Source organism: Berghia stephanieae, chromosome 7 (genome assembly GCF_034508935.2).
Source record: "Berghia stephanieae isolate SIO BIC M18660-M18661 chromosome 7, UCSD_Bste_1.3, whole genome shotgun sequence".
NCBI classification, from domain to species: domain Eukaryota; kingdom Metazoa; phylum Mollusca; class Gastropoda; order Nudibranchia; family Aeolidiidae; genus Berghia; species Berghia stephanieae.
The window spans coordinates 31,003,864-31,075,952 of NC_088366.1; the positions used below are offsets into that span (position 1 = coordinate 31,003,864).

A 72,089-nucleotide genomic window follows, 5' to 3' on the forward strand; every position below is an offset into this window, starting at 1 on the left:
CCATTGAAAGTTGAAGCGGATATGGGAGTTGAGTACCAGAGGAGAATGAACCTGACACTATAGAAGGTGGCGCCAGTGGGGAGTGAACCTGGGACTCTGTAAAAAGGATGTCAGTGGGAAATAAACCTGGGACTAAAGGGAGATGGATACCATTGAAAGTTGAAGCCGGATATGAGAGTTTGGTACCAGAGGAGAATGAACCTGACACTATAGGAGGTGGGCGCCAGTGAGGAGTGAACTGGGACTATGTAAACAGGATATCAGTGGGAAATAAACCTGGGACTAAAGGGAGGTGGATACCATTGGGAGTTGAAGCCGGATTTGGGAGTTGGGTACCAGAGGAGAGAGAAACTGACACTATAGGAGGTGGGCGCCAGTGGGGAGTGAACCTGGGACTATGTAAAAAGGATATCAGTGAGAAATAAACCTGGGACTAAAGGGAGATGGATACCATTGAAAGTTGAAGCCGGATATGGGAGTTGAGTACCAGAGGAGAATGAACCTGACACTATAGAAGGTGGGCGCCAGTGGGGAGTGAACCTGGGACTCTGTAAAAAGGATGTCAGTGGGAAATAAACCTGGGACTAAAGGGAGATGGATACCATTGAAAGTTGAAGCCGGATATGAGAGTTTGGTACCAGAGGAGAATGAACCTGACACTATAGGAGGTGGGCGCCAGTGAGGAGTGAACCTGGGACTATGTAAACAGGATATCAGTGGGAAATAAACCTGGGACTAAAGGGAGGTGGATACCATTGGGAGTTGAAGCCGGATTTGGGAGTTGGGTACCAGAGGAGAGAGAAACCTGACACTATAGGAGGTGGGCGCCAGTGGGGAGTGAACCTGGGACTATGTAAAAAGGATATCAGTGAGAAATAAACCTGGGACTAAAGGGAGATGAATACCATTGATAGTTGAAGCCGGATATGAGAGTTTGGTACCAGAGGAGAATGAACCTGACACTATAGGAGGTGGGCGCCAGTGGGGAGTGAACCTGGGACTATGTAAACAGGATATCAATGGGAAATAAACCTGGGACTAAAGGGAGATGGATACCATTGAAATTTGAAGCCGGATATGAGAGTTTGGTACCAGAGGAGAATGAACCTGACACTATAGGAGGTGGGCGCCAGTGAGGAGTGAACCTGGGACTATGTAAACAGGATATCAGTGGGAAATAAACCTGGGACTAAAGGGAGGTGGATACCATTGGGAGTTGAAGCCGGATTTGGGAGTTGGTACCAGAGGAGAGAGAAACCTGACACTATAGGAGGTGGCCGCCAGTGGGGAGTGAACCTGGGACTATGTAAACAGGATATCAGTGGAAAATAAACCTGGGACTAAAGGGAGATGAATACCATTGAAAGTTGAAGCCGGATATGAGAGTTTGGTACCAGAGGAGAATGAACCTGACACTATAGGAGGTGGGCGCCAGTGGGGAGTGTACCTGGGACTATGTAAACAGGATATCATTGGGAAATAAACCTGGGACTAAAGGGAGATGGATACAATTGAAAGTTGAAGTCGGATATGATAGCTTGGTACCAGAGGAGAATGAACCTGACACAATAGGAGGTGGGCGCCAGTGGAGAGTGAACCTGGGACTCAGGAAATTGCACACCAGTGGGGAGTTAACCTGGGAATATGTATAAAGGATATCAGTAGGAAATAAATCTGGGACTAAAGGGAGATGGATACCATTGGGAGTTGAAGCCGGATTTATTTCCCACTGATATCCTTTTTTAGATAATCACAGGTTAACTCCCCACTGGTGTGCAATTCCCTGACTCCCAGGTTCACTCCCCACTGGCGCCCACCTTTTATAAGGTCAGGTTCATTCTCCTCTGGTACCCAACTCCTTAGTTCGGCTCGGATACCCACAGTTATCCATCTCCAACAGTCCCAGGTTAACTCCAAATTGGTGTGCACTTCCCTGAGTCCCAGGTTCACTCCACACTGGCGCCCACCTCCTATAGTGTCAGGTTCATTCTCCTCTGGTACTCAACTCCCATATCAATCTTCAACTTTCAATGGTGTCCATCTCCCTTTAGTCCCAGGTTTATTTCCTATAGTGTCAGGTCTCTCTCTCCTCTGGTACCCAACTCCCAAATCCGGCTTCAAGTCCCAATGGTATCCTTTTCCCTTTAGTCCTAGATTTATTTCCTACTGATATCCTTTTTACATTGTCCCAGGTTCACTCCCCACTGGCGCCCACCCCTATAGTGTCAGGTTCATTCTTCTCTGGTACCAAACACTCATATCCGGCTTCAACTCCCAATGGTATCCATTTCCCTTAGTCCCAGGTTTATTTCCTACTGATATCCTGTTTACAGAGTCCTAGGTTCACTCCCCACTGGCGCCCACCTCCTATGTGTCAGGTTCATTCTCCTCTGGTACCAAACTCTCAGATCGGGCTTCAACTTTCAATGGTATCCATCTCCCTTTAGTCCCAGGTTGATTTCCTACTGATATCCTTTTTACATAGTCCCAGGTTAACTCCCCACTGGTGTGCAATTCCCTGAGTCCCAGGTTCACTCCCCACTGGCGCCCACCTCCTCTAGTGTCAGGTTCATTCTCCTCTGGTACCAAACTCTCATATCCGGGTTCAACTTTCAATGGTATCCATCTCCCTTTAGTCCCAGGTTTATTTCCCACTGATATCCGGTTTACACAGTCCCAGGTTAACTCCCCACTGGTGTGCAATTCCCTGACTCCTAGGATCACCCCCCACTGTTGCCAAACTCCCATAACTTTGCCGGATATTGTCGGGTTTCGGCGGGTTTCGACGGGTTTCGTAATAAAGCACTAATTCTTTTTTACGAAACCCGCCGAAACCGGCCGATAACCTTAGTCTCAGGTTCACTCCCGACTGGTGTACACTTCCCTTAGTATCGGGTTCACTCCCCACAGTTGTCTACTTCCCATAACTTTGCTGGATATTGTCGGGTTTCGCCGGGTTTCGGCGGGTTTCGGCGGGTTTCGTAAAAAAGCACTGGTTCTTTTTTACGAAACCCGCCGAAACCCAGTCCCAGGTTCACTCCCCAATGGTGTACACTTCCCTGAGTTCTAGGTTCACTCCCCACAGCCACCTACTTCCCATAACTTTGTCGGGATTCGTCGGGTTTCGGCGGGTTTCGGCGGGTTTCGGCGGGTTTCGCAGGGTTTCGGCGGGTTTCGGCGGGTTTCGTAAAAAAGACACACCCTTATCTTATTGAGGATATTCGTAGTTTGGATTTAGTCGAGCAGGTATGTATCTTTATTGCTATGTGTTGTACACATAATAGAAACAGTACTCATCAAAATATATGACTACCAATTTCATCGTAGTAATAATAAAACGTTAATATATATAAAGGGTTATTGGGGGTTACGATATCTCAATTAATATAGTATTCATTTCATGTAATACGCAAAGGGACCGAGTTCGATCCCTGGTGAAGTCGAATTTTTTTTTCTGACCCCACTGTCCAGAAGTGATTGGATTTCTTGGTCTGTTAGATCCGGCGGAAAGTACTTTGCGTTAAATTTACGTCCGATCCAAGGGTAGCAAGCAATTTTATGCTATAGAAAAAAATATTAAAATTGAGCTTTTATATAGCGCAATATCCACTAAACGTGCTCAAAGCGCTTTACAGGGGGTCCCTGACCACAGCAACATTTAACATATCGGACGGGACATGACGCTTGTTAGGCGATATTACATTTTTTTCCGGATAGAGATAACGCTGTTTACGGCCAGGTACTCATTTTACACCTGAGTACCGTGAGAGAATGTGAGTAAAGAGCCTTTTCTAAGGACTCAACTATGCGCCGAGCAAGGCTCGAACCCAGGATCTTCCGATCCGAAAGCGGGTGTCATACCACAAGACCACATGGCCGCACGTAAATTGGGAAAAACTCCTGCTTCATGGCATAATGGCGCCGACGGACTACTTTTTCGATGTTTAAAGCTATTAACGGGTTTCAGCTCTGGTGACCACAAAACATAGAACACTTAATTAAAGACGGTTGCCGGCACGTTATTACGTGGGCGCATCGGTCACTATTTTTTAGGTCAGGAAAAAATTTTATTATTTTTAAAATTTGGAATAGTTATTTATCCCATGTACGTGGGCATTGAAATGACATTTTCGAAATAAGAATATTTTTGTTGAAATTATATAATTGCAAAGAAAAGGATCGTGGTGCTTTCTAATTATATTTTTTAATGACATCAATGTTACCTGAAATTCTAAGTGAGGAAATGATGATGATTATGATGATAATGATAATAATAATAATTATGATTATGATAATAATAATATTGATATTATGATTATTTATTATTATTATTAATAATAATAATAATAATAATAATAATAATAATAATAATAATAATAATAATATAATAATAATAATATAATAATAATAATAATAATAATAATAATAATAATAATAATAATAATAATAATAATAATGGTGATGATGATGATGATGATGATGATGATGAGGTGATGATTAGATGTGAAATTAAATAATATAATAATATAATAAAATAATAATAATAATAATAATAATAATAATAATAATATAATAATAATAATAATATAATAATATAAAAAATAATAATAATAATGATATGATGATAATGATGATTATAATGATGATAATAATAATAATAATAATATCATCATCATCATAATAATAATAATAATAATAATATCAATAATAATAATAATAATAATAAATAATAATAATAATAATAATAATAATAATAATAAAATAATAATAATGATAATAGTAATAAAATAATAATAATGATAATAATAATAATAATAATAATAATAATAATAATAATAATAATAATAATAATAATAATAATAATGATAATGATAATAATAATAATAATAATAATAATAATAATAATAATAATAATAATAATAATAATAATAATAATAATAATAATAATAATAATAATAACAACAACGTTGCTGTTGATAATGATGGTGATGATGATGATGATGATGATGACGACGACGACGACGACGATGATGATGATGATGATGATGATGATGATGATGATGACGACGACGATGATGAGAATGATGATGTGATGATGATGATGATGATGATGATGATGATGATGATGATAATGATAATGATCTGGGTAGGGTACCTGACTTCCCATAGTGGGCAGGGGGGGGGGGGGGGTGAGGGTGGTGAGTACATACTGTGTCTTCTATCCCCTTATATCTGTTATCCAACATGCCTTCTGTCTTTGTCTTGGAATGAGATTACTTAGTTTTGTCCTGGCCCTGACCGGAGTCCTAGCTGCGAGGGAAACAGTCAAATGCATAGTTACTGTTTTAGGAGATGATATTTTTTTCCTTGTAAATCATCTCTCTGGTATGTATTATTATATTTGTTATTTTGAATGTATAATGTAAGCATTTGAGTGTATTCCTCTTTGTTGAATTTTGTGCTTGTGTCCGGATAGGTGATCTCGAACTAAGTACATTGATGGTATGCTCTTGAATCTACACGTGATCCCTATTTGTTCCCAGTTCCCCTATGTCTTACTTTTTCTTGGGTGCTTTAATTGTAATTCTAGAACTTTTTACTATCCCATTTTCTTCATTTTTACTGACGCTGATATAACCTAATGTGTAGCAAGCGCCGTAAAACCCTTTAAAGCAAAACAAACAACAATGATAATGATGATGATGATGATGGTAATGATGACGATGATGATTTTCTAATGATTAAGGCTGATATTTAAACTACATCATAATTATAACTTTAGCCTGAATATTATAGAGCACTGTCAATTAATGTGCTCAAATTGCTTTACAAGTTAACCCAAACGAACACTTAACATGTATGACGAAACATGACAGCTATCACAATTTTACTTTAACGGCGTTACCGACTCGGTACTTATTTTACACATGAGTCCGGTGACAGATTATGAGTAAAGAACCTTTTCCAATAACCCAACTTTGCACCGCCCGCAGCGAAACTCGAGCCAGGTACCTATGGTTCAGAAGGATTGTTGTCAAACCGCACGACAACGAACGTAGATAGATAGAACGAAATTGACGTCACTGAGCTCTTTGTTATTGTTTTTAGTCAGCCATTTTATCGGTTAGTAGACAAAAAGTCAATCAGACTTTTAACGTTCAAGGGTACAAATATTTCTGTGATTTGGTACGTTATATCCGACTGACGGAATTTGTGAGCATTTTACCGAAACCCATGTCATCAATATACAGAGTTCTCTAAGAGACCACGGTCTAAGTACAGAAACTGCTCAGCTCAAAACAATCAGTCTTGTTTTATTTAGATCGATAAGGACGAATTAACAAGTATAACCTAGTTGGGTTTATCTGATGCGTTTGACCTTTGTGTGACTGACCGTCGCTACTGATATTATACCGGGAGTACCAGTTGTCTACGGTTTAGATTGATAAGAAATATAACTGTTTAGTTTTTAGCCATTTAAATAAATAAAGCAAGTTATAACTAGATAGATATTAACATTTATATCATAGTGCATTTCCATGGATTATAACCATGCAAAATGCGCTTCGCTCTGTTTAATTCATTCACTCAGCAGGCCAAATAGAACCATATTTCCATTTCATAGAGAGATAGTCGCTAGTTAGGCGTCCTTTTTGTGCCAACACGCTTACACTTTTCGTCCTGACAATATCGGGTTACCCATTCACACCTCAATCGAGTGAGGCAATATTTGTTAAAAGCCTTACTTACGGACGCAACGGCTGCACCAGAGTTATCAACGATCTTTGCCACCCACCTGGCCAATGACCACGCCCAACAACGCTTGACTTTTGTGACAAGACGAGACACCATAACGCCGAGCAAGCGAGTCACAAAGAATTTAAGAATCTATAATATTTCTCCAAATTAAACATACAAACAAAAAATGAACACATCTTTAGTCAAAAATGCAAATGTCAACTTCGATACATTTCCCTTTTGAGGCGAAGGGTCAAATGTGACCATACTAAGCTTTGTCGCTGCTTATCAACTGATGGAACGAAATTGACGTCACTCAGATCTTTGTAATTGTTTTTATACAGGCATTTTAATTATTAGTAGTCACTAAATTAATTCTGTCAATAAGGCAAAAATAGGTGATGTGAACGCTTCGGGTTTCCCTTTTACCTACAAAACACGATGAATGATTTTTTTCTTCTTCTTTTGAGTAATAACTGAAAGAGTGCCTGGTTGTGTGTGTGTGTGTGTGTGTGTGTGTGTGTGTGTCTGTGTGTGTGTGTTTGTATGTGTGTGTAGGTAGTGTATTTTAGCTTGTCATTCTTGTAACCGTGAAGCGCATAGATCATGACGATCATGGTTATGCGCTATACATGTGTTATATTATTATATTATTATTATTATATATTATATAATTATATTAACTTATTATTATTATATACTAATATTATTAAATTGTAAACGTTCAAGTTACACACAGTTTTGTGTGTTGGTACTTATATCCGCTGGGATGTTGTGATTATTAAAAAACTTTTCCTCTGTAAATTCTTCGAAATTACACCATAATGTCTTCACATTCAAATATTTAGTGTTTAGTAAATAATCAGTTCATTATTGTCCGACTATATATTTATTTACAGTGTACAATAACTAAATAAGTAAAATCTAACATGTATGTGATTGTGGCTGTTACTAAAGTGACCAACCTTTGCCAATTAGATGTGTAATAGTTCGAGTCTTTGAAAAGAGACGAACAAAGACTCTACAGGTAGCAAACGTATGCTTAACTGATTGGTTGTTTCTTGGCATGTGACGTGCGAATCCATACATCTACAAGAATGCAGTCGATTCCTCTCGTTGATATTTGGGTTTCTAGCTGAACGTTGAATCTCCATTGTCGATGAAATTGTAAAAATTTCAAGATTAACTGTGTGCGAGATCTTTGAATTTAAATGAATTTGACTTATCCACAAGTCAAAAAAGTTGTGAACTCTGCCATGTTTGACAAAGAGTTCGTGTGCTATAGTCGACAGAGGTCGTGTGTTGTATTGTCTGTGTTTGTTGTCGATTTTGATGGTGCATGTGAGTACACACCAGGTAGTGATGTAATCGTAGAGTACGGTGGTGTACGTGAGTCCAAACATGAAAATGATGGTAATCTTCTAGTATTACGGTGGGTGATGTGAGTCCAACACAGTAGATGTTTGTAACAATAAGTATCTATATTAATATGTAGTAGGGTCGAATAAGGTCAACAATATTTTCGTTATTTTGAACGCGGTTGTTGAATATCATCGATAATGAACCAAAGGAAATCGCCTCGTGTGGCGTTTTTGCGTCCCTTTTCCTGCATTGTCTTATATACAATCATAGCCTTTAATCTTTTACAATGATACAAAACAGCTTTATTATAATAATAATGTTTATAAGTTGTAATATTGGTGCTGCACACTAGTATATTGACTAATTTAATTTGAATACGCTACCACTGCATACGAAGGATGTAGTATTGTTCAAAATGGACATCATTTTGTAATAAACGTATCTTGAACGTTTTCAATTTATAGAACATTCGACATCGTGGGTATTGATGTCGTAGAAGTAAAACAAGTAATCCAATTGGTTCAATAAAGAATGTAAATATAAAAAATGGGTTCATGAAGAAATCTGTGTATACGATTATTTTATGAAATCGTCCAGTTGTAATAGTTAAAGTACTATTAAATTGAGTTGCTGTGTATTTTAGTCTGTAGATTGTGTTGATTGACGATATCAATGGCGTGACAGATTTTACCCCATTTTAATGTATTCTGAAGACAAAGGGATTAGGACCATTTCCCGACCTCTGTTGTGACTGTGTTGTGTGGCTCTGCGTTGTCATCAAGTCCCGTTATGACTGAGGGTGCAAGTGTCCTCTTCGTGATGACTGTATCATGTTAAGTGCAAACACTAGTCTGCCTTTGATTAACTCAAATTTAATTCCCCTAGACAATCCCTAATTTAAGAAATATATTTTGTTTATGTTATCATTATTATTGGAGTTACGTAGCACTTCAGACATTCAATTTAATATGCTGAAGAGTTACACACTTAAGATTTGACAATTGAACAAATTTCTTCTTCAACTCATACAAATTTTATATATAAAAGTTAAATTCAAATACGCAGTAAAATATGATACAATTAAACAGCGAAATGATAGGAGAAAAAGAGTAATCAAAATATTCGCAGTTACAATAGACGTCTGCTCAATAAAATCAATGTTCGGCGCCTTGGGCCCTCGCTTATTAAAATATATTCATATATAAACTCATTGGATGTAATTTCTCGCGCCTCTTAAATATAGCATTGATAATGTGTCTTTAACCACGCGCCTCGTATTTATAATAATTCTCCCCTTTCTGTCATTTCCTAATGTAAACCATGCTTTTAACTCAAAGCAAAATAAAAAAATTCCGAGCTCCATTTCCTGCGTTTCGTAATCGTGTGACTTAAATTCCGCTTCTTACATCACTGCGCTTATTTACCCACTATCTTACAGCATTTATACCATATGGGTATACTTATAATTCGCTGATTCTTAAAAATAAACCACTGTGTCACAAATATATCAGCTCCATACATGTAATCATTTCAATATTTTGTTATTCTTCCGTAAAAAACATTTTAACTCCCATTACAAGACATCAGTCTTTCATAATAATTGATACTCCGCCCCAATTGAATTTATATTATCTGCTTTTAATTTCCGACGTTTAAAAACCAAAAGTCCTTATTCCGTTATTAGAGAATATGTCTCCTTTTAAAATCACGATGAAACGCGTTTAAAACAAAACTAAACATAAACAACGATTACTCATATTCCGCATAAATTATCAACTTAATTTCATGATAAATCCAATGGTCTTATTAATCGATAATAACGCCATGTCCATACCAATATTAATTACTCGTTGTCGATTACTTGGCAGCTTTAACCACACATATTATTACAAGAAATCAAACCATATAAAACTTTCCTCTTTGTCATGAACCCATGATCCCAAAGAGTCAATATCAATTTTCCAATTCTCCCTACCGACGGGAGAAATAATAATCAATGACTGATGTAAGATACACTAAATACCATCAGTACATTTTTCAATTATCAAAACTTAATTTACTGTGTTATTGCCATAAATCTTCTGAGTCATTTTGACAGAAAATAAAACGTAACCAACATTCAAGATGACCCAACTGCCCATGTAATTCCACAATAACAGACAAAAATTGAAATAAAAATGGGACACATCTTTGTTACTGATAGTTACAAAACATTCCCATTCAACGGTACAAATTAATATTCGTAAGAACTATTCCGAAACGCTTGATTGTAGTAAACGCATTTCATTATTTTGAAATAAAACGCACTAAATGATTCATTTAAATCTCAATTTTCATTTTCCATCTCTCCCTCTCTTATTTTTAATAAATAAATACGTTGCATCAATGGGACGTTTAGTATATATATTATAATATTTTTTATTATTATTATATTAATATTATTAATATTATATATTTTTATTATTATTATTATTATAATTCATTTATTATATATTAATATTATTATTATTATTATTTATTTGTCCGTTCTGTAATATATTGTTTTAGTATCTAAATGATAATATATTGCCTTATATTTTTTAATTTCCTTTTACTAAGTGTTTTTATTTTCAATATTGGTCGTTTATTTTTTTAATATCCGTCTTTGTCGAATTTTTAAGGAATCATCTAAAATTTCAAGTTTTTTGATCCATATTTCAATACAAAATAATTCCACAACCTTCACCTTCAAAATTGATATTCATTTTCTTTTCCTCAATAACAACTATTTCCTATCTTTTACAATTTTCACTTCAAAATTCGAGTCTCTCAATAACTTTAAAGATGTTAAAACCGCCAATACATTTCTTGAGTATCCATGTTTCGGAAAATACATCTTTACATCCTGGTACCATCCTCCAATAGATATATAGAATCCTGATCTACGACACCAAATTAGATACATTAATTTAGTAGTCGCACACATATGTAATGGGCTTATGATGCATATGGTGTTTTTCATAGATGGTAGATTATCCATTGCGTTGTGTGTAATGTTAATAACGACTAAGAGTTCAATGGCCGGGATGTAATGAATGCACAACCACCAAACATCCAATAAAAGTCCCGATTCAAGTTCCTTCTTACCAGTTATTTGTTTGTGATAAATTTCAAAATCCAATCATGATAAATTCCGAATCCAATCAAATATCATTGTCCTAATCTATCAGTTTCATAAATCCAATCCGTAAAACAGTCCAACATTTACAAGTCTTTGCCTACGTAACCATTTTCCAAATACTGGAATATTCTAACCCGTAAAGCAATAAATGATGGTGAGCACAAAAGGTTTTAAAGTGTGCCGCTCATTGTCAAAAGGAATCAGAATAATATCCGATTATAACCATGCAAAATGCGCTTCGCTCTGTTTAATTCACCTCAGCAGCCAATAGAAATTTTCCATTCGAGAGATTCCTAGTTGGTCTTTGGCAACACGCTACACTTTCGTTGACAAGTTACCCTGTCAACCGTCACGAGAGCAATATTGTAAAGCCTAACGACGCAAGGCTGCACAGAGTTATCAACATCTATGTCCAACACCTGGCCAATGACCACGCCCCAATCGCTGACTTTTGTCAAGCGAGACACCATAACGCCGAGCAAGCGAAGTCACAAGAATTTAGAATAAACCTTTTCCCATTAAACAACACAAAAAAATGAAACGATCATCAAATGAATGTCAACATTGATACATTCGAGGCGAGGGTAATGTGACCATATAACTTGTCCTGCTTATCAACTGATGGAACGAAATGACGTCATCAATCTTGGTAATTGTTTTTATACAGCATTTTAATTATTAGTATCACTAAATTAATTCTGTCAATAGGCTAAATAGGTGGTGAACGCCGGTCCTTTTACTACAACAGATGAATGTTTCTTTCTGAGTATAACTGAAAGAGTCCTGGTTTGGGTATTGGGCGTTTTGTGTGTTTGTATGTGTGTGTATATATGTGTATGTGTGTGTATGGTAGTGATATTTTAGCTTGTCATTCTTGTAACCGTGAAGCGCATAGATCATGACCGAGTCATGGTTATGCGCTATACATGTGTTATATTATTATATTATTATTATTATTATTATTATTATTATTATTATTATTATTATTATTATTATTATTATTATTATTATTATTATTATTGTAAACGTTCAAGGTTACACACAGTTTTGTGTGTTGGTACCTTATATCCGGCTGGCGGATGTTGTGATTTTTGGCTCAATGCATAGCATCAATAAATTATTAACGATTTTGTGGTAGCATGTCGCACCCGTTTGAATCACACGACCTTTCTGATTTGTCGTGACCTCGTTTCTCTGACCGTTATCATACAAGCCTCACTCACAACACCACTCTCCTTTGTCTTGACATCTTGTTGACGATGTAAGCAAAAACAATATTGATACCTTTATCTTTAAAAAAAATATTTCAACACCATTCTTTTGTTAAAATTTATTTGGGTTTTTTAAAAATATCTTTTATCTATATTTTTTAATTTAGATTAAGTGGATACGCAAAATGTTTACAATTAACTATCAAAAGAATCTTTGTTGAATGAAACTTTACATTCTCCCCAATCTTTCAAACAAACACTTACATCAAATCATCGAATGATAGAACAAAAAAGACGAAAATATGAGAGTCGAGAGAATGCTTTTAGAATCTTATCTTCAATTAATAAAAAAAGTTGTTAAAAAAGTAAAATTTAATGATAATAATAATAATAATAATAATAATAATAATAATAATAATAATAATAATAATAATAATAATAATAATAATAATAATAATAATAATAATAATAATAATAATAAATAATAATAATAATAATAATAATAATAATTAATAATAATATATATATTATTATTATTATTATTATTACTATAATAATAATAATAATAATAATAATAATAATAATAATAATAATAATAATAATAATAATAATAATAATAATGATAATAATAATAACAAATAATAATGATAATTCAGAATCGTCTTTAGTGTTTGCCATAATTTGTCAATGGATTTTGAATAAAACACTTGGTCGAATGTGAGATGAGGGATGGCATTATTAATGAGAATAGACATAAAGATCATTGGGTTTCTTTTGCTTCCTTGATTTTCAAGTAGCCGCACTTGCATGCTGATTCACTATGTCCCCCCCCCCCCCCCCACCCCTGAAAATAATGAGAAAATTAGACGCAATGCTTGCTGGACCCGTGTAAATATAGTAATAATAATAATACTAATAATAATAATAATAATAATAATAATAATAATAATAATAATAATAATAATAATAATAATAATAATAATAATAATAATAATAATAATAATAATAATAATAATAATAATAATAATAATAATAATAATAATAATAATAATAATAATAATAATAATAATAATAATAATAATAATAATAATAATAATAATAATAATAATAATAATAATAATAATAATAATAATAATAATAATAATAATAATAATAATAATTTTAATAATAATAATAAAATAATAATATCATTAAAAATTATTTGTGACCTACAGAGAGGAAAATATTCGTCATTTTTGCCTCATAGCACAATACCCCAAGTATTTTGAAACTTCAGATTTTTTTGGTGATTGTAAGGTGTCAGGGAGGCTCAGCCGTATGGTCTCTGCTTCGTACCGAGATCCATTATCCCCCCCCCCCCCCCCCCCCCCCCCCATTTGCGTTATGTGGCCTTGAGTAAGTCACCTCGTCCTAGGTCAATTTGCGACGCTGCACCTGGTCTATCCCGCTCTTCCTTTGGAATAGATCTTAGAGACAAATTTTCCTTATGGGATGAATAAAGGGATATTTTTATTTTTGGAGTATGCTGACTCATTTTCTACTTTCTGGATGTGACGTAGCCTACATTGAAAGTCACTCCTCATGAATTTAGATGATAAGAAATTTTTGTCAAATTAATGTCCCACGGTCTAAAAGCGGTATTAGGTCGGGATGATCTATGTCCTGGAAATTTGAGAAAAAAAATGTACTAATTCCATACGGTTCAACAGCCCCCCCCCCCCCCCCCCCCCACCCCGCCTCCCATCCCCAAACAAACACACACAAAAACAACAACAAAAACGGAGAACCCCCCCCCCCCACCTCCCACCCCCCCCCCCCCCCGCAAATAAAACAAAACAAAAAAAGATTAAAAAAACAAAAAAAAAAAAAAAACCACAACAGAATTGAAAGTTCGTACTTCTTTTCATATTAATTCTCAGTTTTTGGTGGTCCGTTTCACCCTGACATAATACCTTCTTGAGACGTTTGGTTTCAAATATGAAGCTTTGGTTTTTAGAATGTTTTATTGCATGAAGCCAATTGAAGTTTTATCTTAAAGTAGAAAAAACTCGAATCCTACACCTGGCTTCCACCGACATAATACTGTTTAGAAACGATAGCTCACAATTCATTTTTTAAAAAAATAATTTAAAAATTGAGCTTTTATATAGGGCAATATCCACTAAACATGTTCAAAGCGATTTACAAAGGGTCCAAAACCAAGAGCAAGACGTAACATGTAAAACGAGACACGATGCCTGTTAGGCGTTATTACATATATTCTTTTCCGACAGAGACAACGCTGTTAACGGCCAGGTAATCATTTACACCTGAGTACGGTGATAGATTGTGAGTAAAGGCCTTTTTCCAAGGGCTCAACTATGCGCCGATCGAGGCTCGAATCCAGGACCTTCCGATCTGAAAGCGGGTGTCATACCACAGGACCACATATCCATTAATTAATTTATTAATTCATTTATTTATTTATTTGATCTATTTATCTATGAATTGCAGACATAAACTTTAAACAGTCCTGCTGGCAGTCACCAGACAATATCGGTACCGATCTTGTTGAATTACTACCCACACGTCCTATACTCAAAAGGTGAAGAAGAAAAAAAAAAAACTCACACCATGTACACCAACACGAAAGGAAACCAATCGAACGATCGGATGCTGAACGACAACTACCGGAACGACTCCATGAGCAGTGAGGATGACTCAGAGCATCTCCAAAATGGCCGCCACACTTGGTCCAAGAAAACGGAGTATGTATTGTCTACTCTGGGATACTGTGTTGGTTTGGGAAATATTTGGAGGTTTCCCTATGTCTGTATGAGGAATGGTGGAGGTGAGTAAAGGTTTGTTTGGTTTTTTAGATGTCTTATTGTTTTGATTACTTGTTTCTGTGTTTCGTTTCTTTTTTTCTTAGTCCCCTCACCTCGACCAGAGCATGGTCTATCAATACATTCCACTCCTTCTTGGACGTCTCTGTGCCAAGTTCTCTGCGTCTTCCATCTTTATGTGAAGCCTTTCTTTTTAAGAGTCTACGTTTATAACCTCCTCCGGCATTTTATATTCCGCCCTGTTTTTTCATCCCAATGTTAATAAATGTTAAAGATAACTTATAATGAAAACAACAGAGACTTGGATGACAATAGAGAAGAATCATTTCCAATAATGAGAGGCCAGACTATTACGGAACCCTTCGCCTTGCAGAAAAAAAAATCTCCACAAACTACGCTATCCACCGCTCCAAAAAGAAAATAAATGGGTTTAAGAAAAGGTACCTAGTATCTATCTTGAATCCCTCTCCCGACTTCTTGAGGTCACAAGGTCAACACACAAACACCACGAACGCCTTTTCAGCTATGAGCTCTATCTCAATTATACATTATATGAGACAGAGATTGACTTAGCTTTAAAAAAAAAAGAAAAAAAAAGAAAGAAAGAAAGAAAAAAGAGAGAAAGACAAAAAAATTACTCAGAACATTTTGACTGTAAAATTAATGTTGGTCCCTGGACTAAACCCGATATTATACTAGACTGGGGCCGTTAAGAGCTACACTTAACAATTCGTCCCTTCTGCTATGCTCTTCAAAATCGTGCGAGTTGAAGCAAACACCAATATTATACGCGTGGAACGATTGCCGCCCCTTAATTAGTTCTTATCGATTGTGACAGTTATGGCATAACAGGTATTATAAAGTCATCACTTTAGCTGATGGATATATTTAATATTGAGTTCTGACTTTCTAATTTCGACCAAACTTCTCCAGTTATATCTTAAATCTGCATGCTCTTATTACACACCCAAAACGTGTTTTAAAATCCTTTAAGAGTAGTACAATTTCAAATTATGTAGCGATCACTTATAATATCTTTATTGATGAACAGTATATTTAGACTAGAAAATAAGATGCCTTCACTCTGAAGCCAGAGGATCAAATACACAAAGTATTTAGTTTTACACTTTCAATGAAATAGGAACCAGTGTATTTGTCATTTACACTTTTCTTCCCTATTGTTATGAGTCACGTATGATTTTTAATTTAAAGTTTTAGATATCTTGTGTTTTTCTCAGGTGCCTTTTTGATCCCATTCTTTGTGAGCCTGTTTATCTGTGCACAGCCCGTGTATTTTCTGGAGGCCGCCATTGGGCAATTTGTGGGAAAGAGCTCTTTTCATGTCTGGTGTATTTGTCCACTCTTTAAAGGTAAGTTCCAAAGAAAAAAGAGTTTAGAGAAGCGTTTGAAAAAAGTATAGAAAGGTTAAAACTTAGGCGAGCTGATGTCAAGGCTGCGAACTCTGCCTAATTAAGAGTGATCGGAGAGGGAGAGAGAGAGAGAGAGGGAGAGAGAGAGAGAGAGAGAGAGAGAGAGAGAGAGAGAGAGAGAGAGAGAGAGAGGACCGTCGTGTAACGTGAACTATTGGTCCGTTACATCTAAAGGGGTCAAATCGACAGAATTTCTTGGAGAGGTTTTTAAAATGAGACTTAAAGGTCGGTTTCGGTCTTTTCAAGAAACAAATTAATTACATATCCATATTTATAGTAGGGTCCCGAGGCCATTGTTATTTTAAATTCGTGTAGAAGTTTAACTTTCTTTATAAGCCAAATAAGCAGACAGACAATAACATTTTTGTCCAATTGGAACTTGGATCTGACATTTTGGGGGTCACACAGAGGCAAAACAAGGTGAAAATATGGTTAAATTAAAAAGTCCCATAGTATCAAGAATTTGATAACTTGCAAATCACCAAAACATTTTAATAGGATCCAAATATATCACCTACGTACAAATAATTAAATTCATACATCATTTCAAGGAGTTGTTGCCCTTTAGTTGCGTCTTCTTTCTAAAAAGAGAACGATTTCCCGGAATATCACTTAAACTGTTTAAAACATATAACTTGTAAAGAGAACAAATAACAGCTCATACAGAGAATAAATAATTTCCAAATTGCAAATTAATCGGAACATGGTTAATGGAGTTATCACCCATTGAATTCTGTTACTAAAAATAGAACTCAAAAGATAATAGGAAATCTATAGCACTAGCATTCTAAGAACAAAAAAAATATTTGATTATGTGTCTTTAGGCTCTATACAAAAAATCTTAGCTCTATATCAAAATTCAAATGAGTTACCGCCCTTTTTCACATTGGAAAAAAAAAATCACTTGTGTATTTATTTGTGAAACATCTAAAAATTGTTGATAAAACAATACTTTTCAGGAAAAATATATGAGGAACTGAATGAGTTAAACTTAATTTGTGATCACAACTAAATCAGATATTCAATGGCGTTATCGCCCATTAAAGCTTGTATCTAATTATAATACTTGTAGCCTCTTAGGAAATCAATACCAGCCAAATAACAGAATATATTGTTGATATGTTATGAACCGGTATACAAAAATCTTAGGTTTCTTGTCTCAATTCAAAAGAGTTATTATACTTAACATATAATTTACTGCAGCAAATCTCTTTTTGTGAAATGCCTCGAAAACTAATACCAAATCAAATAATTATTAGACAACAAATGGAAGTTACTGGTAATAGCCCATTGAGCACAGCCATATCACGAAGAAAAAAGGGTTTTAGAAGACCCCAATGTAACTGAAAAGTAGAACATTCCAAGCAACAAGCAGAGTTTCTTTGGGAAAACGTCTTATATTTTGGATAGCCTGAGCGGTGATCTAAGAGAACTTTATTTTCTTGTTACTGACATCCAAAACAGTAAACTTTATTATTTGAGTAGTAGAACATACAATGTGATTTGAAAGTTATTCTATAAAGAGGAATATTTTTATTCATCTAGAAATCAAATTAAGAGCAATAACTCGTACAAATCGAAGGGAAAGTTTTTTAAAGTGTACATGTGATTAGTTTGATATATGATAATGTTTTTATGTTCTTAAAGATGTTATCGATTAGTTCCAAGTAATTAAATGTTAAATATACCTGACCTTGAACTTGCTTGACCTCTGAATGGCCTTCAAGAAGTCGAATTGAAATTCCAATCAGCCAAATGTGTCCCTAAGATATTGATTTTACCAAATTTGAAGAAAGATAAACTTCCACACGAAAGGTGACACAACTCGAGTCTTTGCACGAAGCAGTTACTCTACTATAATGGGCGATAACTCAATCAAATATTATTTGATTTCCTTTTAACTTCATACGCTTGTTGCTGACATCCAAAAAAAATTTACTTTATTATTTGAGTATTATAAAATAAAGTGCTGTTCGCATGCTATAAAATACTCAAAGAGGAATGTTTTTATTAATCTAAAAATAAAATCAATGGCAATATCTCTTACAAATCGAAGGGAATATTAACAAAAGTGTACGTGTGATTTGTTTAACATATAACAAAGTTTTTATGTTCTTAAAGATGTTATGAAATATCGATAATTTACGAGTAATTGATTGTTAAATGTAATTGACTTCATTTGAAATTTAGTGACCTATGGTTGACCTTCAAGTGGTCGAATTGGAATTCCAATCGACCAAATGTTTTTCAAAGATATCAATCTTACCAACTGTGAAGAAAATTCATCTTTTACACGAATGTAAAACAACTCAAGTTTTTTTCACTAGGCGGTGACTCTACTAATTGGACGATTTTAATCTTTCTGTGTCATCAATATAGAGTTAAAAACAAATTTTTTGATGAAAAAAGTACAGTTTCTGTGTTGATACCCGTTTTGCGTCCTGATTCATAGGTATGGCATCAAAAAGTATAACAATCTTATGACTTTCCGCAAAGACTAATGAAGGAATATCCTCCATATCGTTCCTTCTTATCAACATTGCAGCATTTTGTGTCGCCATAGAGAATTTTAAAGCTTTCGCTTATAAGATTTGTATAAGGACATTAACAAGTTTTGAATCAAAGTTTTATGACAAAATTGATGTAAAGAAATTATGATATTTATTATAAATCAAAATATACATGTCCTGTAAAAAATATCTCTATGGTGACATAATACATTGTCTCTGTGATAACTGTGGACATTTTCAGACAATTTCATGGAATAGATTCTGAGAAACATTAGACATAGTACCCCATACCCCTAGAAAAATGACATATTGAGAAAATAGCAAAATAGCTTTCCGTCTTTAGTACTTTTCTTACTTACCTGTACCCTTTTCGATCTTGGTTTTCATGCCTTTATAGTATATGTTGAGAAATTGCACGTCACTAATATTATTTCTGAGGGTTCCGGAAGCATGACGAATGCACAGTAGTCCTTAAAACATGGAGTGATCATGAATGTGAACCATTCTTGGCAATATCTACTCCAAGGGTAATTGAAATAACACAAAACCGAGAAATAAAGAAGTCAGAAACACCTCAGGGGCGATAGTTTGTGATTTTCCAGTCTGGTGTTGAGTCCCCTGGGGTTTAAGCATCCAAGGGTTTTCAACAGATGTGTTTCCTGTTTGCGTCAAGATATAGAGTCTGTGGAGCAGAATTTAAATACCCAGACTTGAAGATTACTGTGCATTCGTCATGCTTCTGGGCTATCATTTTCATTACTATATTGGATTTATTGCACGGATACATTTTACACCTATTTCTATTCCACCCGCGACTTCCCTACTTTTTGCGCACCAAAATTTTATGCGTTGTTTTAATTCCGCTCAATTTGAAACTACTTAGTTACATATCGAACGCTTTTCAATATTTTTCTACAGAGAGGACCTACAAAATATCTCTGTCGTCAATCTGGAATTTAGTAATGTCTTAACAGTTTTTGTTGTTGTTGTTGTTGGCTGAAGAAGGGTTTTGAGCCCGAAACGTTCCGTCTGGGTATTTTGTTCTTTTTTGAAGATGTTATTATCATTTTTGTTTATTATTTTTTTACATGTCTCTACTGAAGAACTGTTTAGCTTATTTGAATGGAATGTCTTTGTTGTGTTGTTGATCTGAACCGCGGTTAACACCAGACCCTACTGCTATTACTTTGAACGGTCCTTTCCATGTGGTTAAGAGTATACTTGAGTCATCGAGTAAGAGTATTAATACATTGTCACCAATCTCAAACTTTCTTGTTTTGCTTTTGCGATCCGAGTAGTGTTTATGTATGTCTGCTTTCCTACTGACGGATTCCTGTAGCAGTTTACACGTGTCCTCTATACTATCTTTCAAATATTCGTAAGCAAAAATAATTTCTTTACTGTTATTCTCATTCCCTTAAAAAATATCAGCTAGATACTACATTGATTGGGCCGCGAGATAATCGTCCATACAACTAGAATAAGGCCTTTCGACTCTTGTGGTATTTCTGAATGCAAAAAGGATTGCTGGTAAGTATCGGTCCCAATCATCTGGGTTTTCTGTTGAAATGTTTTTTAACATGTTCTTCAGAGTGCCATTGAAACTCTCAAAAAGGCCATTTGCTTGGGAGTGGTAGGGATTTGTGAACGAGTGTTGGATTACCATGCGTTTCATGATTTCATGCATCATATATGATGCAAACTGGGGTCTATTGTTCGAAAATATCTCATTTGGTATGCATATTCTAACAAAAATTGTCATCAATGCTTCGGCTATGTGATCCGATGTGGTTGATTTCAGTGCTATCCCGTCTGGCCATCTGGTTGCGTAATCGACTAGTGTTAGTCAGTATGTGCATATGGTTTCTATCTGATTTTGTTAAAGGACCTGTAATGTCATGTGCAACTTTTTGAAATACATTTTCAACAACAGTTGTCTCTAATGGCAATCTAGGTACTTTGCCTTTTACAACTCTTCTTTGGCATATGTCAAACGATTTCATATATTCGCGAACGTCTTTAGTAATCCCAGGCCTTGTGAAATTCGCGGATATTCTCTTCAATGTGGAAGAGCTCCCAAGATGTCCAAAAGTTATTGTGTTGAACCACTATAAAAATTTCCCATTCAGTCAGAAAAACTGTAATCAAATGCGTATCTGCAGTCATGTCACAGACACAGATACATTTGCAGAAATACGTTATATAAATGTTCATATTTCATTTATTTTTATTATCTATTTTTACAGGTATAGGAGTATCAATGAATATATTAAGCGTGATGGTATCCTGGTACTATGGAATGATCCTGGCTTGGTGTTTAGTCTACTTGGTCAACACATTCCATTCCACCCTTCCTTGGATGAGATGTGACGGGTCCTGGAACACACCGAATTGCATACCTGCTGACCAACTATACAACATTAAACACACGACAACGACAGTTTCAGGAATGGGGTTGGAAGGTAACGCCACTGGAATCAATACAACGTTGTCCGCTCTTGGGAATGCGACTGCTGATGCATTCGGTAATTGGACCAGTGGTGGAAATGGGACTGACATGATTAACCGAGTATCATCTACCAAGGAATTTTGGCTGTAAGTATAAATCCTGGCCCAATCCATCAATCTGTTATTATGTCGTAATGAACCAGACTGTCTCTTCTATGTAGGAAGGTGGCAAGTAGGAGTAGAGAGATAGGAGTCAGATAGTTTTCCCATAGACTTAGTCATCTGGTGCCACTTAATTTTTCCCCCTGTTTTTGTCGGGTAAAGCTCCAGACAACTTGACTGATAGTAAGGTTTAAAGAAATATGTAGTAGCTTTAGTGGTAGATTATTGGCACGTTATATAGGGATAGGTAGGTTCAGAAGGCATGTATTAATCCCCGTTAAAGAAGAAGTACTTTAATATAAATAAACAGAATTGTCACATACAATAAGTTAACACATAATTAGCCAAAGAATAATAGTGCTGGTTTTAATTCACTAAATTTAGGCTATGAGTATTTAATTTTCATCTCGTATCACAAACTATTCATATTCCTTTGTAAGTGTGCTTAACTTAGATGTGACTGGTGGCGGCGCTAAGGTTTTATTCCCGTTAGTGGGACAGGAGCCGTTCCATTCCAGTAGTCTTAGTGGATCGCTTGTAAGATTCCACTCTGTATCACTTACTTGTAGCCAAATGGATGTTTACTTGTTCTCCAGATGCATGTTTGGTCGGTACCCGATCTGTGAAAATACCGGAGCAAATCTTTGACCAGGTTGCAACATTTTAATATTCCTTATGAATAGTGATGTCGTGAGGGATTTCAATTAATACCCCTTGACACTGCTCTATATGTGTTAATTAGTAATTTCATTAACCGGACACATGAAATAGTGGGATGGGGGAAACATATGTATCAACGAGAGCATAATAATCAATGCATATATATATATATATATTATATATATATATATATATATATATATATATAGATATATATATACCGAATAGAACTACCGCGTATTAGCGATAGCACATTAGTAAATGTAATTTGTGTAATGTAATTCATTCATTTGGAAGGCATACATTATACATTAATATATATACATATATAGATAAAGATAGTGAATGGATATCTTATAATAACATGAGTTATCAATTACTGTTAATAACATGAATTATTGATTTGTGTTATTTTTTGTTGTCTCTACTTAGGGCCAGGCGAAACACAATATTAATTATCATTCCTACACACACTAGTTTAATTGGCATTAATTAATGATAACACAGTGTATGTCCATCACCTTCTCTTATTCACAAATGTTTCTCGCTATGTAGAATTTCGAGTTCCCTACTAGAGGCAGTAAGCTCTAAGCAGATTAAATGGGAGAGAACGAGATGGATCGTTTATATACATTTCTTTCGGGATTTGGTGAATCACAAGGAACCAATAATATTCCAGGATTTGGTCGTGCCTGGCTATTATTGGTGGTTTTCTTGTGACCAATCGAATTCTGTGTGTCATCGTTGTTAGCGTCTTGTAATCTGGCGAATTCCCAAATAGGTCGGTTACCTGTGCCCGTTAACAATGGCGGTCAAACCACATGGCCCATCTCGCCTCGCACCTACGTGTGAATTAAAGCAGTCTCAATACAGTGTCAAGCCCGTCGCTATAACAGATGGCCTTTCAATTATGCGTAGGGCCATAACAATTAACACATGGCGACGCTGTGAGAGTAGGTATTGGGAATATGTATTGATTTATATACAATCTTTGGGAAGTGAGAACAATTTGAAATATATCACTACACAGACGAGGCAAATTGAGTCTATAGTCAGAATTAACAAAATTAGATTTAAGTTAGTTTTTAAGTGTAAGAGACAAAAATCATTCTCCTCAATGAAGACATCTATTTTGACTCAAATTTTATCGGTTTAAAATTCAACTTTTAGGATATGTTTCATCTCTGTCCCGATATCTCAGCTTCACACGCAAAAGGATCGAGATCGACCCCAGGTGAAGTCGTGATTTTTTTTTATCCGACCCCCCACCCCTGTCCACCCAGCAGTGATTGGGTGGCTGGGTCTGTTAGATCTTACTGAAAGATTAGCGTCCTTATCAAAGGGTAGTAAGCAATTGCTATTTGCCGCTTCAGGCTATAGAAATCGGATTAACCCCTTCTCTATGAATCTCGTGGCTCTGAAGGAGCATTTCGTCCCAAAATAATACTGTTTTAAGACGACTGGTCACAGTTTTTAATTTATGACCCACTACCTCAACGCAGTTATACTATATCTGAATGAACCAGATGAAAAGTAATTAGTAAAATATCAAATTATTAGACTTGTAACATGTAGAGTGTTTTAAATGTAACAAATTAGAGAGCAGAAACGAGTGTAAGATGATTTGAAAAAAGTGTGTATGAAACGGTGGTGGATATGGCAGAAAGAAATACGCATGAACCCCCACCCCACCCCAACCAACCAAACATCCAGATTTGTTCTCACCTTTTCTCATTAGTGTTTTCGGACTGCCAATCCTTGTCCATTCCTTTAAATTGTCCACCAGCATTTTGTTCGCCGCCCTCTCCTTTTGCATCCCTCCATGGTCCCTTGCATTACGTGTTTTGTCAATGTCGCATCATCTCTTAAATTGAACAAACACAATTCTTCTACTCAATGAAAGAATTTGCTTTCACCTTACCTCACTTCACCTCATTCTCCAGACCGAGATGGCCGTAGAAGAGACATGAGAGACGATTCTGCACTAAGAGCTCTTTATTCAGATCTGTCATCAGCATTCCTCAACAGAGTTGGACTGCCAATCTTGTCCACCCCTTGTTCATCCAACATATTGTTCTCCGTCTTCTCCTTCTGCCCATCTCCAAGGTCTCTTGAATAAAGGGTTTTCCCAATGTCTCACGGCGAAAGATTTGACTAAACCAAGACCATTTTCTTTTCTTTTTTCTTTTTGGACTGTGAAAAGGAGGAATTCCTGTGGTCCTGTTAGAGAAACAACTTCTGTAAATCTCTTCATTTGACATCTGGTCTGTTCAGATCATGCCTAAAATGCACCATTGCAATAGTTATTGAATGTTTGCATCTTTTTTAGGATTGCTAAGGTTGATGTCCAGCTGGGCATATGCTATAACTGATTTAAAAAAAGTATATATAATATCTTGATTTAAATTTTTGATTTTCAGAACCAGTGTCTCGCAACTTAATCCCATTGAGAGTGTTTTCACATAATTCGTTATTTCTTGTAAGCTTTGCTTTTTTTTTTGTCTGACCGTTTTTAGCCACAATGTGTTGGAGATAACAGGAGGTTGGGATGAGTTTGGCGGTCTGACCTGGCATTTGTCATTAGCTTTAGTCATGGCCAACTGTGTTGTGTTGATAGCAATTGTAAGGGTATTCACTCTAGTGGAAAGGTAAGTGACTTGAGTGAAAGTTATCAATTACTAAATGTCTATTTATCCTAAACATCCGCAATTTTTATTACCTTACACCTGACACCGTATATAGCGCAATATCCACCAAACACTTTACAAAGGGTCCGTGACCAACAACAACACGTAACATATAAAACGAGTTATGACGTCTGTTAGGCAATATTACATTTTTTTCTGACAGTGACAACGCTGTTAACGGTCATGTACTCATTTTTCATCTCAGTACGGTGAGTGAATGTGAGTAAAGAATCTTTTCCAAGGATTCAACTATGCGCTGAGTGAGGCTCAAACGCGGGACTTTTCTCAGTTTTGACCGTGAGAGCAATTAAACACAACATCACAATATCCTACAAATTATAAGGTTTTGTGATTATTTCTTGTTGACTAACACAAGTCAGAACGGACTAGCACTTATTTATACCTGAGTTTGGTGAGAAAATTGGGATAAAGAACCTTTAAGAGGACTCCATATTGTGCTCACCAGAGAAACTCAAACCCTTGACGTAACGATCGTTCCGTTGCGATCCAGGAATTCTTATGTACAGCTATGTGGTTTTGAGTTACGGCAATCGCCTTTGGACATGCAGATCCCTGATTCGTGTCCCCTGTGAGCGACGCAAAGTTGAGTTCTTAAAAGAGGCCCTTTACCCAACTCAGGGGTAAACTGATAACCGAGCAGGATATAACTTTGTGTTTATCGGAACTTTAAAAAATGCTTGCGTCGTCTTTAAAGCGTTGCGCTGCGCCTTGTCATATATAATTGTTGCAGTTATCTTCAGTCTCCTTGTAGAGCTCATTTAGTGGATATTACGCAATGCGAAAGCTCAAGTCTAGGTTTTCTTAATTTTAAAAAACATGACTAAAGACATGTACCTATATATTTCGACCAAACTTCTCATCATATTTTCATTAAAAGCACACTCATCTTGTACGGGAATTTCAAACACGAGATTTCTGGAGTACGATAGCCTTAGCGCTTCGTCTGCCAAGGTGTGTGAGAACGTTGAACATTTTATCACATTTCAGTTCATATCACCCGATTCGCCAGCCAACTCTCATGCTTTGGAAAGACACGTTTTCAAGCATTTGGCCAGAAAACTCGTTCTTCAAATAGCTATCGATTTCAACGACCTCCATGACATCCTGCGGAAAACTGTGGATCCGCTTATATTATTACAAGACAAGTATCGGCCCATATCTGAAAAAGATGCTATCTCGGCATAAAAGATGAACAGATGACCTTCACCAACTTCCTGTTGGTTCAAAAGTCGTCTCTATACAAACGCCATTATTGTATAGATGTTAACCAATCTGCAATTCGTTGAAACAAATCTTTTCAAAATGTTTGCCAGAAAGCTTTTATTTCAAATATCCATCGACTAAAATTGTCGAAAATACTCAAATCTGACAATGAAGTTTCAGATTTTAAACGTTTTGACAAGTTAATGGTAATTTCAAGCGATGGATTTTTTCAAATAAAACTTTTCTGGTCAAATTGATAAAATGTCTTTTGCCAGAGTATGGCAAAAAGCATCAAAACGGCAATTATGCCAGTTATGTAGCTGTGAGAGATATGCCCAAGATGGTACGGGGACGATACTTGGAGAAAAGAGGGGGTGGGGGGGGGGGGCTACAAAAGATGGACTAAGCCACGAATGGATGACTCGATACTGAAACATATTTCGTTTTCTTTTTTTTTTTCCTTTTTCTTTTTTTTTTTTTTTTGGTTGATTTTTTTATTTGGGGGGGGGGGGGGGGGGGGGGCTGGATGACAATAGCCTAGCCTAAACCTTCAGCAGCTGAGAGCTCTGAGAATGAATGAACGGCCATAATCTTTTTTATTATTATTGATAACAGGGGGAGGGCAGGGATTAACAAGCATAATATTATAAAAAGAATGGACGAATGAGCACTCCATTAATGCGAAGAATATAGCGTGTCGATAGTTCAATTAATAGAGCACCAATCCATCAAGTGAAAGGATCCGGTTCGGTAACCAAGTATTGCAGTTAATGTTTTCTGACCCATACCTGCTGTAATGTAAGTGTTTGTTCAAGTGTAAAATGAGTGACTACGTGGTTTGTAATAGCATGATAAAGTTGGTATTGGCACCTGACAGGCATTATACCTCCTCCTACATGTCAAGTGTTGCTGTTGGCTTAAAATTACTTTCTATACATTTTGAGCACACTAAGTAAATAGTATTGCCTTATAAAAAATCATGTTTTTGCGGATTGTCGGGTTAGACGGTGAAGTCGAGATTGTCTTTCTGACCATCTGTCCACCCAGCAGTGATTTCGTAGTTGGGTCTGTAAGATCTCTCGGAAAGTACTTTGCGTTTGGCTAGCTTCCAATCAAAACGGTAGCAAGCAATTGCTATTGTCCTTTGCACGCACTAGATGGAACGACATTGACGGCACTCCGTTCTTTGTTATTGTTTTTAGACATCCTTTTTAATCATTAGTTCTCACTTAATTCTCTCAATCCGACTATAGATGTTCAAGATTACACACTGTTTTGTGTGTTCGTTTGTCATACCCAACTGGTGCATTTGTGAGTATTTTACCTAAACGCATAACATCAATAAAAACTGGGATAAATTTTAGCTCCGCGGACATAATGGATGCTTTTCTATTGACTTTAAGATTGTATTCCTCGTCTTATAGACCAATTCCATGAGTGTCAAATCATTTGTTATTTGGGTGTCATTTGTAGGTTGGAAAGTCGCCTGGAAACATTCTATAGATAGTATGCAGATGACGTCACTCAGGCCTTTGTTATTGTTTTTGCCATCCGCGTTTGTGAGTTGTCCTCACTAAACTGTATTAACCAGACTATAAAAGTTCATGGTTACACAGATTTTGTGTGTTGGTCCGTTATACTTCCGGATGGCAATGTTGTGAACTCCTTGGCCAAGCGCATTCTATCTATAGATACTTGGCCTGAAATGAAACCCAAGTCGCATCGCTTCTACTGCTGTTTGTGTGGTGTGACAATGCCGTCCTTATCTTTATATTATCTTACCTCTTAGCCCCCTATTAATCTAACCCCTCCCCCTATCCTCTCCCCCACCCCCACCCCCAACCTTTTCAACATCTTTCCATTAAAATAAAGACCCTTCCAAAGTAAAAAGCACAATAGGTATATTAATAGAAATTCGTCTTTCGAACTTTTGACATCCTTGACTTTCTCGTGACCCGCTGTGGTTATCTCATACGTCCCAAATGACCATTATCCTCAAGTTAGTGACCAGTGTCCAGAGAAAACATTCCGACGATTTATTGGTCAGTACAGTAAAACATTGTTGTTTTTTTGGTCACTGGGCCATTCTTATTCCTACACATGATATTAGTCTAACCTGAACTCAGAGATCATCATTCTCAACCCCCACCACCATAAATGCAGTAAAGTTGAGCTGTTATATAAGACAATTTGAATACGTCGGGATGAATCGAACTCCCAAAAGTGAGTATAGAATTAATATTATAAGAAATACGACCATCAAGATTGTTTTTCTTTGTATGAATAGAAATTGACCTCAATTTTATATACACATATCCTATTTCTAGCACATAGCTTATCCCCACATAATACGCCATGAAAAAGCGAGACACCAATGGGTTCAAAGAGCTTTTAATGGGTCGAGGCCAACAACAACACAGGACATGACAAGGACAACGCTTTTATCAGTCAGCTACCCATTTTGCACACGAGTACAGAGACAGAATATCAATAAAGAGCATTTTTCAAGGACTCAACTTTTCGCCTTTTCCAAGCGTTTGCTTACAGAAGGACTCGAACCCCCGAGCTACAGATTATATGCCGATTTTATACCACTAGAATATAAAGCCTTGAAGGAAGCTCCGTGGGACTTATGGCTCCAAAGAATAAATAAAAGCGATATGAAAGACAAGTCGTAGCACATATATCAAAAACAAAACCTTGTATGCATAGTACACTCTTGGCTAAGAAGTTCTCAACATTGCCACCCGGAATTGTAACGGATCAACACACAAAACTGTGTGTAGCCTTGAACGTTCATAGTCTGGTTAATACCGTTTAGTGAGAATTACTCGAAAATGCGGATGGCGAAAACTAATAACAAAGGGCAGAGTGACGTCAACTTCAGACCATCTACAGATAGTATGCGCTTGGCTAAGACGCTCACAACATTGCCATGCGTAAATATAACGGACCAACACACAAAATATGTGTAACCATGAACTTTTATAGTCGGGTTAATACAGTTTAGTGAGAAGTACTCATAAACGCGGATGGCAAAAACTAATAACCAAGGGCAGAGTGTATATAGATAGAACGAATTTGACGTCTCTCGGATCTTTGTTATTGTTTTTTGCCATCCGCGTTTATGAGTAATTCTCACTAATTAGGCTGACGAGTCATATATCTAGACGATACATGCTACACGATACATACTACACGCCACACGTTTCATACCCTGGGCTATATAACTTCACACTATCATGCTACGTGCTTCATATTTTGCCAGAGACAGAGAAATTTTGTTTTATTTTCTCCGAAGATGAATTCTTCCGACGAAGAAGATGTTCTGATTTTGCTTTTGTTACGAAGGAGAAGAAAACGAAAGAGACAAAGCATATGGTGCCGATAACATTTCCTTCTCAGAGAATCACGAGGAGAGTTCCAGCGTACATTCCGTCATTTTCTTGAGAATCTGATGAAAAACTCTACCCAGATCCCAGAGAAGGGGTCTTGCCTTTACCATTTCAATCATTTTTTCCTTGTAGTCGTCCATGTTCGTCGGATCTAGAACTACACTTGCAGCAAAAAAAAGTGAGCATGTCCATATCTTTCTACACGCGTGTAGCATGTAGCGAGTCCCGTGTAGCGTGTAGTGAGTTGTATGGCCCGCATAAGAGAGACAACGAGGTTTCACTTTTCTATACACGTTTAAAACGTGTAGCATGTAGCGTGTAGCATGTAGCGTGTAGTTCTATGGCCCGTCAGCCTTAACAAAACAATAACCTTTTAAGGTTACACGTAGTTTTGTGTGTTGGTTCCTTATATTTCCGGATGGCGATGTTGTGAGCTTCTTAGCCAACTCATACTATCTATAAAATCAAAATCCAATAAAACAGCATGATTTTTTTAATGGGCCGAGACGTACCCCTTCACGGCAATAATCTGGCAAATGCGTTATCTAATAAAGGTGGCCAGAAAACTATTCCAACCATGGCGTACTAAAAGAGTCAAGGCCTTGGCGCACGCGTATCGAGCCGAGTTGGTTAAGGCCATTGACTAGCGCTGTGTAGTGTGCAGGTAGTGTGTTAGTCTAGTGTTAGTGAGAATTACTAAAGACTGGTATGCAATGGGCAGTGATGTAAGAGGCGAGTTGTAATTATTTATCTCATTAAACGTGTCGGAGGGATGATTTACTAATAAATAGTCTATATTATATTCAAATTATAAATCATGACGAGATAGCAAGTTAAGCTTTGTATTGAAATAAGCGTACACAAAACTTTATTTGAGATGGACTAAAAATACAACAACGAGAGAAGGAGAGAGAGAGAGAAGAGAAAGAGAGAAGAGAAGAGAGTGAGAGAGAGAGAGAGAGAGAGAGAGAGAGATAGACCTTTGGGGGATTTTTTTTCTTTTTAACAGTAGTGGGCAGTTTGATAGTCAACACTGAACTTTGATGAGTAACAACGAACATAGTTTTGTGGAAAAGAAGCACCTCAATGTGATGGTGGTTGATGGTAGTAGTAGTAGTAGTAGTGTAGTAGTAGTAGTAGGTAGTAGTAGTAGTAGTAGGTTAGCAGTAGTGTTAAAGAGGAAATGATGAAGATAGTTGTGATAATTTTATAGTGAGCAAAAAAATTTATAACGGGGAAAAAAATGTTGGAGAGGGAAGGGGGTAGGTCATACAATGAAAAAGATATTATGTTTGGGAGATAATAAAAGATTGGGGAAGGGACAAATGATGATGGTGATGACAATGATGATAATGATATGTGGTGTCAATGATGATGATGATGATTGCATCTTACCTTAAATGCGGTGTTAAACAAGCAACAGTGGCGATGTTTTAGTTGGTTACATTGATGTTGATGATAATTTGGCTACTTTTCTTGTTGCTTTACTCTTATTCTCTGATGGAAATGCTAGGCAGTGTCTCTTAAAAATTATACGCTTCACGAGTTTGAATAACACTAGAGATGCACCGATAGGCGAACTCTGCATTAAGAGAATGGCATGGAACTAGCGAGACTAAAAACTTTTTCCTCGTAAATAAACATTTCACCATAATACAAAATAATGTTCTTGCAAGCTTTCCATGCTGATCTTGAGCTTTGCCGAATACCTCCCCTCCTAAAATGTAAATAAATTGTAATAATAATTTGTATCAAAAAATGAAAGGTCATACTTTTAAATATTACCTGTCTGATCACACCAGATTCAATTTGTATATGCCTGTAACCACAATATTCTATTCTTAAATCGATTCTATACATGAGCATTGGGCATCCCAGCAATAGGCACTGTAACATAATTACTGTATTATGAAAAGATATTAGATAAATATGGTTTAATGAGATTTACAAGAAATTTAAAGTATGACCTTTATTTTAAGACTTACTGTAAACCTGATTGCAATGATTCTGAAATATTTGTCACTTTAATATTCAAAGCTCCTTCTAGTTTTATCTGATACTTCCTTACTGTCTTAAACATAATTTTTAAATTATGCCATATTAATATTAAATTATGTCATCAACATGTCAATACTCTACGATTTTACTTTACACTTTTAGATAGGTAAATGTAACCCTGTGACGGACACAATGGCCAGGTTGAATCTATGAAAATGTATTACATATATATGGTCAAATGGTTATTTATTGTGTTATATTTACTTATTCGGAAAAGTAAGCCCTTGTACTATTCACTAAATATTTATTAATTTAATTAATACATTTTTTTACTACACCAAAAATGTGCATCACTCACGGAGCTGGTATTAATCATAAATAAACATTACCTCTGTACGTTAATGAAGCTTTGACATAAACTTCATCTGCAATTATAATGCAAGCCCTGCTCCTTTCTTCTTTAGAATTAAAAAAAAAGACGAAAAAAGTTTGACATCATTAATGTTCTTTGCTGATCTCGTTACTCTTTGAAGTGTTGTTATTGATGGAAGTTGAAGTACCTCTCTCAATTGAGAATACACATGTCTTGAAACGGAATACCATGAAAATGCTTTGCATAAATCATCCATTGCATATATCCTTTTGTTTTTTGGAAGGTTCATCAGATATATTTGTCTCTCAATAAATTTGAATTTGTCATCCTGGGTGTCAATCGATGAGCAAATGAAATTAACTAGCTCCTGGAATTGTGACCAGCATTTGATTTCTTTACAAATAGCAGGGTGCTTTACTTTTTTGACACCTGCGTATGCTTCATAAATAATTCCCTTTATGTTTCCGTGTTTGTCTACAACCAAGGAAGTAAAATGAATTGAAAAAGCATAAATAGGCCCATCTCTCGATTCACTAAGTCACTAAGACTAAGGAAAGAAAAGTTATCGTCTTTTCCCCAAATTAAAGTACCTGAGTAATTTTCTAATTTTTTCTGCAAATCGTCAGGAAATGTAGAGGATTTTAATATGTCTTTCATACGAAATTCTTTCAATTGTTGATCCTCATCAGGAACCCTAGATGCAGCGGTTGATTTTGTTGTTGTTCTACCTTTTGATTGAGGGACACCAGCACACGATGATGGTGCGTCAGGGAAATATGTGGGAAGGTCAGCTGGTACCATAAATTTTCCTGCTTTCTTCATTTTTGAATCCGGAAAATGTTTAGCCATATATTTGGTCGCTTGATCAACAGATAATTGGTCAGGCATGGCTTGAACCCATTTCAACTTCTCATTAAGATCAAGAGGAAAACTGTACACTGGAATTTTTTCTGTCGCACTAGCATAGCCCGATTTGCAGCCATACGTGCTGCATTTCTTTCCCATGATGATGGAATTCTAAGTCAAGTAGTGATTTAGAAAAATGAATAAATAATCCGATAAAGAAATAGTAAACTAAATTCCTGAATGTCAACAATGATAATCACATTTCCACTTAATTAAAAACATAAACTTTTAAAAATCCAGTGAATTGAATGAAGCGAGAGAAAACAAAGCAGTTGTGACCAGTGAAGTCGAAACACACAAAGAATGAAAATTTGATCGCTGACTTCACACGGTACTACATACGGTACCTAATTACGTATTCAATTTCCCCCTCTGTGTAACGAACACAACGAAACAAAGAATGGCGAAAATTTTATTACTGACTACGCACGGTACCTAATTACGTATTCAATAACCCCTCTCTATGTTACGAACACAACGAAACAAAGAATGGCGAAAATTTGATTGCTGACTCCCTACACACGGTACCTAATCACGCATTCAATTTCCCCGCCTTGTGTAACGAAGACGATAGCCTTAACCCCTAAGGTCAATCATCCTCGTGCTTCGGCCAGTATTATAGTAGGGCTATGATTCCAACCAATTACAAGGGCCCTTAATTAGCTAAAATATCATAAATAAGAAATTTCAATGAAGAGTGGGTTTGATATCGAAGGTCATGTATTCGATCGATATTTTAAACTTTAAAAACAATCTTCTCTAATTTTTATAAAATGTCTTTTGTTAGTATACATGTTTTAATATCAATAGTTGAGGGGAGTTGGTGTCCAGCTAGATGGTAAGGGTCGACTGACCATCAAAATAGTGATGTTTATTTAGTGTAATCGGACAATGGAATCTTATCTTTATTCTGATTGGGGAGAGGGGGGAGGGGGTGTATTGTTTGTTTTGTATTTCTTTTAGACAGTCTTGGGGGGGGGGGGGTCTTTCTAAAATAACTTTGTTTGCTCTGGTTAGTGTGACGTTTTGTTTTATTTATAGCATAACCTGACAGTTACCCAGTTGACGAAGCTCGTGCATTCAGGGCAATGTGAACTGGCCTTCCCGTCGGTGCAATAGTGTTATCATTCAATGAGAGCCAATTAGATCAATTAATTGAAGGCGAATGAAACACTTTTCTGCAATTCTAAATTATTTTGTTCAGGGCGTCTCAATAAAGTGTTCGAACATTGTAATGATACACTAATAATTACTATTTTAAAAAATAATTAAATTAAATAGGAAACTAAAAAGTGATGTCAATATAAAATAAATTTTTATAATATAATAACATTCCCTTTATTCATCCCGTAGGGGAAATTGGTCTCTAGGGTCCTTTCCAAGGGAAGACTGGAATAACCCAGGCGTGGGCCACAGTGCAGCGCCGCAAATTGGCTAGGGCAAGGTGACTTGCAAGAGCCACACTGCGCAGCGGCGGGTGATCGAACTCGGTACCTTTCGGGTACGAAGCAAAGACCGTACCGCTGAGCCACGCTGGTTCCGATCTTATTGGAAGTGTAAAACGCTTTCTTGGAGGACCAGATACATACAGTGTGTAAATGATCTTCTGGTTTCAGAGTGATGGAATCTTATTTTCTTGTATGCTGGTCGTCGATAACGATCATCCATCATCTCTCTTTTACTTCCCGTAATCCCAAGATGATGTCTATACATCCTGATACTAAAATAGTTATGCCACCTCCAATATTGTCATCCAATATGTGACCTATTCTTTATTATAGTCCTCCGAAGAACTGGTTACATATACACTCCCAAGGAGTTTGGAACCGCGAGAGTAGAAAGTGTGACGTCACGACTTCTCTGCCCAAATAGGATTCAAACGAATAGTATTGTTGCAACATAAAATTCTTCTTGAATGAAGGTAATATTCAAGGGAAATACCCTTATAATTTATACTGCTGTATTCTGGAAAAACCCATAATATTTTTTTAATGTGGCCAGAAAACTCGACCTCCAAATCAGGGTTGCCGATTTGGCAGATTTTCTGCCAAATGTCCTTTTTTTGGGCAGAATTTGAAGTCGTCTGGCAGAGAAAAATCGGTTTGACAGTTTGGCAAATATTTGGCAGATTTTATTTTCCGAGGCCTATGGATGAATGTATAGGTCTACTCCACGTTTTCCATGGCAATTTTTATGTATTAGTGATTTTTTTAAACTTGGAAAATGAAAAAAAAATTATGACATCGGCCTTGAGAATTTTTTGTTTAACAAAACTGATGAGTTTTCAAACGGGGTACTATAAATAGTACGGTTTGGCAGATTTTTGTGATATTGGCAGATTTTTAAAATCCAATTGTCAGACTGCCTGAAATTAATCTGGCAATCCTGCTCCAAATATCGATCGATTTAAATGACCTTCATCTTGGCAAAACAAATCTCAAACCAGTGACTTCGCAATTCTTAATAAGCAGGGTGAGACATGACACCAATAAAGCACTGTCACACGTATTTCCTTTTGGATAGAAGCAACGATCTTACTGGCCTAAACCCTCTTCCGCACTAGGACAGGACTGTCCTGGGACACTCCTGTCCCGAATCTGTAACATATAGAATTTAGAGAAATCTTCCGCACCTATTGGGACGGGACAAAACAGTCCCGTTGTGTCCCAAGCCGTTGTGAAATGCTACAAAATCAACGGGACAGGACTGTCCCAGTCCCGTGTTCATATCGTTTGTGATAGTAGAAAAATATAGCAGACTTCCGCACTAGGACAAAAAAGTCCCAGACTTGGCGGCGCCGTGTAAAAATTGAAATGCCTGTCTTTATTTTCTGCATCCCTACTACTACTACTACTACTACTACTACTACTACTACTACTACTACTACTACTACTACTACTACTACTACTACTACTGCTACTACTATTTCTACTGTTACTTCTGCTGCGGCTAATGCCACTAATATATTAATACCTACATCACTTATATTTTGTATTTATTTCCAATTCCATTGTATTTATTTTCCAACAAAACAGTCCACACTTTATTTTAGTTCACTTTTTATACTGCATTACACAGTTCCTTCCCGCCTCCCCTCTTTTGACATAATTAGGTATGCACCTTTTATAAATTTATATTGCTCTGTTTTAATTTGCGCTTCCTCACAACGTAGCATATAATTTCCTGCCCATCAATGTTTTTGTTTTTGCATCTTAACAACGCCACTACCACATTATCTCATTCGTCTGTAGTTTTTAATTCATCATGTGTTGTTGATGAAGGGGAAATCCGAAACGTCCATTTTATCTGTTTTCGTATATTAAACTGAAGCTTACATTCAATTTCACAGTTATAATTTATTTATTTATTTAAATTCTGAATATAAAAAAAAGCAAGAACAATTCAAAAAATAATTCTATGTGATGAAACCACGTACAGAAGGCATAGCAACATAAACATGTTCGGCAATTTAAAAACGTATGTTTATAAATATAATTTAAGAAGTGTCACACTTTGTGACACAGCAGTACAGTGTCTAAAACCGGTCGCACATCTATTCGGTAACTTGTGGGATCAATTATCTTTATCGTTATTTATTTCGGGAATTCTCAATGAAAATATTTTTAAGTAAGTCCTTCTGAGCCACTTGGACTCATTGTAAAACAAATTAAGTCCTTTAGAGCCTTGTAGCCAATGGTGCAGGAGTTATTCCGGTTTCAATAGCGTGAAGCGGACAATTAACGTATTTGTTTGAAAACCTATGAACAGGACGCTAGTCTGTAGTCTACCGCAGATTACTATCCCAGCTTGACAGGTACCCTTTTACACCTGAATGGAGTGAGTGATTGGAGTAAATTTTCTTGCTCTAGAAAGTACAAATTGGCTTCGGTCGGAATCGAACACAGAACCTCTCAGTCCAGAGTACAACGCGCTAACCATGGGCCATCTTGCCTCCTAAGCTTATAAATCCGGAACTTATCCATGTCTCTGTGGCGTTGAGCAGACAGATAACAGTTTAAACTTAAAAAAAATAAAATTCCCTTTTTCATCCCATAGGGGAAATTTTTCTCGAGGGTCTATTCCAAGTGAAGACTGGAATAACCCAGGCGTCAGCTGCAATGCAGCGCCGAAAATTTAGCTAGGACGAGGTATAACCCAGGCGTCAACCGCAGTGCAGCGCCGCAAATTGAGCTAGGCGAGGTGACTTAATCAACTGATGCCTTTCGGGTACGAAGCATGCTGACTTTCTATTATCCTCTTGAATGATGCTAGTCCGTCAAAGATTACTTTCATCAGCGAACTGGTACTCATTTGCACCTGGGTAAAATGAGGTGATTCCAAGAAAGTCATTTTAAGATAAGATCGGAGATCACCATAGAGTCTACGGAATTGACCCTTGAGCAATCTTTGGGTCATTAAAGGATGCATCCAATATTGTTTTCTCTTTCAATTTGTCTTTTTTTTTCCACGTAGTAAAGCACATTTATATGCAACCTCTATTTCATCCATTACTACTACTACTACTACTACTACTACTACTACTACTACTACTACTACTACTACTAGTAGTAGTAGTAGTAGTAGTAGTAGTAGTAGTAGTAGTTAGTAGTAGTAGTAGTAGTAGTAATGGATGAAATAGAGGTTGCATATAAATGTGCTTTACTACGTGGAAAAAAAAAAGACAAATTGAAAGAGAAAACAATATTGGATGCATCCTTTAATGAGCCAAAGATTACTCAAGGGTCAATTCCGTAGACTCTATGGTGATCTCCGACTACTACATCTACAACAACAACAACAACAACTATTACTACTACTACTACTACTACTACTACTACTACTACTACTACTACTACTACTACTACTACTACTGCTACTAGTAGTAGTAATAGTAGTAGTAGTAGTAGTAATAGTAGTAGTAGTAGTAGTAGTAGTAGTAGTAGTAGTAGTAGTAGTAGTTGTTGTTGTTGTTGTTGTTGTTGTAGATGTAGTAGTCGTAATAGTAGTAGTAATAGTAGTAGTAGTAGTAGTAGTAGTAGTAGTAGTAGTAGTAGTAGTAGTAGTAGTAGCAGCAGTAGTAGTAGTAGTAGTAGTAGTAGTAGTAGTAGTAGTAGTAGTAGTGGTAGTAGTAGTAGTAGTAGTAGTAGTAGTAGTAGTACTAGTAGTACTAGTAGTAGTAGTAGTAATAGCAGTAGTAGTAGTAGTAGTAGTAGTAGTAGTAGTAGTAGTAGTAGTAGTAGTAGTAGTAGTAGTGGTAGTAGTAGTAGTATTAGTAGTAGTGGTAGTAGTAGTAGTAGTAGTAGTAGTAGTAGTAGTAGTAGTAGTAGTAGTAGTAGTAGTAGTAGTAGTAGTAGTAGTAGTAGCAATAATATTACTCTTGCTATAAGAATATTTCATGATTATATAAATCTTATGTAAACAAATCCCATTGTACAGTGTAAAAAATCATTATCGTCATGTCGTATCTTATGTTGATTCATAAAATGTGAATTATTAGAGTTGCAATTGCCTACAAATAAACTTTTGAATCTTGTAAAAAAAAAAATAATAATGCATTCGCGCAGGTGTGTCCTGGGACAGTACTGTCCTAGTGCGGAACCCCTTTTGAATAGAAGTTTTCTCCAGTGGGACAGGACAAATTTGTCCCGGGACAGTTTTGTCCTAGTGCGGAAGGAGTCTAAGGATGATAAAATGTGACAAAACAGCATTTTCTGATGCCTCAACGATAAATTGCCTGCAGCACACAAGAAGCCATCTGACAACTAACTACAATACCGCACCAGTTACAGACGACTAGCATTCTATGAATTTAATTCATTAGGATAAACTATTCAGAAGATAAACTTACGGCAGTGAGGACGACCTCAGGACCACTGTGGGCTTCATTCACCAGACCGGACTGACCATGTGACGTGACGGGAACGAAGAAGAAGAAGATAAACGAATATTTGTGTTTTTTTCTTTTATTGGGGTTTTTTGTTTTTTTTATTTTGGTTTTGTTTTGTTTTGTTTTGTCATTTCAGTTTAGTTTTGGCCTTGTTATTATCCTTGTTCTACTTTAAATTTTCTTTGCTTGTAATTTCAGATATCACTTATTTCTAGCAGTAAAAGCATATTAACTTGACCCAGATTAACCCGTTAACTGCCGTACTCTGAAAGACACGTACGGTATTTTTAATTAGGCCAGAAATCTTATCCTTCAAATGTTCACCTCTTCAAGGATTGATTTATTGTACCCCAAACCATCAAATATTGGAACGCTCTTCCCGAATTGTGAGTGAACACAACAGGTTTAGACACTCTCAAGCGAATATTGTTAAACGCCAACAATGGCTGCCACATAAAACAACTCTCTTCTCCCTCGAATACAATAAATACTCAGAATTGAGTTAACTTTGAGTAACATTCAGATTCAGAATGGACTAGACAGCATTTAATTTGGCCAATGATGTCCAACATGGTCTATAAGAGTCGTACGTCATCATTAGAAAATCAATTGGGCCACGGAGGAAAAGGTACGTTTCGTCATAAAGAAGTTCTACAGGAGTTCTACAGATGGCAACAAAACTTGAGATCTACGTTCCAAATATTTGATGTGGAAATAAGCAGTGCGTTGATTAAAACAATCTTGGAGTTCAAATGTCACAAGTTCCCACATATTTTCCTGAAAAATTAATTGTGTACATAAATTTCAATCAAATGATTGTAGTTAAAGTACAGACTTGCATCATGTATAGTCTCATGGCTACAAGCTTCTAAATTTTGGCAGTTTTTTATTCCAGATTATTCTCATACTATACAATCGACTCTCGTTATTTTCAGGTCGTTTATGTTACAGCCACTCTCCCCTACATCCTACTTACAGTCATGCTGATTCTGGGTTGTACCTTACCTGGTGCTGGAGATGGCGTTTACTTTTATATCATGCCTGATTTCAGGTAAGTGGTTAAAACACCGGCGTACTGTGACAAAATACCTGGCTTTTTATATAAGCCTTCTCACTCTGAGATGTAAGGTGACTTACTCGGTAACTGTACATTAAATTAATATCCATTTTATTCAAGAGTCGCGCACAAAGATTATCGTCTGAAAATTAGTGTTCATGTGACCTCTCAGTTTAAGACGTAAGGGACGCAACTCAGTAATAATATACCACTGGAATAATCATTAATGAGTAATGTTCCTGATTATAGGATGATTCTAATAACGCGACTCAGTAATAGTTATTAAAGAATGGCATACCATGGTTACTAAAATTTACCTCACGGATCATAGTCGACGGAACTTAGTATGCACAGCAAAAAAATGACAGAAATCATTGCTTCTCCGTATTAATGTTAAGGGTTAAGGGTGCATTTGCATACATGTCTACTCGAAAATCTAAAAATTCGTAATTTTTTAGTGATAAAGATTATATTCGATATTTTATTTATTTTAAATAAATATTTTAATGACAAAGAGATGCTCATTAATTTGTGAAGTTTGAGCCAAACTGTCGTAATCCTCCAAATTTTACGTAATAGTAGGCAGGCCTGAGTTTGCTAAAATTGCCAACACTTTTACCTCTTACACCAGACTGGCATAAATCTTTTGTAATATATTAATTATTGCCTGTTTTATTGTATATGACATTAGTAACGGAACCAATTCAGACTCTCAAACTGAGGTAGCGGCTTTTTTTGGAATAACATATATATTGAATATTTAAATAAAGTTTATCATATTTAATCTGGGGAGAATGTTCACTTTGAGCTAATGCAATATCTCACCAGACTGCGTTAGGTCTAGTATCAATTTATGACTTACTTGACTTGTGAGCATTTCGCATCTCTGTCATTGGACTGGGATGCCTCGGCTGTATCCACCAGGTCGTGCTTTAGGCCTAATCTACGTTGTCGATTTATGACCGATGAAAAACCTGTTTATGAAATGATGTTGAATTATTTAGTTTATAACAGTTTCCAAGACAAAATAGAAAAAAATATTTTTGTCATCTATTGAGATATGGTGAAAATAGGATTGATCTACTATCGTGATAATTGGAAAACTTATCAATTTGTTCTTAATTTCTTTGTTATCATTCAGAAAAGTATTTGTTCTTCATTTATTTGCGTTCATTCATCAAATTGTTTGTTCTTCATTTATTTGCTTTCATTCAGTAATTTGTTTGTTCTTCATTTATTTGTGTCCATTCATTAAATTGTTTATCTTCATTTATTTGTTTCCATTCAGTAATTTGTTTGTTCTTCATTTCTTTGTTTCGTACAGTAACTTGTTTGTTCTTCATTTATGTGTTTCCATTTAGTAAATCGTTTGTTCATCCTTTCTTTGTTTCATACAATAAATTGTTTGTTCTTCTCTTCTTTCTTTCCATTCAGTGAATTGTTTGTTCTTCAGACCTGGGTCGAAGCATCCATCCAAGTTTTTTATTCCCTTGGTCCTGGATGGGGAGGTCTAATCGCAATGGCCAGCTACAATAAGTTCAGAAATAACTGTATGAAGTAGGTACATTTGAATACATCTAACAAGTTATACGTGGAATCTTTAACCAGTCAACTGCTGTACTCTTGAAAGACACAAATTTAGAAAATTGGCCAGGAACATCGTCCTTCAAATATAGATCGATTTTAATGACCCTCATCTTGGCAAAAACTCTCAAACCTGGGATTTCGCGAATTCCCACGTTTTTAAATACATGACTTTTCATAGTACGGCAGTTAACTGGTTAACCTGTTATGGATTTTGGATCGAGCGGTAACAAATTACAAATTTCACGTCTTTTTTGTGGAGAAATCGATTCCAAGCCTCCATCTAAATGCGGTTCAACATCTCCTCTCTCTCTCTCTCTCTCTCTCTCTCTCTCTCTCTCTCTCTCTCTCTCCCTCTCTCTCTCTCTCTCACTCTCTCTCCTCCTCCCTCTCTTTCTCTCTGTCTCTTTCTCTCTTTCTCTATATCTCCATATTTTCTCTCTCTCTCTCTCTCTCTCTTTATCTCTCTCTCTCTCACTCTCTCTCTCTCACTCTTCCTCCCTTTCTCTCTCTCTTTCTTTCTTTGTCTCTCATTCTTTGTGTGCTCGTTTTTCTTTCTTTCTCACACGTCCATCAAACAAATTATACATACGATGAGGTTAGTTGGAAAGTGAAAAATGGATTTTTTTAGAGTGTGAAATGAGCTGGACTAGAAGAACTATGGTTTTGCCATTTACTCGACGACGGGAAAAACAACATTTTTTTGAGTACAATTTATTTATAATTTTTTTTATTATTTCTTAATTTCTTAATTTATTCATTATAGTTTTATTTACTTATTTCTATTTTATAATGTTATTTATTTCAACTTAATATACCTCTTGCTTGCCCTAGGGGAAGTAAATTAGCGCACAAAGCTAGACGGAATATTCATAGAAAATGACATAGACTCCTTGCAGCTATTGAGTTTATGACTCTATAAGACCATTATTCCTCAAAATATACCCTACCTTTTCAAAGTAAGTTCCATGTTTGCCCTCGCCAGAGACTCTGTGCTTTTGACGATTGCCTGTGAAGGCACCAGTATTTTTGGAGGTTTTGCCATCTTTACCATCTTGGGACACATGGCCTATAGCGCCGGTGTCCCCATCACAGACTTTGCCAAGTCTGGTAAGTTGAATTTTTATGTCATAATTAACCACTTAATTGCTTAACCACTTAATAAATATATTAGGTGAGTGTGTGTGTATTTGTGTGTGTGTGTGTGTGTGTGTGCGCGCGCGCGTATACATTTATACATGTGTATCTCTATACATGAAAAAGTTCAAGTGTATGTTTGTTAATTAAAGTTAACACTATTATTTCAGGGTTTTTGTTTTTAAAAATTTAATTCTATATACTTATCCATTCCTCCGCTATTGCACTTAATGATGTTTTGCTTTCAATCAAGACGATGTACAAGGCTTTAGGGACTTTGATTTCATTTTTTAAGCATTAAGTCACAAATTGAGCAGTTACACACCATTGATGATTCGTGATGAAATTAGACGTTTGTTTCATGAATCGTGTTAAATTATACATTTGTTCATAAGATACCTAGGTGATGGCATCAAGGAGAGTTCTGTAAATTGAATATGAATGTATAATCAGCTAAATTATAAAACTTTTCTAGTGTTTTATGATGCCCGGTGTATGGAATATCCAATTGCCCAAACCTCTTCTAAACTTGTTCAAATATTTTCATTTCAGGACCTGGTCTTGCCTTCATCGTGTACCCTCAAGCCATTTCCTACCTTCCAATCCCACAACTGTGGGGATTTTTGTTCTTCCTCATGTTGTTTACTCTTGGTCTTGACTCACAGGTATGTTGTAAAACATCGCAGATGACGTCACTCATAACTTTACTGTTGGTTTTCTGCGAGTCAGAGAGGAAATCAAATCTTACCTCGTTGACTCCCCTCTAGGCCGGGTTGCTCATTTGTGACAATCCCCCCCCCCCCTAAACGGTATTATGACGAGTTAAAATTGGTGCATAACAATTCAATGTCATCTAAACTTATTTGATTTAAGATAAAATAAAATCCTCACTGAGCATAGCACGTTTTTTTTAAACTTGTAAAAATAGAAAACATTGTTATTCTTACTGATTTGAATTAAAAGTCAATATGTATGACCTAGCTCATTCCGACGAACTACCAACATAACACCGTGAGTCATAGTTGCTGTGCCCGCCATTCGACTGTACTCGTATATGCCACATATCGTCTCTGATCGGTATTAAGTTTGTCAAAAAGGGATATGAAAGTTATAATGACTAGAAATAAGACAATTGTTTTTAATTTTAGAAAATGTGTTCATTGTCTTCAATAAGACGATACGATAGACTTATCACTAATCTTTTTAATCTGACTATAAATTCAAATTTAAGAAATGAACCACCTCGAGAAAATATAGTGTGGAGCCGGTTGGTCACATAATGTTTTACCCTTCCATGTAACTGTGTGTCCTGGAATGAGTCCATGAATTGGTATCGTCCAGGCCCCGCTTTGTGTTCTTTGAGAACTGGGGTTTGAGAATAATTTTACGAAAAGTTGAGGGTTATTTTAATTATTCGATGTTATGTTAGGTGTAATCATTTTCTGATCAAATGAAGAAAAATGTGTTGGGTCAGAATATATATATATATATATTATATATATATATATATATATATATATATATATATATATATATATATTATATTATATATATATATTATTATTTAAAATATTTACCACAATGTTTGAGACAGTCTACATTAATGTTTCAGGCTTAATTTGCCATCGTCAGGACTGAGTTGTTTTGTTGACTGTTGTTGAAGAAACAACAACAGTCAACAAAACAACTCAGTCTGACGATGGCAAATTAAGCCTGAAACATTAATGTAGACTGTCTCAAACATTGTGGTAAATATTTTAAATAATAATAATTCGCTCCATTACTGCATGTCGAGCACTTTTCGTACCATATTTGTATCAAACACAATTCAATATATATATATATATATATATATATATATATATATATATATATATATATATAAATATATATATGAATAGTGGTTTCGTAATGGATTTCAATTAATACTCTTGACATCACCACTTTTTAAAGTTGTGTTACATGAAAGTTTTTGGGACGGGTAAAGAGATGTATCATGAGAGCATAATATTCAGTACATATAAATACTGAATAGAACTTATAATGAATTAGCGATTGCACATTAATAAATGCAATTAGTGTAATGTAATTGATTCATTTGGAAGGCATACACACATATACAATTATATATTATATATATATATATAATATATATATATATATTATATATATATATATATATATATATTATTATATATATTAATGATAGATATATAGATATATATATAATGATAGTGAATGATTTTTATAATATAATAACACGAGTTATCAATCACAGTTAATAACATGAGTTATTGATTTCTGTTATTTAAGATTGTGTCTACTTAAGGCCAGGCGAAACACAATATTAATTATTACTTCTACTCACAAACTAGTTTAATTGGCATTAATTAATGATAACACAATGTAAGTCCATCACCTCCCCTTATTCACACATGTTTCTCGCTATGTAGTATTTTCGAGATCCCTATAGAGGCAGTGAGTGCTAAGCAGATTTTAAATTATGTGAGAGAGCGAGATTGATAATTTTTATTGTTAATATATGTTTCTACCGGGAGTTAGTGAATCACAAGGAACCAATGATATTCCAGGATCTGGAGTTGCCTGGTTTATTACTGGTGGTTTTCTTGAGACCAATCGTATTCTGCGTATCGTCGTTGTTAGCGTCTTGTAATCTTCATCATCATCATCATCATTGCCTTTTTCGCCATGGGTCAGGGTATAGGCCACAGACAAACAGTTTCCATCCTTCTCTATCCTGAGCTAACTTTTTTATCTCATTCCAGGTCTTATCACTTCTCTGTATATCAGCATCTTTAATTCTTCTCCATGTTCCTCGTGGCCTTCCCCTTGATATTCTGCCCTGAGGGTTCCAGTCCAATACTTTCTTTGTTTTAGTGGAGCCATTCTTTCTAAGTCCATAATGTGCCAGAATTTTCCACAATGTTGCTCTGTCAATACTGTCGAAAGCCTTCTCGTAATCCAGAAAGTTGACAATAAGAGGAGAGTTCCATTCTATAGACTGTTCCACTATGACTCGCAGAGAGGCAATCTGGTCGGTGGTTGAACGGTTTTTCCGAAAACCTGCCTGTTCGTCCCGATCTGGAGTTGCCTGGTTTATTACTGGTGGTTTTCTTGAGACCAATCGTATTTTGCGTATCGTCGTTGTTAGCGTCTTGTAATCTTGTGAATCCTAATTAGGTCGATTATTATGGGTATTTGCCATGGCGGTCAAACCAGATGGCCCCCTATCTCGCCTGGCACCTACGTGTGAATTAACGCAATGTCAATATAGCGTCGATTTTGTAGCTAAGCAGATGTCCTTTCAATACCGTGTCAATCCTGTAGCTACAGCAGATGGCCTTGTAATTATGCCTAGGGCCATAACAATTAACATATTGGGCGACGCTGTGAGAATATGGATTGATTTATTTACAATCCTGGGAAAATTAAGAAGGATTTTAAATATATCACTACACGTACCCGGGTCCGGAACTAGGGCTCTACCAACTTGACGATCTCCAACCCACTCATGTTTACATAATATGGTAATGCTTTTTTTCTCCAATAAGTTTACCTACGTTGAGACTGTGCTGACAACCCTGGCTGACGTGTGGCCCAGGTTTGTGACCAGAAGACGTAAGACTATGTCCTATACATGGTTGGCATGACGTTGCTTTCATTGAACTTTGCTGCTAGGGTGAGTGATTTTCTTGTGATAGTAAATGCTTAGGCTACAGACAGTTATGGATATTGTAAGAGTGCTAGGGAGAAACCTCTATCCTATATTGTAATACAACAGCAACAACAAAATACAACTTTTAAAACTCAAGTCAGGTTATTTTTTTTTCACTCAAATAAAAGCCGGAATTGGGATAAAGGCGTATGCAAATTTGATGAATTAATTAAAATGAGCATCAAGTATGGAGAAGCAATGTTTTGCCTAAATAATGCCCCGCAGAGGTACATTGAAACACAGAAATAAATATTTGCATGCTTTATAGATTATTCAAATGCCGTTGACATTGTCCATCATGCAGAAATTATCAAATGTCTTGATTGATCACAAATTCATATTGGCATAAGAAGGCAGCCATAAGATTACAGGATCAATTTTCAACTTACATAAACATAAAATAGGAGTTAAACAAGGTTATATTCCTTCATTTCAATCTTTTTGGAAAACGAAAAACCATCCTTACTTTGGACCACGCACAAATGCCAACAATGATGAGAGTACAGTCTTGTACGGCTGGGTTTAGAAACATGGGCGCTATTTTTTTTTAAAAACTGGAAAGGTGCACAGCTGCATTTCAAAAATGGAGTTTTCGACGCATGAATAAAATAAGCTAGAAACAAAAAGATCAATGAGGAGTCTGTAATATTCTCAACCTGCGTCCGGAATTCGAATTATTGAAAACAATTTTTAAAAACAGGAAATTGAAATACTTTGGCCACAATAAACGGCATTGCACCATCTGTAAAAATATCTCCGGAGGAAAAGTAGGGGACAAGAGGCCAAGAGGTCATCCCCTAAGACGACACCAAGAGCTGGATTGGGATGACAAGTAAATTGCAATAGACTGGTAAATCAGGAAGAATGCCAGCCATTTCCAGTCGACCTCTTATGAGATAAGACCGAGGCCCGCACGCGTTGGATGACACTGTAAATAACGTAATGGGGTCGTGGATAGCTCATACGGTGGAGTCATGATCTCCCCGGCCAGGCGGAGTTGTCGTGCTAGTAAGGTCGCGGGTTCGAGCCCCCATCACCGGCGCGAAGTTTTAATTCTATCTTGTCTTCTGGCATTTTCCTACTCACACCATTTCTAGATAAGATTCATAACAACAATCTGTTCCTCCTTTTATCAATAATTACCTTTCTATGTACTTATTAACATTGTTTGACAGGTACGTTATGCCATTCACGATCATCTCATTGTCAATAATTACTTTTTGTCTTCAGAATGGTATATACCTATTCACATTGGTAGACTGGTACGTTGCGGCATTCACTCTCCTCCCTCAAGCTGCTTTGGAGTGCATTGTAGTCGCATGGATTTATGGTAAAAATGAAATAATGTAGTCATTAGTTTAGAAAAATAATCTCTAATTAGATCTCTCTGTACTTGGATGGTACATTTTATACACATTTACCCACTCAACTCAAGTGTGATTAACATTTGGTCTATATGTGGTAATGGGCACTGCAAAAGTGTTAGTGCTAAAATGACGCCTATCAGCCATCAACTTGCACTGCATGAAATGGAGCATAGGTTCCATATGGCCTGTTGGGGGAACAAACCGGCATTGTAAAGAGCATTTCAACTAAACGTGCTCAAAACGGTTTAAAAAATGGCATTTGACCAACAGCAATACGTAGCATGTAGGATGTGACATGGCGCCTGTTAGGGGATATGACAATTTTTTTCCCGACAGAGGCAAATCTGTTAATAGTCAGGTACTCACTTTACACATGAGTAAGGTGAGAGAATGTGAATGAAGAGAGCAAGTCACAACGCTCTAGCTCAGTTTGCACTTTGTTATTTTGATGACAAAAAATATTTGGTAGAGGTGACATGAACAAAATCTCTCAATTCTGGTCGTTTCAAAACTAAAATCACAATCAAACAACAGGTTCATTCAGACATAATACCGTTTTTTGTATTAAGTCACATTTTACACCCTCTATCATAATATACACGTTCACGTCTTGGGCCTTAACCCTCTCCTTACCAGCCATTTTCAGGATTTTCCTCAAAACTTGACACTCAACTAAAACAAAAATAGATTTTTTTATCACTCAGACATAATAGCAGTAAAATTCTTGCGATACATAATTTCTTTAGCAAAACATTCTCTACAACACACTGTTCATTTTCTTTAAATTTAATGATGTATAAAAGAAATTTGAATAAGAAAAATGTTGGTTGTATCGTAACGAATGTGACGATTTTCCTATAGTTTCTAAGGAGAGAGTTAACAAAAACAGAAACAAAGAAAATGAATGCATTCCATCGAAAAGAATTAAAAATGAGTTGGGTTCCTTGGGTTGTACTACCCAATTAGATCCTGAAAAAGATTTTTTAAAGAAAAATATAATGAGAACCCTATTTGTACAAATCATGGAAAAGATTGTCTTTTATATCTAAAAAGGTATGTACCATATTAGCAAGAAGAAAAATACCCCCCCCCCCCCAAAAAAAATAAATATGAATGTGATTTTTAAAAATAAGCATGCCTCGACTTTAGCATTGTTTCATAAACACCTTTTCAGAACTTTAATTCACACCGGTGCCGGTCCCAAATTTGTCGAGTAGTCTTTCAGAACCATAAGGCCCGTGGGGCAAGAGTTTATCAAGCTTTATGTTGCGTTAAAGGACTGGGACAGTTTCTTTCTACCCTTTGGATGATACGCGTTCAGTCAGACCTAACAGACCCAACTAGCCAATCAATCACAGATGGGTGAACTGACGGGTCAGAAAAAATTAATCTAATTCAAAGATATCGAACACATAAATTTCCTTGTAAGGTAAATGCTCTCCCACTAACTTTTGAGATTATTTACTTCTTGTGTCTTCTCGTGTATTCAAAGAATACAGCTCGAATCACATAATGAAAAATTGATTCAATGTTGATATCAGAATGATGAAAAAAGTGGGCATTGATATAAAGTAACATCCACTAAAATAATATGTCAATGCTCTTTTCAAAGGGCCAACAGGCAACAGCAACTAACCATATTAGATGATACATGCTGTATGTAAGGGAACATTACATTCTTTTCGATGAATACAATCCTCACCGACCAAATACCTCATTCCACCTGACTATGGTGAAAAAATATGAATGAACAATTGTTTTCCAAGACACCTACTTTGATCCGCCCATAGCGGAACTTCTAATTTTCTATCTACAAGTTACAAGTCTAGTGTCGTACATCAAGCCTATAGTCAGAAATGGCGAGTACTATAATTCCAGTTAGATGTTCATTGTGGTTTGATGTATGTGATTGGTGTCTATCGTGTTTTATGTCTACTGGATGTGACCCATTCCCTCTTGGATGAATCAGATCACGAAAAGTGAACTTTAATTTCAAATTATCAAAAATATGAAATGCTATCCCATTGCTCTTCGAGAAACTGTAATATTTTCCTCGGTTAAACATAAAAATCAGAAAAGCTGTGTATGAAATTATCTAGTGCCAAGAAAGCAGAATGAAAAATACAAGAAAATAATCGCCTGGCCTTGACTGAGATCAGTCGAGGCAAGGTAATTTTTGGCATGATTTTTTTTTCTTGCATATTCCAAACTGCTTTGTCTGGCATTGTTTCGTACACACCTTGTCATTGTCAGATTTGTATCTTGCACCAGTTGGAAAAGCGACCAACCAGCCAGATAAAATCAGGACGGTCCCGTTTTGAAAACCTGGAGGGAAAATACGGCTATGTGGTCTTGTCGTATGACACTAGTTTTCGTATCGAAAGCTCCTGGGTTCGAGTTGAGTCCTTGGAAAAAGCTCTTTACTCATATTCTTTCACCGTACTTATGTGTAAAATGAGTGTCTTGCCGTTAACAGCGCTGTCTCTGTCGGAATAAAAAATTGCCTAACAGGCGTCATGCCTCGTTTTAAATGTTTCGTATTGCTGTTGGTCCGGGACCATTTGTTAAGCGCTTTGATCACGTTTAGTAGATATGGCGCTATATAAAAAAAAAAACTCAAAAGGACTCCCCAAAAATTGGTCTATTTTTATTGATGGAAATAACCCTTGCATGTCTTTGGGTTATGACTTTTGACCAGCTAATTAAAACAGGTAACAGACATATAGAGTGTATTTAATGTAAGCTTTAATGTTCGGCAGTCTCAGTTTAAATTACATTTATTTTATAATTATCCACTATACTCTATAAAGGGTCATAAAGTAGCACCTGTTATTGTATCCCGTTTTAGCTCTTTGAACAGTTGGTCGCTATGCCAGTACCTGCTCCCGAATTTGTTACTTCGTATTTCTGACTATAAATTCATTAATCAATACATAGTCACCCCGTGATAATTCCAGTTTGAGTCAATAGATCACAGATATGACTTCTTTTTTAATAATTTACTCATGATATTATAGGCAGTGACAGGTTCTGTAACGATATAGAACTAATGATTGGCAAGAAAGTACCTACCATCTTCGTCTATGCTTGGAAGTACGTCACCCCAACTCTCATAATGGTATGTATTGATGCTATGCGTTTAGGTAAAATAGTGACAACATCCGAAAGCCGCATATCAGGTACCAACACACACGACTGTGTGTAACCTTGAACCATTTTTTAAAAGCAATCGAAAACAAATACTATCGGCGCATGATGGACATCATCTGGACAATCCATACATCGAATGGAGAGGTTTATATAAGAGTTGATTCTATAACAGGACCACACGAATCCTTTGCAAGGGAAAATTGTCTTGGATAGGTCTTGTGTCTCGCCATGCGACATTGGAGGAAAAAAAACAACACAAAAGCAAACAACATTATCCAAGGTACATTGGAAGGAGGCAAAAGGAGAGGACAGCAAACAAAATACTGGATGGATAATGTAAAAGAAGGGACATGAATGGACAGTCCAACACTATAGAGGAAAGCTGGGGACAGATCTTGATGGCGGGCCCTTAATGCAAAATCATCTCTCGTGTCTTCTCTGCAACGAGAGAGTGAGAGTGAGTGAATGAGGACCACTTTGTCAGTTGATAAACTGATGGAATTCTATCGAAAAACGTGATCAAAACGGCATGTTGTTCTTATATTGCTGCAAGTCACGTGTTATGATTTTGCGTTGTAATAATTCGATGTCTCCCAGTTCAATAATGTGTTACTGTCCTTGATGTTGTTAAGAAGTCACTTTCTTCATTAAATTGACGTTGTAATTTTGTAATTGTTTTGTTGTTATTGTTATTAATTTGTTGTCAATTTTTGTCTCATCTCAATGTATTAATATTTTGTGTCGTCATTGTTACCAATTAATTGTTGCAGTTATGTCATTGTTTTTGATGTTGTTATGTTGTCAGTAATAATATTCTGCTGTCAGTTTGTGATTGCAATTGTTGCAATGTTGTCATTAAAATTAGCATTGATATATCAATGTTGACATGTTATTGTTTTCCATTTCTTAAATTGCCATAGTCATCACTGACGTTTTGTCCCTCTTTTTACACATCGCTATATGGCATAAAATGTTGCTGTTATCGACACATGTAAAATAATTAGTACTAAATGTGTAGTTGATAACGCCATTGCCATTAAAATCATTATGTTGTCATCGCATCAATATCTATTCTTCATTATTGCTATTAAGGAATCAATGCCATTATTACCCCCCCCCCCCCCCCCCCAAAAAAAGAAGACAAAAAAAAAATCAAAACAAAAAACGATACAGTCGTCACAGTTTTGTTTTTAAAGTCAAGCAATGGTGAGCGCGGTCGCTGATCGAATGCATGACAATAATTGATGCGTTTTATTAGTTAAGGCATTTCACACAATTAAATCACTCAACTGAAGTGTAAATGAACAAATGGCTATCACAGTGACATAGATCTTAGTAATATTAGTACGAAAAGAAAATTTTACTGGCCAGTTGTAGGGTATACCATGTTGGGAGAATCATTAAAGAAATTGAATCGTATCATGTATGACAAAATCATTGATTTATCTTATATAGAAATGTTTTATATATTTATTTATGAATCTATTCATTAATCGTTTTTATTTACAGATTTTATTTTTTATCACCCTGGTATTCTACAAACCTCCGAGATACGAGGGTTACCATTACTCTTTGGGGGCGGAAATAGGAGGGTGGTTATTTGCCGTTGCGCCTTCCATCGCCATCATTGTAGTCGCAATCATGGAAGTCAGAAAACTGGAGGGGTCTTTAATACAGGTGATGTTCTTAAATCGTAATGGGGCGGAAAGCTGTTTTCTGTCTTTTTCGACCCGTGCACATATTTGCAGGTCTGATAACCGAGCCAAATTATGGGCCTTTTTAAACATTGTTGTAATGGACCATACTTTGCGTTGTTTTGAGAGTATTTTCATTACAACAATGAGTCCATAACAATTTGGGTTATCAGACTTGCAAATAAGCACACACTGATCTTGTGCCTTTTATCTGCGCAGTGCATACCTCCAAAAAAAAACACACCCTGATCATTAATATAGCGCAATACTTGTAGACGTGCTCAAAGCGCATTACAAAGGGTCCATAGCCAACATCAATGCTTAGCATGTAGGGAAATATTACAATTTCTTTCGACAAAGACAACGCTGTTGACCGCAGGTACTCAATAAAACCAAACAAACAAACTTGGGCCTTTAATTAGCGCAATATCCACTAAACGTGCTCAAAGCACTTTACAAAGGGTCTCTGACTAACAGCAACCGGTAAATTTAGAATGAGACATGACGCCTGTTAGACGATATTACGTTTTTTTTTACAGAGACAACGCTGTAAACGCCTAGTACTCATTTTATACTTGAGTACGGTGAGAGAATGTGAATAAAGAGCCTTTTCCAAGAACTAACTATGACCCGAGCGAGGTTCGAACCCAGGTCCTTCCGATGTGTCATACTACAAGACCACATAGCCTCACGAATAGAATGAGAGACGTTCCGCCGCCAATAGCTGGATCGAACCCTTACTGGTCCGAAGGAGAGTGTTGCATCATTAGACAACAATGCAGCATTAAAGAAAAGCCAATATGTGTTCCATCGTCTCCAAACAGTGTTTTGCCTATGTGGTTAAAGTGCAGGATAATAAATTAAAGCACAAAATAAAAAATAGTAATAATGATAATAATAATGATGATGATGATAATAATAATAATAATAATAATAATAATAATAATAATAATAATAATAATAATAATAATAATAATAATAATAATAATAATAATAATAATAATAATAATAATAAATAAATAAATAAATAAATAACAATGCTCTTATGACATTTTTGTATGTCGCTGTCTTCGGGGATTGTGTAGAATTAAACTCCTGTGCCTACGTTCACAATGATAAATTTTTATCCTGGAAATCAGTTTTAAAATATGCAATTCATCATTTTGACTTAAGAAGAGCCTTCAAGTATCCCAGTCAGTGACCGACGTTGGTAACGTGTTTAATGTCACCAGACGGACTGTCAACGCTCTCTGGCAGCGTTATCAAGCCACAATATTATACACACACACACACACACACATACATACATATATATATATATATATATATATATATATATATATATATTCATGGAAAATGTTATCTAAAGCAACAGGATCCACACCATCGTCAAAGGAATGTGGCTTATGCAAGGAAGAAAAATATACTATCGTCAAACAGCCTCTTGAGGCCACACTCAACACTAAAAAATAAATATACAACAGACAGCTGTCCACATCGACGAAAAACCTATTAATCAACTTCGAATCTGCGGAATCACTTCAACAGTGAACAACAACAACAAACCAACAACAACAACAACTCCAACTTCTGTCACACACAGTCCGATGATGGCCGGAAACATTCATGTAGAATTCAATATCGTTGTAAATATCATGTTAATAATTTGCTCCGTTGTTGCTATCAACCTGTCGAGCGCTCTTTTTCTATCATAAAACGATTTGCTACATTTGCATTACAAAACGATAGTTCAATTGGTAGATCCCTGGACAGATAGGGATAACTCCAGTCATGACTGAAGGAATTTCACACTTATTTTATTGTATCAGTTTATCTAATCTTGTCTTAACATACATTATCTTTTTTTCATCCCTTCCAGAGCTTAAAGAAAGCATCTCGACCAACCTCAGAATGGGCACCTGCGTTACCGGAAGTTAGGGAGAAATATAACAATAAAGCGGATATGACGCCGTTGAGTGACGCGGACCTTTATGCCTTGAAAGTGTGAACCTTGATGGATCATTTCAACAATATCATTATGAAAGAATTGGTGGAGGGGAGTATGGAGGGTTGGGGTGAAATCATCCAAACATCAACCTGTCATACTCTGACCAAACACTTCATTAAACTTTATTTCAAATATCGACGAATTGAAATTGAAATTAATATTGACTTGTCAAAAAATCTCAAATTTGAAACTCCATTATCCTATAAAATATATAGTAATATCAACTTATAATTACGGGTGTGTCGCCTTGTTCTTGAATTTGTGGTCAACAAATTTAAAGAACACAGGAGAAGAAAGGTCAAAGACATTTAATGTTTTCAAAAACTTTTTTTTTCAAATTAATAAATATAATTTTTTCTTAATTAATGTTACGCATTAAGGATACATTTTCTGTCTAAAAATGCTAATTAATATAAGATCCTCTGAATGACAATTTAAATATACATACAAGGGTAGACTGGGAAGTCTTGACGCCGCTCTTGTATTTTCAAAGCAATAATTGAGACAAAATTGACAAATGTATCAAAACGAAGAAGACATGCATTTATCACCATCAGACCTATGGAAATCAACAAATCTTATCACTGAAAAGCAAATTCAGACTACACAACACTAATGTAAAAGGAGTCCTGTCTGGCTCAGAAACATGGAGAGTGACCAATACTCTCACTTAACAGCTTCAAACCTTCACAAACACAAACAGATGTCTTCGAAACATACTCGGTATCGGATGGCCTGATAAAATCAGTTATAAAGACAAGTGGTTAAAAGCTGGACAAGAGAAAAATAAAAAATAAATCTCAACAAGAAATTGGAAATGGATTGGTCACAATTCAGAACACCAACAAGAGACATGACGAGACAAGCTTTGGATTGGAACCCTCAGGAAAGAAGGAAGGTTGTTAGGCCAAAGAAAACACGGAGAAGGTCTTGTGAGGAAGAGGTGAAGTTGGCGAGATTGTCTTGGGGAGGGATGAAGAAGAAGACACAAAACAGAATACGGTGGAGATGTACTGTTGAAGCCCTGTGTTCCACAAGAAATGTAAAGGATTAAATGTTGATCAAAACGAAGCTTAGTCGATGTCCTTTCCGATTATCATTTTAATTTTCAGCATAGTCAACGTTCCCATCCACAAAGAGCCGCCAACGATGCACCAGATATTACATCGCGTCGAAGAGAATTCACGTGGCAAACTTTGACATTATCGAGTCATCTCCGCCTGCATTTCAACATCACTGCCAAAATTTGCCTCCTTGAGGTGTCTTCTACGTCTTCAAGAAAGCGTCCTCTTACAATGTGACCATGTGTTTGTGTGACCATACAGCGGGCAAATACCTTTCTGTAACCAAGGATTTCTCAAACGATATATCCAACCCTTCCCAATAAAATTCCAAAGATTTGTGAAATATCAAATTCTTTTATTTGATGATTGGTTTGTTAAATTTGTCGAATTGTTCTTGATTTGCTTCGCTCGATTAGGTTTGCAGACGACCATTGCGAGCTTGCTCATAATTAATGTCGGTGGAAACAGCATCAGTTCAGTAAAGGGCTTAATCCATCTTTGAACTGTTCGAATACCAACACACGAGTCACCGTAAGTACGTTTCGGCATTTTTTGAATGTTTATGGGTGCATATCTCTTTGTAGCAAGGAACTCTGTCACAACAAGCTGTTTATTGCATAATATTGTATGTGATTTCTTCGACCGAAATGTTCGAATAAGGGTTCTTTCAAATTAGATAAATTAAGAACATGAAATAGCATCTAAACAAAATTTGGTGACCTAATAGAAGAACAAAGTACGCATATTTTGACGTATAATAAAATCGGAGATCTTCAACAGGCGTCACGACTTTTCCGCTAAGCCTAGAATAAATATACATATATGTATGTATACATAAGGGATGCTGGGGTGAAAAGTCAGAAATTGCTTTTTAGGATCCTGAGACCATTTATAGTTATTAGGAACACTGATAATAATAATAATAATAATAATAATAATAATAATAATAATAATAATAATAATAATAATAATAATAATAATAATAATAATATAATAATAATATACTTTATTGATCTCAAAAGAAATATAAATTAGTTTACAGACGTGGCATGCATAAAAATGTATAAACATTAAGTTGAGAATATATGGCGACAATGTATTATGGCGACAATGTATACATTTATATATGCGAATGTACAAAAATGTAAAAAATATACAAAGAAGAACCAATAGCGACATATATTAATTTGATAAATTGAGATAGACCATACCTCTGGCCTCTTGTCCGAACTTGTATGTGTATATTTTAAAAATAGTATTTAATTTAAATCACAGTTGCGCGTTAAAAATTCGAACACCATGTGGCAAAAATGAATTAAGGTGACGAGTTGTCTTTGTTTTTATAGATATGAGGCGACGGCTCTGTGGCGGGTTGTGTGTTATTTTTGTGGGATCGAGTCCAACCAATAGCTCCATGGTCTGGATTCGAACTAGTATGCGCGCTATGGCTCTTGTTACCAGCTGCGCCACTCAACCTATACCACAAACGGCTCAGGTTTAATCTAGGGGTGATTAAGAATTGCCTTAGGGTCCCTTATAACTTAATTGTATTCATAACAAGCGAGTCAAGACAACAGTAACGCCCAATACAATAATAACAATTCTATACATAAAGTTTAATTAGATTGTTACAGGAAAAGATAGAAAGAATAAGTAGTTATTTAATATAAGGAAGAATAGCTCTAATTGAGTGGATCTAATTTATTATTTATTTATCTATTGATTTATTTATTGATTTATTTATGATTGATTGATTGATTTCGTTTGTAATCATTTTTGTCTGTGGAAAATACATTTGAAAATGGCATAAACCCGTTTGGTATCTTTATCCAGCCGGCTTGCTTGATTGAGGCACATGTATCAACTAGTTCCAGGGTTGGCTCCTGCTTCCAGGGTTTTCTGGGCTTCACAACAGTGTGTTGTAGTTATGGGCTGACAGGAATCTTCTGGTGTCGGCGATGACTGACATCAGGGGTTTACCACTATGCAAGGACTGGGAGGCAGGGATTCGGCACGGGCTGGGTGCTTCAAGGAAAAGGACCTTCAATTAGAGTTAAAACAACAAGGTCTTAGAGTCAATGGAGTTTGTCTTTCGCCACCGGATCGTCCTTGAGCGACACATCATAATAGCCTTTATTTGCGACAAAGGCAAGGAGAAACAGTAACTCCATGATAATGGTAGTTATTACATTTGTATCAAACATCAACTGACAGTCGAGCTATCTTACATGATGAGAATTTAACAGGGTTGTGTCCCTGGTATTTCTTAATTTATTTTATTAATTATAATTGAGGTTATGATGTGTGGCCGGCGATTGGCGGTAGAGTACAGACATTCAATCAATATGCATATTGAATATAAATGAAATAATAGCATAGATCCTAAACAAATGTTAACTATAGTATAAGATGCATATAGATATAGTTTTGTACAGGTATTTCAACTTACGAACATACATGGAATAGCACAATTAAAAAAATACACAAACTATAATAGTAATGATAGATTAAACATTGAATTCACAGTAATATCTCGTTCCACTGTGAATGTTAACCAATAATTCATTTTACCTTCAACCGAGAGCAGAAAACTTTTACAAGTTTGAAATTGGAGGGATAGCTCTTCTTTCTTGGGATTCTTAGCGTGTGTGTGATTCAATTCAGAGATGAATTTGATTTTGTGACTTAAAGTGACGCTTTAAAATTATGGGGATGACCAATCAGAAGAATGTTCCTGTTTTAGATAGCCAATGATATTCAGATGCTTTGGTAAGAAAGAATTACGGAGAGCTAGAACAGTAATTGCAATTTTAGCTACTCTTGAACGAGACAAGAACCTCAGGGCATATGCACGTTGTAGTCTTGTTTGGAAAGGGTAATTAGCAGGGGAATATGAATACAATGGGCAGACAATTTGAACAGGTAAATAGGCCTTAAGCTGAAAGTGAGTGTTCCGTTATACAATGGGAGGTTTCTCACCTATTGACCAAATTTTCCGTTAGCAAAATTTAGAGCTTTATTGGAGAAAAGACTGTCCATGTTTTGAGTATTTTAACTCGAGGTGTTAATCTGCCTTGGCAAATATATATTGTCCACTAGATTTGAAGTGGTTTTGAATGAGACGCAGACGAATGATAAAGAAATCACGCAGTGAAAGAAAATCGTTCGTCACAGGCTCTTCATGGAGAACTTAATATATTTCTGAAGGGGGGCTTGGCTTCCGGCGACAATAGACGTGGTTTGCTGCTCTTGTGATGATAATGTACCAGATACTTGTTCAAAACTACAGCTAATTGTGTGCAGAGCCGTTTTGAGTAGCTGGCTATGGTATGTCCAGGAAAACGGTTACCTAAAGAAAAGAATATCACCTACACAATAATTAGTCTTTAATTCGGCATCGCTCAAACAAGATGGGGGAATTGCCTCCAACATATCATGATTGATTTCATCTTGAATGGTATCCTCTGGAAATCTATCATCCTCCTCCATTTGTTCCGCCAATTTTTTTTCAAGAGCATCATTGGCCTCATCATCATCGTCTGAACTGCATAATAATTTTATTTTTGGTTTCGAAGTGCCGCCAATGATAGTGCAGATATTGAGGACGTTTTCTGTGGATTTAACGTCAAGATGGCTGATATCACAGCCTTCCTTTTCTACTGACCTTCGACGCGGTCTGGGGCTTTTGGAAATGGGCGAATTTATTTTGGTGGAGTAACGTTGTCTTATTCTGATTGTGTTGATGAGGTGGTTGCTGGTTGCTGGGGCTCAGAGTCAGAAGTTGATTCATCTCTGTCGGGAATTGGTGCGGGTCTATCCGTGTAATTTGTGGGCATGAATTTATGGTCGGGAAATATATATGTCGATCCATGGAATAAATTCCAGTGGATTTAAATCCAGTAATAATGTTCGCAGGTGTAAATGCTTTTGGAAAGCGTATGAAACCATTTGTGGTACAGAATGAATGGACATTTGCTTGCCCGCATTCGCTGGGTCTTTACACCACATCTCCAATACACGGTCATAATATAATTGAAATGGACCGTAGGCTGATTTATCTAGGGGTTGAATTTCGTGGGAGCAGTGTGGGGGAAACGACAAAAGTATGATGGAATTATCTCTACAAAATCTGATCCCACCTTCACTACAATGTGAAGCATGAGTGTCCAATATCATTAAAACTGGGCAGTCATGATAAGGCTTTGCGTGTTGGACAAAATGACGGAGGAAATTGCTAAAATTATCGGATGTAATCCCCAGATGCCTTTGGATGCCAATCACAATGCGTTCCAGGTGGGACAGTAAGAGTCCAGTGAGTGATCTTGAGCATTGACTCTAGGAAAGATCAGGTATGATGGAATGCTGTTTCCAGTGGCATTTACAGCTGCGCATTGTGTTACGGTGTTCCCTTTTTCATGCGACACAATGGAGCCCTCCCGTGTTTTCGCCATTTTCTGCTAGTTGTCGATGAGGTTAGTGAGCTCATTGTCGTATTGGGCGGATCCTACAGAGCACGTTTCCAGATCAAATTTGGTCAAATTTTAAAATTGATGAATGATATCATATTTGGTATCATTTGTAAGAGAATTTTAATCGCTTTCGAAAAATATAAATATCTTGAGCAAGATCACATTTTCATCAGTGTATAAGCCCAAATAGCTACCTACTCCTGTAGTATCATGCTATGACATTTATAGAGGATTGGCCCGATTTAAACACCTCAAACTCAAATGAATTTATGTATTACAACTCCATAAGTTCTTTAACGTTTAAAAAAAGGTTTAAATAGATGAATCAACATTTATTGCTTAAGTGGTTTTAGCAGTTTTTAAAAATTAAAACAATGATACTTCTGGAAAAAATATTTGAAAAAAGACATGGCCTTTCTTATCCTTTCTGGCGGCTTTATTTTTTTATCCATTTATATGGCCCTTAATAGTCCCAGATATGATCTTCTACACTCTGGGCCCAAAGAAACCATCCAGAGGGGCTCTTGATGTAGCAGATGACGTAGAATCCATATTTTGATAATAATAATAATAATAATAATAATAATAATAATAATAATAATAATAATAATAATAATAATAATAATAATAATAATAATAATAATAATAATAATATAATAATTATTATTATTATTATAATTATAATAATACACATTTACACAGCGCTCATTCTCGTGTAAAACACAAGCTTTGGGCACTTTACAATATAAATTATCAATTTTGAGTGAAAAAAATGCAATGCAATGAATTCATAGCCAAATCAAGGATTCATAGCGTCAATAAAAGCAATTACAGTAAATATGTGTCTTGACATTCTTTTTAAAGGCAGGAAAAGACTTGCATTCCCTCAGACCACGCGGTAGTTCATTCCAAATCTTGGGGCCGAAATAAGCAAACATATTATATTTTGATTAATCTCAGATATATATATCACCAAATTTTGTTCTTGATCTTTTTTTTCCGAAATTTTCGTTTTGTCATTACACGTTCTTAAAGTGTAATTTTAAAATATACACATGACCACGTGGTCTGTGAGATATACCAGTGCTATACCAGTCAAACACTTATAAACAAGACACTTTGAAATATGTGCGCTTTTCAATGGGCAACCAGTGGAGAGAGTTCAACAAAGGGGTTGCATGATCAAACTTTTGTTTGCCAAAAACTAATCTTGCTGCACTGTTTTGCAGTAGTTGTAATTGTTTTATAGAAGCCTGAGGCAAGTTGACAAGCAGGGAGTTACAATAATCTAGTTTCGAAAAAATGAGGGAGACAACCAATGTTTTACATGTTCCAATTGTAATATACTGACGGATCGAACTGATTTTCATCAATTGAAAGTATAAAGATTTACAGAGAGCAGAAATGTGAGCTGACATTCTCATTTCCGAATCAAAAGAGACACCCAGATTTTTCAGTCTTTGACACAATGGTCTTTTCACCCCCAATCAACACCTCAAGACCATCATTCACTTTTAACTGCCCACAATCATCACTTCTATTTTTGACTCATTCATGTTCAACTTGTTTGCATCCATCCACTCTTTTACATCCGTCACACATTCTTCCACACGTTTCAAAATAGTTTCGAGATTTTTAGTTTTATCAGTAGCATAAAGCTGCGTATCATCTGCATAGTATGATAGCGAAGCCCATGACTAGTGATGACATTAGATAATGGAGATATATACAAAACAAAAATAATTGGACCCAAAACAGAGCCTTGGGGAACAACAAAAGACAATGTATGTTGACGAGAAAGTTTATCTGAAATCATAAGCTTATGCTTTCTGCCATCTAAATAAGATTCAAATCATTGCAAGACAGACCCAGACAAGCCAAAAGTAAAATTAAGTCGTTTACTGCGAATGCCGTGATCAATAGTATCAAAAGCCGACGAAAGATCTAACAATGTCAGAAGAGAAACAGAAACTTTATCTAAAACATCAAGCACATCACTCGTAACACAGCACAGAGCAGTTCCTGGGTTGTAGGATGGCAATCTTATAACGGAAAAAATGTTTTTTTTCTACTGTGTTGTATTCTATGGACTTTAAGTGTAATAATATAGCAGTAAGCAGAACATTGTAATCAATTATACATATTCTACGATACTAGTTCAAATAAAAGTAAAACATGTAGCGACTGGCTCATGGAAGAAAATTGCACGCGAAAGGATTTATTGAAATAATGGCATGGTAGAATTTAAATCAAAGAGCAACGTACAAATTGAATTTCTCTGCATGTATCATGCTCTTATCAATGTTAAAGCATATCATATTGTATTACCATCATCTGTTGCAAGAGCTGCTAATAGATGTATAAGAATGATGCCAACTACCATCACTCATCCCCAAATCCTGTTATAATATTCTCCGGTCAAAAGTTCTAAAAACCAAATTCAGTTTTTCATTATAACCCCCCGACATATATCTGAGATTAATCAAAATATAAATCTTCTCAAATTTACCGAGATTCCCATCTCCGAAAAAATGTAAAATAATATGTTTACTAACAATAAAAACACCAAACAGTACTCGTGCGTAACCCAGATCTGGCATACTTCGAATTAACGTGCCATGCGTAACACACTTCGCCACTCGCTTTTGTCAAAGCCACTAGCCGCCCATAGCGTCGATATTCTGCTATTACAGGAGACCATGTCTGTCACAGTAAAGGTTGTTCACAATTATCTTATTAAATTTTATTTTATTAAGAACTGAATTCATCTCACTCCAGTTATATTTCGGTAGGCTTAGATAAACTTTACCTTCTAATATTAGATCGTCTTTCCTTTTATAGCCTTCCCTCGAATTAATTTCTAATTAGTGAATACTTTTCGTTCTACATTCTGTCACGTAGCCACTTATTATAAAAGCTGATAGGTCTAACATTTGACACTCACTTTCTCTCCACAATCTATGCCGGACGGCCAGTCGCTCTATTCCTATATATATACTGGAAGATTTTTATCTTTTGGGACTTTGTAGATATTATATCTACACCATTAAGACGCCGGAGCTTTTAACTTTGATTGTATAATCTTCAAGGATCAAACCCAAGCCCGCTGTCAAAGGACTACACAATAACTTCTTACCAATTGCCTGGAAGTGGAATTTTACGAGTCCAATCCTGTTATCAGAGGAATAGATCATCCAAGCCCATCAACTGCCTGGAAACGTAAACTTACGAACCTGACATATTATCATAAGTTACGTAAAATATTCATATCTCTATTTGTAACTGCCACGATCACTGTTTATCTCTTTTAATTAAATTTCATCATTATTTTTATTTCATTGTAAACAAATCGTTAATTGTTTTTCATTTATAGTAACTAGTAAATTCTGGGGCCTCATTCTACATATATCTTTATGCATAGTCGAGTAGCTCTTTACTCACTTGAGACCATGACATTTTGGAGGGGACACATATAAAGAATTGAATTTATTTAGTTACATATATCTATTTCATCTAACTTTAAAGTTTAAATTGTAAAACTCTTAATTGCCCCACTTGATCATATTTTAATTGAACTCCCTATTTACAGGATTAATTTTTTTTTCTTTTTCATTTCTTCATTTAAATGGAATAGCAATTTATCCATTCATTCTTTCATTCAAATTGAATAGCATTTTATTGATTCATTCCTTCATTCATTTATTCATTTATAAATTATTCATTCATTCATTGTTCATTCATTTATTTATTCATTCATTCATTCATCCATTCATTCGTTTATTCACTCATTTATCCAATCATTCATACATTTATTCCTCCCTTCATTCTTCCATTCATACATTATCCAGTCATTCATTCATCTATTCACTCAGTTTTTCATTCATTCATTCATTCCTTGTCCACTTTGTTATTATATCACTCATTTCATTTTGTTGTTTGCCTCATTCATGAATTGTTTTCAATATGTTTACATTCCATAACGATTCATTCACCTATCATCCATTCACTCAGTGTTGTGAACACATTTTGTAACTATTGTAAATCTTACGATATTTTATTGTTTTGTATTTCAGACATCACTGTTAAACACTCTTCAATGCCTAATTACAATTGTTGAACAACCATTGAACAAGAGAGAGGTCCCAGCCACGAACTGAGTTGGTAAATATATCCTTCATTATTCTCTTTTACATGAGTTGGGCATCACATAGTAACTATAGACATCGTGATTTGCTTTGCATAGTGATTTGTTTTAAATGCATTTTTGGCATATTACTGTTACCGAAAACCACTTAGATCTATATATTATGTTCTGAAAAGTGAGTCTTTAAAAACTAAATAATAATAAAAGGAGTCTACTAGCCGTCGTGTTATATTTAGTGATAGATAACTTGGGATTATTTTGGCATCCTATTAGTGTTATCACACTCTAGTATATTAGCGTCATTGCGAATAATTGTACACAAACTAACGACGAGTCACACACATTGGTGATACATTTTTCGTAGTAACATAGTTTAGAGTACACGCGATTGACACATTGTTATGGACTCAAGTCATAACTCCGCATTGTATTGACACATTGCTTTATAAGATATAACGATAAAAGGCATCAAATTCAACATACATAATAAGTTGAAATAAGAGAGAGAGATTTCTAAAAATAGAACAGTTCATTCCAGTAAGTGTAAATAAATAAAACAGTCAGTAACAGTATCCTGTCAATATAATATATATAAAATATCGTAACTAATTTATTGCAAAAATGGAAGCATATAAAAGATACTTAAGTCTCGCAAAGGACTTAGAAATACCCCAGGAAAGAATATTTTCATGGTGCGAAGAGAAAATAAAAGAAGAAAAAGAAGAAAGAATTCGTAGAGAAGAAAATGAAGAAAGAATTCGTAGAGAAGAAAATGAAGAAAGAATTCGTAGAGAAGAAAAAGAACACGAAGAAAGAATTCGTAGAGAAGAAAATGAAGAAAGAATTCGTAGAGAAGAAAATGAAGAAAGAATTCGTAGAGAAGAAAAAGAACACGAAGAAAGAATACGTAGAGAAGAACGAGAAGAAAGAGTCCAAGAAAGGGAACTAAAAGACAAATAGCTTTAGCAGAAGAAGAAACCAAAAGGACCCAAATGATGCTGGAAATTGAAAAAAACAAAAACCGGTCATGAAAGAAAACATAATAATAGTGATGAATTTTTCGTGAAACTTCCACGCATGCCAACATACGATGAACGCTCAGACTGTCTAGAATCCTTCTTACACCGATTCGAAGTTCAGGCTAAAGGTTATCGTTGGTCAGAAAGCAAATGGGTCACAGCCTTGATTAACTGCTTATCTGGAGAACCGCTAAAAGTTTTCTATACCTTAACAACTGAAGATGCAGATGACTATGGTAAAATTAAAGACGCTCTACTAAAAAGATTTAGATTAACGGAAGATGGTTACCAGGAAAGGTTTCACACTGCAAAACCGGAAAGTGGAGAAGACTTTAATACATTCGTGAACCGAATTACTCAATTTCTAAATCGGTGGCTTGAGTTGGCAAACGTAAAACAAGACGACTTTGCAGGCCTTTACTATCTCACGCTGAAGAATCGAATCTATCAAGCTTGCAACCCAGATTTAGTCGCATTCTTTAAAGAGAGAAAGCCAGAAAACTTGGACAAATTAAAAATCTACGCAGAAAACTTTAACAGCGCACATCCATTGACACCCTTAGCAGAACATTGAAGGAACCATACTACGCTGCTGCTGCTCAGAGTCCAGGTACACCTAAAGTTCAGTACTCAAATAGAACGAGCCGATCAATCACTCGGAACACGCAAGTGAAACAAGATGATCATAGTAACAAACCATGGAACAAACAGTTCAATAGAGACCATAGCCGATCCTATCAAAACAAAACAAGAAATAGCACTGACAATAATACTGAGTATAAGAAAACCAACAAACCTATAATTAAATGTCAATATTGTGGAATGAAAGGCCACACAGCAGACAAATGTTACAAAATCGTGGGATATCCAAAGAAACTGCAAATGCATCACTCCAAACAAGTGTAAACAATCAGATACGAGTAATGTCAGGAGAAAATATAAATGTGTATTGCGTGAAAGGTATGTCACTTTTAACACAAACTCACAAATCAGGATCGCTATTTTTTTGTGAAGGCAAAGCTAATGGAACTGATTGCAAAATAATTAGAGACACAGGATGCAGTACAGTAGGAATAAAAGCATCTTTGATCAATGACGAAGACAAAACTGGAAAAACGGTACAATGCATCACATTCAGTGGCACAGTCGAAACTTTTGAAACAGCTAACGTGTACATAGAAACCCCATACTATACAGGAATAGTGGAATGCTGTATACTTCCCAACCCGTCGCTGATGTTATTGTTGGCAATATAAAAGGTCTTAAAGACAACCCAACAAATGTAAAAGAATGGTCATTAACCCAAGAAACAGCTTGTCTAGCAGAAACAAGAAAGATGACTAAGACAACAGAGAAGCCAATGACTATTTCTCTTGAACCACAACAATTTGACAGGAACACGTTCATTGAAGAACAGAAAAAGGACCCGACTTTAACATCATATTTCAATATCGCAAACAAAGGGACGAAATCAAAAGTTGAATACATCATTGAAAAAGATATTCTGTTCAGGTTACATAGGAAAAGAAACAAAATAGCTAAACAACTGGTCACGCCGAGTATTTACAGAAACAAAATCCTTGGAATAGCGCACGATTCAATAACTTCTGGACATCTTGGGAGCTCTTCCACATTGAAGAGAATATCCGAGAATTTCACATGGCCTGGAATTACTAAAGACGTCCGAGAATATGTGAAATCGTGTGACACATGCCAAAGAAGAGTCGCAAAAGGCAGAATACCGAGATTGCCATTAGAGACAACCCCAGTTATTGAAAAAGTTTTTCAAAAAGTTGCAATTGACATTATAGGCCCTTTAACAAAATCAGATAGAAACCATACACACATACTAACACTAGTCGATTACGCAACCAGGTGGCCAGAAGCGATAGCATTGAAATCAACTACATCGGATCACATAGCTGAAGCATTGATGACAATTTTTACTAGAATAGGCATACCAAATGAGATACTGTCGGACAATGGACCCCAATTTACATCACATATGATGCATGAAACCATGAAACTCATGGGAATCCAACACTCATTCACAACTCCCTACCACCCCCAAGCAAATGGTCTTTGTGAAAGATTTAATGGCACTCTAAAGAATATGTTAAGAAAAGTGTCAGCAGAAAAACCAGATGATTGGGACAGATACTTACCAGCAATCCTATTTGCATATAGAGAAATACCCCAAGAATCTACAGGCTACTCCCCATTTGAGTTGATGTATGGACGATCACCTCGCGGCCCGATCAATATAGTAGCCGACATTTGTAAAGGGAATGAGGAGGACAATAACGAAATTATGTTTGCTTACGAATATGTAAGAAACCTGAAAGACAGAATAGAGGACACATGTATGCTAGCACAGGAATCCGTCACTAAAAAAGCAGAGAAATACAAGGAATACTCCGATCGAAAAAGCAAGTCAAGAAAATTTGAGATTGGTGACAAAGTACTAATACTCTTACCCGATGACTCGAGTAAACTTTTAGCTACATGGAAAGGACCATTCAAAATAACAGCAGTAAAATCTAATGTTAATTACGAGATTAAAATTAACAACACAACAAAGACATTCCATGCAAATATGCTAAAAAAGTATTTTGATAGAGACACAGTGTCGCAACCTATGTTTACTAATATCGAAGCTTCAAATGCAGGATTAATCATACCGTTGGTCATGGGACACAGACACCCGAGACAGAAAAACAAACAAAAATCGCACAATTGCAACCACCTAAGACAAAAAAAGAAGTACGAAAAGTACTTGGGCTCCTAAATTTTTACAGGAAATACATTTACAACTTCGCGCACATCGCGACACCGCTAACAAATCTGACAAAGAATGGGTCACCGAACAAAATTGTTTGGACAGAAGCGTGTCAGAATAGCTTTAACCAATTAAAGGCATTACTCTGTTCAGAACCAATTCTTAAATTACCCGACATATCAAAAGAATTTGTTGTAAGAACAGACGCGTCTGATAAGGGCATCGCAGGTGTACTATTACAGTAACATGAGGGAACTCTAATGCCTTGCTTATATGCAAGCAGAAAATTATTGGACAGAGAATCACGATACTCTGTAATAGAGCGTGAAGGACTGGCCATCGTCTTTGCTTTAAAGACATTCAGCAGATATCTACTGCTAAAAGAGTTTGTGGTCGAAACGGACCATAAACCACTCACGTACATAAGAAATAACAAAATGAATAATAGTAGAGTACTAAGGTGGAGTCTATTTTTGCAAAATTACACTTCAGTATCTCTCACATACCAGGCTGTGAAAATATTCACGCCGACCTACTTTCTCGATTAGTGTAATGACGTGAGAAGGGTATAACTTAACCTCCCATGCATACTGTTAGTTACCTCGCAAATTATGCCAAATCAGAACGCACAATTTCGATAATTTTATTTGTAAACATGATGACCCAACTTAATGTAACATTGAGTATTGTTTGGATATATATACCATACCCATTCATGATTTGGGAAATCTTCTCTTTATCTATTATTGTTATGAATTTTCACTCATTTATGATTAATAATTGAAATGTCAATCTTCCATTTACATTTTCATTCATTTCATTCAGTAAATTACCTTCATATCATCGACTTAAATCATGCTTCATTGCCATCACTATTGTTTATCACCATGATTTGTAATCACATTGCCATCATGTTGTTCATCACAATGATTTGTAATCACAATCTTTCATTGTTATTGTCACCCATTCATATACCTACGTTAATATAAACATTTCCATGTCTAGTTAATAAATAATTTAATTGTAGCACAAATCATAACACTGGATTAATGCTAGAGTATCATGATAGTAAATTTACTTCCGTTTGTAAAATCTATCTTTCCCATAATGGTTAAAGAGTATATTTTAAACGTGGGTGGGGGGTGTCACAGTAAAGGTTGTTCACAATTATCTTATTAAATTTTATTTTATTAAGAACTGAATTCATCTCACTCCAGTTATATTTCGGTAGGCTTAGATAAACTTTACCTTCTAATATTAGATCGTCTTTCCTTTTATAGCCTTCCCTCGAATTAATTTCTAATTAGTGAATACTTTTCGTTCTACATTCTGTCACGTAGCCACTTATTATAAAAGCTGATAGGTCTAACATTTGACACTCACTTTCTCTCCACAATCTATGCCGGACGGCCAGTCGCTCTATTCCTATATATATATACTGGAAGATTTTTATCTTTTGGGACTTTGTAGATATTATATCTACACCATTAAGACGCCGGAGCTTTTAACTTTGATTGTATAATCTTCAAGGATCAAACCCAAGCCCGCTGTCAAAGGACTACACAATAACTTCTTACCAATTGCCTGGAAGTGGAATTTTACGAGTCCAATCCTGTTATCAGAGGAATAGATCATCCAAGCCCATCAACTGCCTGGAAACGTAAACTTACGAACCTGACATATTATCATAAGTTACGTAAAATATTCATATCTCTATTTGTAACTGCCACGATCACTGTTTATCTCTTTTAATTAAATTTCATCATTATTTTTATTTCATTGTAAACAAATCGTTAATTGTTTTTCATTTATAGTAACTAGTAAATTCTGGGGCCTCATTCTACATATATCTTTATGCATAGTCGAGTAGCTCTTTACTCACTTGAGACCATGACATTACTCAGGCGCGCAATTTCTCGATTCCAGATCCCAGGCTGTACGTTGGTCCAACGAGAGGACACTTCGAGGCTCAAAGGGGGTATTAGCGTTAACGCTAAAGAGCCATCGAAGGTAAGGGTCATTAAGAGCGCAACGGACAGCAACGGGTGAATCGAATTTCCGTGGAAGTAGGTGGACTGTGTTTGCACAATATCTACAAACCACCTAGAGCGACTTGGACTACACCACCGGTACCGGTGATTAGACGTCCTTTCCATCTGTCTTGGAGACTTTAACAGCCACCATCACGAATGGGGCTACCGAGACGGCAACGAGGCAGGTAGACAACTCCATTCATGGATGGAATGTAACGATCTACACCTAGTGTACGATCCTACAGCCAAGGGTACCTTCAGGGGTACCCGCCATAAGAAGGAGTATACTCCTGACCTCACTCTCGTCACGAAGGGAGCGAACGGTGAACCACTGAAGGTGAAGCGGACAGTCCTCGGGGACTTTCCGCATGGCCAGCATAGGCCGGTTGTTGTCACAGAAGGGATGAAAATATCGGGGGTGCAGTCTCTCCCGCTCTGCAGATGGAACTTCAGGAAGAATAACTGGGAGGAATTCAGTTCCTATATCAAGCAGGTTTGCCCTGCCATCCCTCCCAAGTCCGAGAATATAACCAGATTTAACAGGCTATTGGTTAAGAGCGCTCATCGCTCTATTCCACGGGGCAAACGGAAATTCTACACCCCGGAAGGGTCGGAAAAGCTGGACAAGGAGTACCAGCAGACCCAGTGCCAGGACGTAGCCGATAGATTACTTCAGTATCTGGCAGAAGGAAGGAAGCAGCGGAGGCAGGAGACCGTGGAAAGTCTCGACGTTACACAATCTAGCAGCCACGCTTGGCGTCTGATAAAGAAATTGGATCCGGACCAGAATTACGCGAAGGCAGCACCAGAATGTGAGGCAGATACAATTGCCAAGAATACAAAGAACCGTAGCAAACGGGTCTCTAATCTTGCTTTTGAGCGCGATGTCCGCAAGGCGTACCGTAAGATGTTGGACTCGCTACCTGCGGAGGAGTCGGACTGGACATCCCCGTTCAGTCCCCGAGAGGTGGCTGCAACCATTAGCAAAGCAGCAGGGATAGACGGCTTATGTCCCGATAAGGTGACGCATCTGGGCGCCAGGCCAAGGGCCTGGCTTGCAGAGGCAATGTCTGACGTCCTTGCAAAAGGAAAGCTCCCACAAGTGTGGAAGCACGCAAAGATAGTTGTCATCCTGAAGCCCGGGAAACCGGCGAAGGTGGCCGACAGTTGCAGACCCATATCTCTACTGTGCTGTCTTTACAATTTGTTGGATCGGAGCGAGTTCTATTAAACCGATGGGGGCCGGTCCTAGACGCTGCCCTGCCACCCAAGCAGGCGGGCTTCGGGGAAAGGAGGTGCACCACGGAACAGGTCATTAACCTTACAGAGCATATTGAAGCAGGGTTACAGAGAAAACAGCAAACAGGTGCTGTATTTAAAGACCTATTGGCGGCGTACGATACGGTCTGGTGCGAAGGATTAAATCTCAAACTTGCAAAGATCATAAGGTGCAAAAAGACCTTAGAGTTGTTCTCTTCAATCTTAGAGGAAAGACAATTAAGACAATTCCACGCGCTGGGAGACACTACGAGTAAAGTTAGGCAACTGAAGAATGGGGAACCTCAGGTTTCAGTACTGGCGCTAATGTTGTTTAACGTTTACATTAGCGACATGTCGAACACTTCCTCTCTGAGGCTGGTATACGCGGACGACTGGGCACTCATTACTCAAAGTAAAGTGTGGACCCGTCTCGAGAGCGTACTCAGCGAGGACGTCACCAGACTCAAATCCTACTTCGACAAGTGGTACCTGAAGATGAACAATTCAAAAACCCCGGTCACTGCATTCCAACTATGCAGTGGCTGGAACACCCGTAAACTGAACGTCCTCGTCGCGGATCAGTCTCTCCCATAAGAGCCGCATCCAAAATAT

General features: G+C 36.3%; 1 protein-coding gene across 1 annotated transcript; it reads left to right on the forward strand.

Moving 5' to 3' along the window:
• The first annotated feature begins 15,084 nt into the window (after positions 1–15,084).
• On the forward strand, positions 15,085–56,010 carry LOC144976526 (sodium-dependent proline transporter-like). Its single transcript, XM_078920818.1, has 15 exons — positions 15,085–15,301; positions 16,535–16,666; positions 21,483–21,831; positions 25,023–25,134; positions 35,160–35,189; positions 39,912–40,027; positions 41,468–41,590; positions 42,603–42,727; positions 43,307–43,419; positions 46,327–46,403; positions 47,666–47,820; positions 50,875–50,975; positions 52,517–52,684; positions 54,581–54,703; positions 55,822–56,010. The coding sequence occupies exons 1-15, from the start codon at positions 15,085–15,087 to the stop codon at positions 56,008–56,010; spliced, it is 2,130 nt and encodes a 709-aa protein (XP_078776944.1).
• Positions 56,011–72,089: the final 16,079 nt, after the last annotated feature.

Excerpts from the sequence above, each read along its gene's own strand:
- LOC144976526 (XM_078920818.1), top strand. The coding sequence starts at position 15,085 with ATGTACACCAACACGAAAGGAAACCAATCGAACGATCGGATGCTGAAC. Across the intron at positions 46,404-47,665 it reads ACCAGAAGACGTAAGACTAT|GTACGTTATGCCATTCACGA; the intron begins GTCCTATACATG and ends ATTGTTTGACAG. Across the intron at positions 47,821-50,874 it reads TGTAGTCGCATGGATTTATG|GCAGTGACAGGTTCTGTAAC; the intron begins GTAAAAATGAAA and ends ATGATATTATAG.